The 72,089-nt window shown below is 38.3% G+C and overlaps 1 pseudogene across 1 annotated transcript; it reads right to left on the bottom strand.

The window, feature by feature from the left end:
* Nucleotides 1-9,583: 9,583 nt before the first annotated feature.
* Nucleotides 9,584-27,229, bottom strand: LOC149222470 (uncharacterized; annotated as a pseudogene). The gene is made up of 5 exons (XR_016249430.1): nt 26,996-27,229; nt 11,243-11,377; nt 10,842-11,080; nt 10,619-10,678; nt 9,584-10,068 (listed from the first exon to the last, which is right to left on the bottom strand). The product of XR_016249430.1 is annotated as an uncharacterized LOC149222470 (transcript).
* Between the last annotated feature and the right edge of the window lie 44,860 nt (nt 27,230-72,089).

Below are 72,089 nucleotides of genomic sequence, written 5' to 3' on the forward strand. Positions count from 1 at the left end.
GTCTAAAGAAAAAAATTAGAGAAAGCTCAGACTGAACTAAACATAAATATTCAACAAATAAAGGGATCTAAAAAATTGAATATGATATTGAATTCTCAAAGGTCTCCACTCATAAAGGCAGGGTTAAGTTATGAAAGATAATCCAATAAATCTAAGGCAGAGGATAAAAGGACAATCACCTTTGTAAAAGCTACTAAGAGAGAGGATGACAACTCACATCAATCTAAGAATAAAAATTGAGCAATATTTCATCATCAAGTAAACCACTGCAAAAGGGCATTGTCGGTGTAATACAAGAAGCAAAAGAAATGGACAATCAATACAGAACCTATCAGAAACCTCACTTCTTCAAAAGACAGGGTTATCAAATGTCAAGTTAGTTAGATTCACAAACAACATCCTCTACCGGCTATAGATATTTGTTTTATGGATATTGTTATCACTGTAAGAATTTTGGACATAAAGCCATAAATTGTAGAGCTTATGTTAGGAGAATTGATTTTGGAAATTTTAAGAGGAGAAAAAAAATAGATTTACAAATGTTAAAACAAATATGAATCTAGACAAAAATGCATTTGCGTCATTCCTTGATATCACAAAAATGAATCAAGACAAAAATGCATTTGCTCCATTTTTTGATATCACTGAATGTTTTTATTGAGACAACTTTGGGCACAAGACATATGAATGTAAGTTTAAAGACAATATATTAACATCTCAGAATATGTATAAAACAATTGGGTGCATGCAATGGAGAAAGAAGGTAGAAGAAAATAACCCTGATAAGTGAAACTTAGTTTTGGATGCTCAAGATCAAAAAAATAAATGGTACGTGGACAGTGGTTGCTCTAGACATATGACAGGAGATAAAAGCAAGTTTGTTTCCCTCAATGAAAATAAAACTGGAAATGTCACATTCGATAATAATGAAGCAAGTATAATTAAAGGAAATGGTACAGTCTATCTAAACAACGGAAGAGGAAAGGCTCAAGATGTATTGTTTGTAGACGGTATAAAACATAACTTGTTGAGTGTAAGTCAAATATGTGACAAAGCCTATGATGTTATTTTTAAAGCTCAAAACTGTGAAATCAGGTCAACATCTACCAAGAAAGTTTTGGATAAAGGAGTTCAAACTGCAAATAATGTATATATCTTGAAAGAAGAGAATGAGGAACGCTACATCAACAAACAAGATGAATCATGGCTATGGCATAAAAGATTGGAGCGTCTCAACTTTGATCACATCATCAAACTCAACAAGAAGAAATCAATTAGAGATCTACCACCAATAAAAAGGTCTCAAAACGCTATCTGCAAGTCTTGTCAGATGGACAAACACAAACATCATTCAGAGTCAAAGATAAACTATCAAGCAGTAAGCGCTTGCAACTAGTTCATATGGATCTATGTGGGCCTTCTAGAACAGAAGCACCAGGAGGAGAACAATATTTCACGTTGATAATAGACAACTATTCAAGATTAACATGAGTGGAATTTCTCAGATATAAGTCAAAAGCATTTGAGAAATTCAAAAGGTCAAACATAGGAGGTGAATTTACATCAGATGAGCTTGCAAACCTATGTAAGGAATGTGGGATAAAGCAACAATATACTATCACAAACATACCACAACAGAATGGAGTAGCAGAGAGACAAAACAGGTATGTTCAACAAATAGCTAGAGCCATGATGCAAGAAAGAAATATTTCCCAAACCTATTGGGCAGAAGCAGTGCATATTCTCAATAAAGCACATCTTAGACCAAATTGTGATAAGACACCTTATGAGCTATGGCACGGAAAACCAGCAACAATCAAACATTTTAAAGTGATTGGAAGTAAATGTTATATCAAAAATACTAATGAGAAGTTGGGAAAGTTTGATGCTTGATCTGATGAGGGAATATTCTTGGGATATTCGTCAAAAAGTAAAAAATACAAGTCTTATAATAAGAAATTGCATAACATTGTGGAATGCATAGATGTAAAGGTTGATGAAGAGCTACCCAATAAGAACAAGAACATAGATTTTATCAATCATCCACACCATCATCATCATATCATTAGGAGAACGAAATACAAGATGGAGAATTAGAAGACACTGAGACTCATCCAAAAGGACCTTCAAGATACACTCAAAAAAATCACCCTAAAAATCAAATTATTGGAGATAAAAGTGGAGTACAAACAAGGAGGCAATTAGCAGAAAAGTCTGAGCAAGGTCATATAGCTATGTTGTCACAGATAAAGCCAAAGAGATTCGAGAAGGCAAGTAAAGACAAAAGTTCGATAGATGCTATGAATGAGAAATTAAGCCAAATTGAGAAAAACGAGACTTGGGAACTAACACCAAGACTTGTCGAAAAGAATATAATTGGCACAAAATGAGTATTCAAAAATAAAATGAATGAACAGGGTTAAGTTGTTAGAAACAAAGCCAGAATTGTGTGTAAAGGACAATCGCAAATAGGACTTGATTATGAAGAAACCTTCACACCAATGGCGAGATTGGAATCAATTAGGATGTTTTTGGCCTTTGCATGCTATAATGATTTCAAAGTGTATCAAATGGATGTGAAATCTGCTTTCCTAAATGGTGATCTTGATGAAGAACTCTATATGGAACAACTTGAAGATTTCTCATTGACAAATAAGCCTAATTATGTCTGCAGGTTAAAGAAAGCACTATATGGTTTTAAACAAGCACCATGGGTGTGGTACTCTACCCTGAACAAGTACCTTTCAAAAACAGGGGTTCAAGAGAGGAGCTGATAGTAATCTATACATTAAGGTGGATGGAGATGAATTGTTGGTTATAGTTGTATACGTGGATGATATTATATTTGGCAACAATAAGCATCATCTAGTAGAATGGTTTGTTGAAGAGATAAATACCGAATTCGAAATGTCTATGATCGGATAACTTACCTTCTACCTAGAGCTCCAGATCCTACAAAACCCTCGAGGCATATTCATTTCTCTAGACAAATATCTAAGAGATACGTTGAAAAGATTTCAAATGGAAGATTGTAAACATGTCTCAACCCCCAAGACTACGAGGTGTAAACTATGTTCAGTTGAAAAGATTTCAAATGGAAAATTGTAAACATGTCTCAACCCCCATGACTACCGAATGTAAACTATGTGCAGATGATGAATCTGTTGATGTGGATCAAAAGCAATATAGATCTATTATAGGAAGTTTGTTATACCTAATGACTTCTAGATCGGATATAATGTTGGCAGTCGGATTAATAGCAAGGTATTAATCAACACCTAAACAAAGTCATTTGTTAACAACAAAAAGAATATTCAAGTACTTGAAAGGGACTACACGCTATGGTATATCGCATTCGAAAAGTAATGATTTTACTTTGATAACATACACAGACGCAGATTGGGCGAGATGTGTGGATGACAGAAAAAGTACAAGCGACAGTGCATTCTATCTAAGAGAATCATTGGTGGCATGGCTAAGCAAAAAACAAATCTCAGTGTCTCTATCTAACGCAGAAGTTTAGTACATAGCAGTTGCAACATGTTGCACTCAATTATTGTGGATGAAACAAACACTACAAAACATGAAAGTAAATTTTAATGAACCTATATTGATCAAGTGCGACAATACAAGTGCAATAAACTTTTCAAAAACTCGTGCTCTATTCAAAAACTAAACATATCCCTATAAAATACCACTTTCTCATAAAACAAGTAGCTAAACAAATAGTGAAGGTGGAGTACATACCCACAAGGGAACAAATAGCAAACATTTAAAACCCCTTGCTAAAAAACCATTTGAATATCTGAAAAACAAGCTAAGAATATTACCTACAGACTCTTTTCACTAATCTGACCTCAAAAAGAGAACCTAAAAGACTGCAAAGTACATGAAATTGAGCACGATTTAAGGGATAGATTATATGAGCAAGAAATAATGAAGAACACAAGGCTTATAATCATGACAAGAATTTGAAGCAATTAAAAAAGTAGAAAGAACAAAAGCATCATCAAAATGAGAAATCAAGTCATGTTCCCTAGGAGTTATCAACATCAATCAGGGTCACCATTCAAAAAGTCCATTCTTAAATATTTTTTTCACATGTATATATCTGAAACTTGTAAATAAATCTCTACAAGTAGACAATACTAGTACTATTAAAACAATTACATATCTATTTGGTATCTCTATTCACATTATGTTGAAAGCTAAGCATAACTTATTGTAAAATTGCATCATCAATTTTGCTTAAAATTCTTCATTCTCTAATTGCATCAATAAACATTATGATGATTCGAGTTAAACATTTGATGTGTAAAACCGTAGAGTCATCCAAATATAAACATGGAAGCAAGAGCAACAATACTTCCATCAAGCGAAGGAGCAAACTTTATATATGTTTAAGTTTATAGATGCATTCATCATGAAGCATAATGAGATCTACATCAGAACCTTATTATTGGCAATCTCCATGTGAAAACGTAGACTGTTATTTTGATCACTAGTATGAATGTTTGAAAAAAAATGAATTTATCAACAAAAGATGAAAGTTCAAAGAAATTGCAACGAGAGCATTCTCCATTAAAAAAAAAAAAAAAAAAAATTGAAAATTATCCTTTCTCATCAATCTCATTTCAAAGAACCCCGGATGTGGGTGATCGCAATGAGAGTTAAGTTGACAGGACAGCGGATGGGCGGGGCAGAACGCCACTTGCCCGACCTGTACAGGAATTGTGGAATGGTCATTACACCCGACGCACGACACATTTGCATGAATGTCATTCATGATACACAATACCACCGGATCAGCTGGAATGCCAGGCCCACAGCGAGGGAATTAAGTCTTGCACACACCAACATGCAGTGGAAGGCTCAAGCCATCAAGGGAGCAGTGATGGGAGAAGACTCCCAAGACAAGGCTGGTAACTTTAAAGCCGAAGAAAGGTCGAGAAAGATGGATAGTTCGGTGGCTCTGCCGCTCCACCAACATACATTAGCACATGCAAAGAAATTCAGGGAGAGGGGGGGAATTGGACCCCAGCGCTGATAGTCTTGGCCTTCTGTGCGAAGCTGGTTATTCCCCTCCTCGAGTATCGCTCAGGTATCGCAAATTGGCCCTCCCGTTCTTATTTCTTGGCAACTGATATCTGTGTTTGGTTTCGGGTATTGCACACGCGCAGGGATTTGGCAAACCTAGAGGATAAGCTCAAACTGGGCAGAGGAGGCTCAATTAGGAGGCAACGCAACATCCAGGGTATTTCCCCACAGTTACATTCCTGGATCTAGGCCACTGTCTTCTGTAGGATGCCTCGATTGAGACCTAGATTGGGCAGTCGCAGGGGGCAACCGAGAAGAGGCCCAACAGATTCATCCTCCAGCGACTTGAATCATCCTCCAAGGAGAGGGCTCTCTTCTCGCGACAGAAGAGGAAGATCTCGAGCCTCTAACTCTCGGCCCGGACCTATTCCTGCCACTGGTTCCGCCATATTCACCTTTGACAGTGCTCTAAACAGGGCTAGGATCACAGCCTAATTTACAGTGGTTTTTCAGGAGGAAAGTCTCGCTGATGATTTAAGGACTCGGGCAGAAAATTCAAGGGCAATCCCGAACCCCTCTTCATCTTTTCAGCTGGCTACAGAGAACACCCCTCAGCGGAAAACAAACGAACAAAGGGGCAGCGCGCGGGAGGCGATGATGGTAGATCTGGGTCTTGAAGCTCAGAATGTGACACAGATAGAGGAACCACTTGATATGGGGTGGTGTCGAATTATTGAAGAGCCCATTGATGAATAGAAAAGCCATCCATGCTTCTCTTTTTGTAGGATGCCCCTCTCCACTGGGCATGGTTGTAAGGCGATTCGGTCATGGGTTTCTGGTATTGTCCCATGTTTCAGTGATCATTCCCCTCAGGTCTTTTTTGAGTTTTTGATTTGTCTCATGTTTCAGAGATCATTCCCCTGCGTGGGAAACAAAATTAGACATTTTTCAAATATGCCTGTTTTGGATAGAACTGTCTCCTGCAAGAGCAGAGTGCTTGACTACGGTCATGATGTACATTTATTATCTGCAAAATCAAAGATCCTAAGCGAACACTCCTTCAAATAGACATATTGGAGGAATCAATGCAGAAATCGACATTCAAATTTATTATAGTGCAAAAGAAAAGGAAAAATTATAGAAGTGTCTCTACAATTTGAAGGTCATGGGTGATTGAAACACCATGCCTCACACAATTGCAACATTTCAACTTCATTACTATTGTCGTAAGGATTTAAATAATATTGATGCTACATGATCAAAGTGAATTTATGAAGAAATTTTTGCTAAACATCTACATGGAAGAACAAATTCCTTCCCCTAAAAGAGTAAATCAAGAGTTAGTAATCCTAAAAAAAAAGAAAAAATTGTATAAAAAAAGCATTTTCCATGTTCATTTAAATACATTGTTTTGTCAAATCTATTCTCTACAAGCATTGAAATACAATTTCTGGACATTCAACTCCAAGAGAATCCAAATAACAATAAAATGTTGAATAAGAGGTTGCCATTACATGCCATTGAAAAGGGCATCCCCAAGCATTGATCACTTTTTTGTACAAAACAGAAGAAAAAATTTTGCACAACACAGAAGAAGAAAAAAAAGAGGAGGGAGAGATTCATAAAAACTCAAAAAAAAAAAGCATAAAGAAGAAAATTGGAATCCATCAAAAAGAACCAAGCACTCAAAATGATTTCAATATATCATGATAAGATATGAGTAGTGATAAGGAGAGTAACGCAAGGACAAAGAAGATTAACGTTTAATTGCCAATATGAGAGTCAAAAATTTGACTGGAGCAAAAATGTTAGGGACAGCAAAACAAGACCACAGGACCATACTTAGCATTGACAGCTAGTGGATAAGCGCAGCACTAAAATTCTCTGAGATATCACAAAATCTCGAGGAAGTGGAATAATTGTGTGCAACATAATAATAATAAGTCAGAGGAATAATTATATGCTAACATTCATATTTTCTATTGGACTTTTTTTATTCCCTAGCTTTTTTTATTCCCTCGATATTGATTGATTAGCTTTCAATGTTTAGCTTTCACAGTGATTAGCATAGCTTTTGCACTTCATATCATTTCCAGCGTTTTACATTCAACATAAATTATCATCAATGAACTTAGTAACATCAATAATATTTATTCCCTCGATATTGATTGATTAGCTTTCAATGTTTAGCTTTCACAGTGATTAGCATAGCTTTTGCACTTCATATCATTTCCAGCGTTTTACATTCAACATAAATTATCATCAATGAACTTAGTAACATCAATAATATTTATTGCCATTAATCAAACAACATAACTTCATCAATGCCAACACTGCCTAACACTTCCATCATTCAGGTATACTCTCCGCTTACAATGCAAGGGGTAATTCCCTCCCAGATTTCATATTTTTACAGTTTTTATAATTTATTTCTGATTATTTTAGAACATTTATAATCAAAACAATGTTTTTAAAAGTCAACGATTCTATCCAAGGGAATCCCTCGGCTAAGCTGGGTAATCTTTCACATACAAAATAAAATAATAATTTATCTGAATAGAATTTATATGATTATTCTATATTTTTGAGTTTCGTGTGTAAATTTTGATAATAAAATATATTTTGAAAATATTTCTGGTAAGAGTTATTGGTAGAAATTTTTGGTAAAGGTTACTAATTACATTAGTTAAAAAGCTAATACATATATTAATAAACCCTTTTTACAAAATCAAACTGGAGAAGATAGGAATCAGTATTGGTGCAAGCAAACTGAATTAGTGTTATTTACAAATTTTATCGGAAAGAACTTTTTGGGAAAGAGGAGATCAATGGTCGTCACTTTGTCTGGGCAGTAGGCACAATTTCTACAGAAATCAGGGAACATCAAACTGGAGATTAGTATAGGTGCAAGTAAAAATAAATGAAATTGTTATTTATAAATCATCCGAACAATCCATGACCTCAAGTCAATAAAATCAGAAATATCGATGTGATCAACAACGCTGGCAAAAGCATAGCCTGACTACTCAACATTTTCGCTGTTTGGTATATTTTCCATTCAATTTTGCTCGAAATCTGACAGGGATTTCTTAAAATCAGAAGTCTGTATTGTATAATCTGCAGAATTCTTTCAGGGTGTTGAATCCGTTTATATATTCAAAAACACGGTTTAAAACAACAACAAAAGAAATCACAATCTCACCAAAAGTTGTATGGCTAAACTCCCGCAAAGAAAAAACAAGACATCAATAATTAGTCTGCGCTAAAATTTAACTATCAACTCATTATTATACTTGTACACTGAGAGCCTGATTTAACTCCATGTTTTCAGTTGAGCCTAGCCTGCCATTCTTTTCTTTAGTCAACCATCGCTACTGGAAAGACTATGAATGTTTTTCTTTACTCAACCATCACAATTGGAAAGAACAAAAACGGAGCGATTTCTAATTAACAGTTATCATATCTAAAAAGAAAGAAGCAGAAAACTTCTGGGATGTTCATCTTGGAAGTCAAGTACAAAACACTGCCTGATCATTAAAATGGTGAATTTGGCCTGATCATTACAATAGTGAATTTGTTCTAGTACGGGGCCTCCTCTAATTGCCCGATCACTAAAATAGTTCACATCTACGAAACCAAAAGCACATGATTGCCTACAAAGCTAGTTCACATCTACGAAACCAAAAGAACATGATTGCCTACAAAGCAATGAAAATGCTCAAGTGGTGTTGCCTAGTCTTTAAAATAGAAGAGTTCGTTTGCCAAACCAGGGTACAAATAGAACTCGGAAAGGTGTATTGGTAAACCCTGACACGGTGGTTGCCTCTGGCACCCAACGACATGTCACTTGAAACGGTGAAGTCGCTAAACTTAGCCCATACTTGTTCATCATTCATGCCTACACACCCAGTAAATATGAAGCTGCCCATCACTATGGTGCCTTATGAGGATCAATGCTCTATAACAGGACAGAACAAGACAGTATAACATTTCTTCCATACTGGGCTGGAGAGCACCTTTCAACATAATAAGGAAGTAGGGGAAATCTAATCTAATCGGATCAAATGATATGGAATCCAAAATGAAGATCAGGTGTAGCTGGGGATAAACAGGATTTAACATCTGATTCATAACCATACACAAGACAACAGGTGGGGCAAAGGATGGGCTATAATCGCTAAGAGTGGAATAGGTCAAAACCCAAGGACACAAATGGGTTTTCAAGATTTAACATCTGATTCATAACCATACACAAAACAGGCGGCAAAGGATGGGCTATAATCGATAAGAGTGGAATAGGTCAAACCCCAAGAACACAAATGGGTTTGGAAAACCATTAAGTTTCGCACAACAAATTTCAGAAACTAGCTTCAAAGACACCCTCAGGGTAACCTTTTTAAAATAGCCCTTTCTATTTCCAAAGAGCCAAACATTAATTTACTGAATGAAACAGCATCTATCTTGTAGATCTTTATTCTCCAGCTTAGGTAACCCGTATCAGAGCATGTAACTTTGGTCATTTGAGTATAATAAATCAACGTGCTGATAAGCAAAATCAAAAATTTTGAATTTATCATACGTAACAATATACTGTTTGTATAGTTAAGTATAAAACTCCGGAACTGCAACGTAGCCTACTTGCATATGTGAGATTGTGCAAAAGACATTTGCATATATACTATGAAACCGACGGCCTAATCAAAGAGCAATACAAGTCTTAATTTTTTTTCCAGTTTTGGCAACGTCAGCAGATCTAACGTAATAACCAACTTGAAACTCATCAGGACTGTGAACTGGCCTAGGTCAAACACTGTGGCACAGTAAATACCTTATACTACAAAGTATTCATCTCACAATTCTAGCTGCCTCTGCTGCTGAATAGGCATATATGGAGCTCTAAATTTCAATCTGCTCTTTCTACATGTCACCACCGTATCCTTTTAATGGATCTGGTTTCTTCCCTGTTCGTGCTTCACTCCAAGCTTTGGCAATAGTTTTCTTCATATCATCATCACCCTCTTCATACATATTCTACAGGAAAATTGGAAAACAAAAAATTATAAATTCATGCTTGAACAAAAAGCATTAATTGTATCTAGAAATTGTACCATATGACATCTATGCAAGACCTTTTAAAGTTTTAACCCATGAGCCTCACTATTAGACAGACAAGCCCTGTTAATGTGGACAAAGCATATCCAAAATCATCAAAGCAGCAGTTGTCCAATTATACAGAGCTCATCTATGTAAGATTTAGCATATTCCTATCAACAGATACTATGAAATCAACTCTAATATATTTCTACAACACCATTGCCCAAAGTCCCCATAAACAGGATAAGGTAGCTCTAGTGCATGAATATGCAGAAGAAGTTGGAACGGATTTAAATGTCAAATATTGATAACCTACATAAATTCTCCACGCATCTGATATAATCCTTCCATTTTAGACTCAAGGATTCTTGTGTTATTATAGTTACATTTTGCTTCTCCAACTAAAAATGCAAAGGCAATTTTTTTGAAAACTAACTGTAAGCAATTGAATGAACTGTAAGTGTTTGGACTGTATTACGGTTATTACCTTCATCAGATCCATGATTCCTGCCATTGGATCTTTGTTCTTGTCAAGGTTTGACTTCAACTGAACACAAAAATCAACAGCAATAGCTCAGAATCTTAATGATGAGCAATCTAAAATACACTGAATGGCGCAAGACAAGCTCACACAAAATAGAAATAAAATTTTAATAAAGCGAGACAAAAATCTCAATAACATTACAAAAGATGGAATTTCAGCAACCAACCTTATCCTCCTTGTAATAAATATCTAGCCAATTACCCTTCTCAGCCTTCTGAAGGGTAATAATAACACGTTGAGGCTTAACAATGAGTCTACATTTTTCTGGCACTATAGCCTTGTTCAGCTTTGGCACACCACAGCGATAATTTTTTCCTTCGATATCGTGAAGTTTGACATCAAATGACCAAGGCTGGAAATTAGAAACAATTTCTCTTCATTTACTCCCTCGAGAAATAGATATACCTGCAAAATTTTACATTACTAAAAACCATCCGAGAATCTGGGAAAAAATATAGCATATATGATAGGGTTCTAACTTCTTAGTTGTTTGAAACTCTTTCACATTATAAAATAGCTTACTCATTCTTAAGAAGATCAGAACAAAAATTATGATGTCAACCTCACCTTCATTTTTTCATTATCCTGATCCCACCTAAATGACCCAAGTGTTGTGTACGATGTTTCAGGTATTTTTTCAGCAGAGGTTTGTAAAGGTGCTGCTATCTTTACTGGACCTTTTGACTCTGCAGTCACTTGGGCCTAAAAAAAAGGCCGTAGAAAAAAGTAAATTATCTTGAAAAAAATATAATTCAATTCCTAGAACAGTTTCTGGTGTATCTTCGTCCATGAAAAAAGGTACTTCGAATAAATGTTAAAAAAAAAAAAAATAATAATAATAATGTTCCCTTCCAGATTCCAACAAGGAATATCCGTTATAATTACTAGATAATATATCTTTGCAATAAAAGAATAATATTTGATTAAGACTGTTTACAGTATTTAACAATGTATCATAGTTTTTATATATTTCATTAAAGTTAACATATACTAAATAATACTGGAACTCTTCAGCACCTTAAATGATCTAAAGTCCTTGCCAGACACCCTATGCCAGTATTGCAACAGAGACACCCCACAACCCCTTCCATCCCTCCCCAGCCCCGCACAGACCCAGGCACATTTCTGGTTATGATCAAAGGAAGCAGGGATGGAAAATCCACCTCCCTTCGCCCGCACCGGATTCAAACAGACCCAGGCACATCCCTGGTTGTGATCAAAGGAAGCAGGGATGGCAATTTTACAAGGCCAGCACTCTGAAGTCAAGTTGACGGGAAAGGATGTCACTGGCTCTATGTTGGAGAGCTGAGAAACAGTTGCTGGATCAAAGGATTCCATGGCTTCATTCCATTATATCATCAAAGGGCAAAGAATCAGAGGTTTTGGCATTATCTTCATCTTGGAACATAGTTGACATGATACAGGTAGACACAAGCAAGCTGCCTCCCTTGGCTTTTCACTGGAGAGAGACCCCTCCAACTTCACTCTACATCTGCTCAAATGTGTTTCTATTTTGCTTGAACGTTGCACACCCCCAAACAGGGATCATACCTGCCTACTTACATAGTAGAATTTTCAGGCTATCTCATTACCTAGACAACTTCATGCGGTTGTGTATGTAGGGCCTACTGAAACAGGGATACATATCCACAACATTCCCACATTTTCACTAACGCAACATCAATGCCCTGCAATCTCTGGTGTGATGTTAGGTCACACTTTGGGGGCAGGACTAACTTTGAAAGGTGGCTGGAGTAAATGAAGTGCAATCGGTCATTCAGATGCAGGGATTTTAAAAGCCACTTGTATGTATGGACCTTGAACCCCCATGAAAGGGTTTCTACTCTAAAAATTGCGTATATAGAAAATCCATGGTCTGACTTGTTTGTATTATTTAGGACTTTCTCTACATTTATTCCATTTAGACCTGCCCTTTTCCTGGCAGTACGTTAAAGAGTCCATGGTCTGTCTTGCTTGTATTATTTACGACCTTATCTACATCTATTCCATTTAGACGCATTCAGATGCAGGGATTTTAAAAGTCGCTTGTATGTATGGACCTTGAACGCCCATGAAGGGTTTCTACTCTAAAAATTGCGTATATAGAAAATCCATGGTCTGACTTGTTTGTATTATTTAGGACTTTCTCTATACATTTATTCCATTTAGACCTGCCTTTTTCCTGGCAGTACCTTAAAGAGTCCATGGTCTGTCTTGTTTGTATTATTTACAACTTTATCTACATCTATTCCATTTAGACCCACACTTTTCCTAGCAGTACCTTGGTGAGTACTCCATCAAAGGATAACAACATTTTGTACTTTACATTCTTGCAGTGCATTCTACTGAGCATGGAGGATAAGTCAATGGAAAAGTTCAGCAATTACTGATTGGCATCAAAACATTAATAAACATTCACTCAATAATCATGATTTCAATTCAACCAGTAATCAGGAATTCAATCAGTAATCACTAATATACACATTAATTCAAGGGGAATTCAATCAGTAATCAAAATATGAGGTATTCAATCAGTAATCAAGAATTCAATCATGCTCGACATAGCCTTGGTTTTTATTGGCCTGATTATTATTAAACTGGTAGTGGTTGTTGTGGGCAGGTTACACCAAAGACCAGGCCATACATCTAATCCTGGATAGCACTGCTGGGTAGTTTACACTCACAACTCCACCACAAATAGAGGCCATATGGCCACCAGTTTGGAGACAAAGAAATAGAGACCAAAAATTAAATCCGCAATCTTTCTATGCTGGTGAGATGAGTAGATTAAAAGTCCTTCGTTTTTGGATCATAAGTTATGAAAGTTGTTGAATCCTTGCTCCTGATGCAGTTGCTATAACTTAAGAGAAACTAGACTCCACATGGGCAATGCAAAAAAGAGAAGTTTGGAGAACATAAGGGCCATCAATGTGCAGCTTCAAGAAGAGGGTACACTTAAAGGAGAAGGTCCAGATATATGACCTAAGACTTGCAAAGACAGAGAAGAACCTTGAGACCTCCACAGAATTTAATGAACATCAAGACTCCCTCGCAGCTGTTATGGAAAAATTTGGACAAGAGCAAAGTGCAATTTGTGCAATTTGGAGAGGTCATCCAAATGGACTCACTCAGGTGATGGCTCAGTTGCAGCAAGAATTGACAAAAAGGGAAGACGCATTGGCAAAGCTACAACCAACTCCAAGAGGCTAGAAAAGCCCCTTCCATTATTGCTGTGAAAACCAACACCATGATTGGGCCAAGCATGATAACTTCACCTTCTTCAGACCCTTCTCAAAAACATGTTGGTGATTTTGAACAGCATGCCAAAGGCATTGCCTCCAAGCTCTTAAGGCAGATGGGCCATGATGGACAAGGGCTAGACAAGAGAAGACAAAACATTCTGAGCCCCAACGTCACTCCACTCAGGGCCAAGCATGAAGACCCCAATTTTGATTATAGAAAAGTAAAGGCCATAAACAACAAGATCACATTTGTGAAGGCAAAAAGCATGGAAGAATTGTCCTACTCATTAAAAGAAAGAGTAGCAGCAAATGAAGGTGGCAGCATAGTGCTTCTCCATCCTTCGTATGGTCAACTGCAAAAGGGTGGCAATGAATAAACTGTAAAGACTCAACCTGCACCAGCACTGAGAAGAAGTGGCAAGCCAATCTGTTGAGGCCAAAAGGTGAAGAACAGCAAGAGGCCTGCACTAATAGAGCACTCCTCATTTGTCACTATTATAAGGAAATGTAGGGAGATGGTTGAACATTGAGCAGCAATAGTTATAGATTGACAGCAAAACCATTTTACTGGCCTGATTGATATTACATTGTTAGCTGGTTGTAGCATGCAAGTTACAGCTACAGACAAGGCCATACCTCTAAACCTGAATAGTGTTGCTGGGTAGTTTACATTCATCACTATTACTATAAACAAAGGCCTTGTAGCCTTCATTTGAAGGCGGAGAACGAGATCAGAAGTTAATTCCACAAAGTATCCATGTTGGTGAAGCAAGTGGACTATAAGTATATATAATGACCTCAATACTATCTGATTTGCATCAATAAAGATAATCCCTCAATATTTAGACCTTACAACAATATCAAAGTGTTGTTAAAATCGCGATAAAATCGCGATTTTATCGTAAAAGCGCGATTTTTTCATTTAGCCGATTCAAATCGCGATTTTTATACATAAAAATCGCCACTTTTTTTTATAACGATTTTTATCGAAAAAATCGGAAAAAAGCGGGAAAAAAATCATTAAAATCGGGAAAAAATCGTTAAAATCGGGAAAAAATCGGAAAAATCGGGAAAAAATCGGAAAAAAGCGGGAAAAAATCGTTTGGCACAAAAATATTCATTTTTTTTCAATTTTTTTCAATTTTTTTAAAAAAATGAATATTTTTGTGCCAAACGATTTTTTCCCGATTTTAACGATTTTTTCCGCTTTTTTCCCGGCGCCGATTAAATCCCGATCGCGATGTGTGCAACACTGTTAAACTAATTGTGAATTTCAGAATTTTGGTCCAATATTAAGGCTTCATGCATGTCAAGCAAGCCACAAGGAATATAACACCTCCAATCACTCCTTCAACATAAATCCACTATATTAAATGACTTCAACATAAATCTGCCTTTTCCCACAGCTTTCGAGTCTCCAATATAAGTTAGCTGATATATTATGTCAAATTTTGTTCCATTAATTTATGACATAAACCTCCATTAATCCGTACTTCTCTCAACTGCAGTGTTTTAAAACTAGGCAGGTTTGAATCGGATTCGGTCTAGTTGATCGAGCCAGACCCCTGCCCGAGTCGGCTAGTTAGAAAAACCAGTCCGACAACTGCTCCGACGGCTGAACCAGACACCGATTCGGCCACTTCAGTAACGGACCAGCCAGTTCAGCCAAGCCCGTCTTAAACCGGTCAAGCTAGTCTGCAGGGAAAAAAGCAGCAACTTGGACTTCAAACTCAATTTTTTTTAGTTTTTTCTTAATACCTCTACACCTCTCCGAAGCCTATAAAGTGACCCAACCCCCTCACATTTACTCACAACTATCTCATTGCATTTGTGTGAGCATTTGTGAGGAGTTTGTGAAGAGTTGGAGTTGATTTTTGGAGCAGCAGTGAGAAGGAGCCATGGGTTTTTTGGTCTAACTCTAATTCATAATATGAACTAGATGATCTTGCCTTGTTTCGCAATAGTGACTAGTGATGTTTTGTTGTAGAGGCCATTCAGAACCTCCTTGGTTGTGTTTTTGTTCTGATATCTATATATTACATGTATTGGACAGTGCACTAGGTGCCATTTTGATATAATAGATATATTCATGAGCACACTTTGATCATATGTTGTCTTCTCTCTATATCCTAATGCTTTGAGTTTGGAAACATGAATGAAATCTTTAAAAACATGTTTTTTCATAAAAATAAAATTAAAAAAAATATTTAATCTCTTTTTTACAACGACCGAGTCAATGAAATCAACTACGCCAAGTCAATACCAAGTCGGAGTCGGAGTCGGAGTCAACCCTCGGCTGATTCCGAATCTAAGTCAAAGTATTAAAACTATGCTTAAATTATGTCATGTGATTCTCATCTGGGCTACGTGGGAGCACCCCCCCTTCAAATCTGCTCCCGAAGCGCACTCTGAGTTGGAGCGCATCAGGGTCCCACAACCAAAAAAAAAAAAAATCTCCCTAGCTTTCTTCACAAGCAAGAAATATAAACAACAAAAACAAAAACAAAAACCAAAAAATAAAACACACATGTTCCAAACACAAATTGTTTTCAAAAAAAAAAAAAATATTGAGTGGAGCAGCCTAATATTCAAGCCTATGGCCCTAGTATTGATATGCAATTCATTGTAATGTTAAATTCTTAGAGTAAAATGATGAAAATGTTTCATCCTTTTACTTAAATTTTTAACATTACCATGAAATGACTCAAAAATGTTTAAAAGTGGTTACCTTAAATGAAAACGTTTCATCCTTTTACTTAAATTTTTAACATTAACATGAAATGCCTCAAAAATGTTTGAAAGTGGTTCCAACCTCATTGGATTTCATATGAAGAAAGTAGAATTTTAGAACTCACACAGAATCCAACAAACTTGTCAATGTTTCAAGATTTTCAGGATTGGGTGGATTGCAATGTTTCCATTGGCTTGTCATGTACTAAGGTATAGAACTCGTATTAAATCAAGAGCACCAAACCCTCTATGTACCATGATGTTAGTGACATTGGTTGTCAAACTCCTCTATCATGACTCTACTAAAAATGTACCCATCACTCAAACAAAATCAATCTTGACTTGACTTAAGGGTGATATTAATGACAAAGATCCCAAGATAGGCAATGATTTTGATGATATGTAGGTATTTGTTGTAGCGTGATTTTTTTGCATGCTAGAGGCCATTTAGAGCCTATTTGTTGATGTATTTTTGGCTCAGAGATGGATTGCACTCGATGCTATTTTGGTTATGTGCACCCTTAACATGCTATATAAATGAGAATTTGTAATTTGTGGACCTGTGGTTGATGAAGATTATAACTACTACATCAATGATGTTATATGGTTTAATCCATGTTTTTATATTTTTTATCACTAATTCATCATTCTACATGCTTTTATTGACATATATGCATCAAAATATATAAAAATATATATTACATAAAATTTGCTCCCAAAATTGCTCCTAGCCCAAGAGCTTTTGAAAATGTTGCTCCCCGATCCGCTTTCGCTCCCACTCTCAGGCAGCCAGGATTCACATATTTCTTGTGATTTTCTACATGAAAGCCTTCAATTGAGTAAAAACTTTGTTCATGTTTGTATGAATCCAATATAAGAGTCTCATTGATCCTTCATAGCAGACAATGAATTAACCCTTGTCAAAAGTGACTATTTCCCTCTGGCAACAAACGTGCTGAATTTTCTGCACTTAGCCCACTTTCAAGCAGGTGCACTATTCATTATTTTTGTTTGCAATCTTATCTCATGACAACTCCCATTCATAAATGACTTGAAAGTTGTCAGAACTGATCATTACCTTTAGGCAATAGCCATTTTACCGCAACTTCCACTCTTCCTACCCAATACACGTCTACACAAAAGCAAAGAGTATAGTGTACCCTTTGGGCAGCACAAAACAAGCCCCACTTAGATAAATGGAAATATGGTCATTTTACCACCTCAAAATGCTATGTATCTTACTGTAACTGCACCTAAAAATATCTCTTAATAATTCTTCGTCAAATGCCCATCCACTAAAAAGGCACAACAAAAGGGAAAAACCTAACCATATCTTGCACTCCACAGAACTGGCAGTAAGTATTCCTGCACAAAAGAATTTGTTATTTTAAGCACAGCACACAAAACAGTTTTCAATGCATTGGCGTCTCTTTCATGCTAGATTTGTTGTGTTCTTCATTTAACTCCTCTCTATTAGTGACAGGGCTTTCCAGTAGGTTCTTCAGTTTTTCATGAAATAGTTAAACCTCCATACTCCTTCAGAGAAACAATTTCATTCACTATAGCTCTGTAATGTTTATCTTCCTTAGGACTATCCTTCGTAGATTTTAGAAAAGCTTATCTTCCCTTGTCAACCAATCAAGCTCTGAGCAAATCAAGCATATACTACAATAATATATGACATCTAGCAAAGTGGTTGTCTATCCACCCATCCAAATTATCACATCTGGACTTAGATTAGCTGGGTTGTTGACCTTTCATACGTCCAGATTATCAGATTATGGTGTAGGTTAAACCAGCCTAGATCCATCTTAACTGGAGACTAACTAACAAGCGCCGAGAGGGATCAAACCTCTTTTAGGGTGATCTGGGCTGGTTTAATTTCCCCAATTTCCCCCTTAAAATAGGCTACATTCCACATGAATACCATGGGTTCTCATAAACCTGGAGCTCAAAAACCACCATTAACTTGACCAAATCAAGTTTATTTTAACTACCCAACAAAAATTAATAACAATAATAATAATAGCGTAGAATTTTTATTTTTATTATTTTAGTTTGAAGTTAATTTTATTCCAACATAGGATTATTTTTATTTTTATTTTTTTATGACCAAGTTAAAAAGTTTACCAGACATTACAACATCTCCACCATACTGGGCTGGAGAACACCTCTCCACACAATAAGGTGAAACTATGAACTGAGATGGTTGAACTCCATGTTATAGCCATTTCCATCAACAAATAGCATTGGCAGTCACTTGTTTCCCCAATGCAATAACACAATTCATAAACATGAAACACATTTGTTTAAAACTGAATTTTTTAATGCATAGCATGCACACACATACACACACTCCACATATTATTGACATTGCAGAGATATTTCTTAAACATATATAATATATGTAACCATGACACGTATTTTTTAAAAGGAAATATGTTTAAATTTTGTTCATTAATATAGACATGTACTATGGTTGACTAAATGGTTCATTCAATGGCTGATCTTACCAAACACCGTGGCTCCAAATTTAATTCTCAAATCACAGAAATGGCATATGCAACATTACCTTTGCATAGGCAACTGTATTAATAGTCAATGATCCATATTTCTAATCACATTGCATTGAAACCTAATGTTGCAACGTCCAAAAGGTGATGATGAAACCATGGACTGTTTTTGAAGACCCGAACAGCAGACAACATCCTTGATTAAAGATATATAATTAAAACCTTGTGTAATGACAATCTTGTGTAGAAGATGAACACGGTCATCCTGAGACTGACTGAAGGCACTGAGAGACAGAGTAGATAACTTGTATTCTACTTAATATTTTCTCAGCTAATCTTTTCATCCTCTTCACTCTATCTTAATTGCAGAACTGTAAAACCACATGAAAGCAGAGAAGGTATTGTGCAGGAAAACAAAAACAGAGACATCTGAGACTTCTATAAGAGACACAAATTATGGGAGGAGATCTGCCATAAAAGGAAGATAGCCATTAGGACACAATCAAAGACATTTCTTGCGCACAGGCAACTCAGTGAAAGGACTGTGCAGAGACAAGCATGGCCTTGAGACATGGAACAGATGTGAAAACAAGACCTTCATATGTGCAACAGCCAGTAAAATTGCATCATCCACAAACAAACGTCCATTACAAATATGGTGAACATGCAGCAGTAGACATACATATTTATAATTTCTTTCAATTCTGAAAAATAGAGATGTTTAGCAGAGATACAAACCTTTTTTAAATGTTTTATATTGAACACAGTTCAGGGAAATACAAAGTGTTTACCCTAGATATGATAACTTAGCACATAAACCCAACACATGCATACACATTACAATTAACAGGGAAAAATAAAGTGTTTATCCTAGATATGACAACTTAGCACATAACCCCAGCATATGTATAGGGATCTCCATTGGTTATCCGGTAATTAAACACAGCATATGGATACACATCTCCAGCAATTATCCAGTAACTAAACACAGCATATGCATATGCATCGTCAATGATGATATATAAAGTAGTTATCCGGTAATTAAACCCAGCATATGCATACAAATCTCTGCATAATAGAGGCCCTGCATACAACCAGCTGCGGAGGGAATCAAAAGCCTCTTGTGTACAGCTGTAAAAATCAGAACAATTATTTCTGGTATTGTTTAATTCTAGCAGAACAAAACACGACAATACTACAACTAAGAAATGGAGTGGAATACCCAAAACCAAAGAGACTTTTTGGAGTTTGATCTACATTATGCAGTTTCACAAACATCAAGACACACAACATGTAAAATAGCTCAAGATCAAAAACAAATGCCCAAACCCAGCAGAAAGGCAGCATAGCAAGTCATAGAAGATTGGCCACATCATTATCAGTATGACACAGACTAGGTGGTTATTTCCTCTTCCTAGATTTCTTTGCAACACAAGGCACAGAAATACATGGGCTTTTTTTGTTATTTTCTCCTTGAAAATGGTGAACCAGTACAGGAAAGTTCTGAGGAAAAACTTTCATACTTCTAAAGATAAATTATAAAGTCATTGAACAAATTTAACCCTATCGAGTACATGAGTGCTCAGTGGATTTAACAGAAAAAGAACATTCGCAACAAGATAACTTCTTTAAGTGGACTATAAAGGATGACAGAACTAAAGCCCATCATTGGGCTGGCAAATTCAAATACACAATTGCATTCATTGAGCTTGGCTAAAAATTCCAAAGAAATTTGGGATGAATTAAACAAGGTATTTGGGTCAAAAACCTGGAAACAACAAGTATACAGTAAAGAAGCAATCCTTTGGCTTAAAGATGGTCAGTGAAGAATCAATGTAAAGCCATATAAACGCCTTGAAAGCACTATTGCAACAGTTGACTCAAGTAGGCATCAATTTTCAGAAGGCTGTTAGTATAAACCCTTGAAATCATGACTGAAGAACAGTGTGTAGTTAATGTCAAAGAGGAGGTTGCTCTTTGCAATAAAGGCATGAACTATAAGAAAGGTAGCAAGAGTGAAGACGGCAACAGTAAGAAAGGAAAAATTCAAAAATATGCTTAAGCTATGAGAAATCAGGCCATGGAACCCAAGTTTGCAAAAAACAAGCAACTGATGTACATAAGAATATAATATCATAAATTAGGAGGGATGCAGTATGATTCCATCTTTGGTGAAGACAGCCTGAATGACAAAGAAATCAATCATGAACCAGGGAAGACTTACTGTTTTGATCAACAGCTTAGTAGCCTAGCCTCCAAAGAAAGGGAACTGTGGAAAGGGTGCTTAGTTGATTGATTGTCTATGAGAAACCAGCCTAGCTAGGTTAATGGCAATCTAAAAGTGAGAGATTGTCTACAAGAGTCTAGTGAAGATCTATCTTGAAAATTACAATTATGCTAGTTACATGAGCACTGAAAACTGTCCCACAATTGGAGCAGTGTTCTATTGTTGAAAAATAAAACAGGAACATTACACAAATTTTGTTTTTGGGCCTAGTTGTTTCAAAAGAGTGACATACACGCACACAACAGTATACAAATTTTGTTGTTGGGCACAGTGGGCTAACTCGACTGGTTGAGTGCTTTTAGCTTCATGGAAGAGGTCTCAAGATCAATACCTCAGGCTAGCTGCCTCTGTTGCATGCCTCACTCATGTCCCTAGTAAATCAAGCTCTGTAATAAACACCAATAGGTTTAACAATAGGCACAAGGCACAGAATGAAGGGAAGTGCCTGAGATTTCCCAGAGAGAGAAAGAGAGAGAATACACACACACACAAAGGAAGAGGATAGTTCATGTTGGGGGGGTTAGAGTGGTAACATTAAATAAAACATTGTTAGTATTGTTTCACGTCCTTGTTTAGTGAGTCATAATAAATGGCTATGTAGGTAAAAATAACTTGATAATAGATATAAAAGAAGCTTATGGCAATGTATTTGATGACTCCAATAAAGAAATCATTCATCTCTATATGCCTCTCTCACGGTATAATTGTGCCTCTGTTGTGTGCCTCACTCAATGTCCCTTTTGGACCAAACACTATAATCAATGCCAACAGGTTTAAAGCTAGGCACCGTCCATGAAATGAGGGCGAGTGCCCAAGGGTTTCTTTGAAGGTGTGTGTGTATACAGGAGGAGAATTTATGTTGCAGGAGTGCTTGAGTGATAACACTAAATAAATTGTTGTTAGTATCAATACAAGTCCTCATGGTGGCTCATACAGCAAGCCTTGCTTGATTGCCATATCAAGCTCTGTGGGTTCAAATCCTTGATATAACCTTTAATATCATTCCCTTGATCCATCCATAAAAAGTTCCAATTTACAAGCTTCCACCATCTCATCGTTCTTCCAAAGTGTTAGAATTCCATGACATACTATTTCACATCACTTAGTTGTCTTAAATTCTTTAACTAAAGGGAGCAATCCTCAGCAACTTTATCATCACAAACATAGATAATTACCTTGAGTGTCAATGTCAATGGTCATGTCCTCCACAATAGCTTGCACCCACTAGTTCCACAAATCATACATAACTCCCTCCCACGTGTAGTGCTACAAATTGACCATATCTTCTTCAATCATTGGCTTTATCAAATTATTGAACATCTCTAAGTTAGGAATCCAGACCCTTGCATTGATCATCCCTTCACCATCAAAAAGTTGTGATTCTTAATTCGTTGAGCTAAGGCTTGTTGAGGACCTTCAATTGCAAGTCCCTATGCATCCTATACCTTTAAAATGATTAATCATTAAAAGGTGTAAAACTCCTTCAAAAAGGCCTCCCTATAAAACTCCATTGGTTTAAGCTCGTATAATTCTATGAATCAATCATTAAATCCTCAAGCACTTCATCCATTTGGTTCTAGTTTGACATCTTCATTATGAAACATGGCCACTATATTAGCCTCTACTCAATTTTTCACCTCTATTAGGAGTGTAGTAACCTTCTCTTATAAAATATTTCTCTCTACACCCAAAACATTGTATGTTCTTGACTTCTCCATCATTGTCTTGATGATTCCCAGCCTGATCTTAAAATCAATCCATTTGGCTTGCCATCGTGACATGAATTAAGTTTGCAGGGTTCTGAATTCGAGTTTCTTGTCTCCATTGGGATTCAAACAATGTATTCAAAAGACTTTCCATACCTTTGGCTGATGTCATTTTATTCAGCCAGACACCAATGTTTGTACATTTTTTACACCATAGACCACAAGAAGCCACTTTTATATCACCATACCAAACAACAAAAAAGCCAACTAGATCAATATCACACAACAAAGCAAAAATGCCCTTGTTTCAAAAATAATATAACCAACAAACAGGATAACACTGACTTTAAAACTAAACAATGAAGCTGAAAGCAACGAAAACTGGAACTTCAAAGATTTGAATCTCTCCACAATACAAAATAATATGGAAAGAGATTCTCTTGAGAACAAGTAGGTACTAATATCAAACCTAAAATTATCCAAGACTATCACTGATGTTGCATTTCCAAATTAATCTCTTAGGATTGCTCGTAAGTCGTAACAAAAACAATCCCAAAACATGCCCTCCTTTGAAGTTTAGTGCATACTTATATCTTCAACTTCATCTTCCCATTTGATTTGGTGTGCGTTAGATTATGGATATCTAAATCCTATCCCTTCAATACTAAATCCCTATCAATAGCAATAGATTATGGATATCATCCCCAAACACTATCAGTGGCTTTTAAGAAGGGATCCTCAAAAATGAATGATCAAAAAACATGCATTATGGTGACTAAATTTGCCATAAAAATAAGGGAATTTGCACAAGGACTTGTTGAGCTTTGTCCATCTATTTAAGGGTGCACTATAACCAACACACATCGATAATGTTTTCAACATATTTTCCTATGGAAACTTCTAGGTTCAGTTAAGAAATTTATCTGAAAGAGAACTCAAGATGAAAACCTAGTCTACTATACTGTAATTGGCTTGCCTATTTTTTGGATAAAATTCTATTGTTCTAAAACAATAAATTAATATTAGACAACCACACTCGTTAAAGCCAAATTTGAGCTTGATAGCCTAATAGAACATTGATACCAACAAATGGTGACTACTAAGAACGTTTCTGAGGCATCACTACATAAGGGCAACTCAATTCCAAACCATTGAATATGAGCTCAAAGGTCCCATATAAACAAATTTAGACAGGAACCATAAGATGCACATTGCACAACTACATTCCTTCAACAACAATGTATTGTCTCAGCTTAGTTAAAAAAATTATCTGAAAGAGAACCCAAGATGCTACTATTCTAGAATTTGCTTCCCTATTTTTGAATAAAGTTCTATTTTTCTAGAATAATAAATTAATCTTAAATAACCTCACTCATTAAAGGCACATTTGACAAATGGTGATTCTTGAGAACGCATCTGATGCATCACTACTTAAGGGCAACTCAATTCCCAAACATTAAAGTATAAGATAAAATATGAGCTTGAAGGCCCCATATAAACAAATTTTGACAAGAACCATGAGATGCACACCTACCTTCCTTCAACAACAATGCACTACCTCAGCCCAACATTACTACAACCCTCTAATCAAACTCTAATCAACGCAAATACCAAATTATAAGGCAACTTAGGTCAATTATATGCAATTTAATACATTTAGAAAGTATACTAAATGTCAACAATTAAACTCATTGCACAAGCTAGTACAATTCACCATTCTAAAATACAATGTACCAAATGCCAATATCATAATACTTATCTATAAATTTATAAGAACAAATGCATAGGCTCTATGAACCAGGAACATTGACCACTAATCCAATAAAAAAAATTGCAACTATGTGGTTGTTTCTGTTGTGTGTGCAATTCTATTGTGAATGCTTATTATCTAATTTATTGCTTGCGTGACATTATTTTATGATGTGCATTTCTATGTGCAAATTTCTCTGCATCACCCAAGCCATCATGCTCACAATATCCAACTTCATCTCTCCAAAGTTCAAAACCAACACTCGTATAATTGAGAGACAATATAGAACCCATAACATTCAATCAACATAGCAGACCATGAAAAACAACATAGAAATAGGAAAAGAAGCTTCCCAATGACAAAGATTGGAAGATATATGATGTCATCCTTGGGAAAATGAGTTATCATAGTTATTCCTCTTTAGGATTCTATGTTTACCTAGCCACCTTCAACGATAGAAGGAAATTTATTGATTGAGATAACATATGTCATTGGAGGCATGCCATTGTGTCACCCCACAATTTATTGCACCATTCATGTGATGTTTTCATAGCGAAAAAAGCATACTCACGTTTCAACAAAGGATGTAGAAAGAACTCTTAATTTAAGAAACTGTATTCACTAAAAAGCTACCATTCGGCAACCTTATTCACAAGAACAACTCATAGGATATCTCCTTTGACATTAGAATATCTACATCAGCAGACACACTAGACAACACTGGAACAAACACCAAACAACATGCAAGTCTACTCACAAACAGGTGCAAACCCACAACAACCAGAAAATTGCACTTGCAATGCCGGTCAAAACATGTTTCAAGATGGTTAATAGCATATCCAGCTATATCCAGGTTGAATGCACTCACAATCAGACAACAACGAAACTCATCATGGATCACCGTGCCTACTATGTATCAGTATGACTTACAGTTGACATGTGCACATCTACAAATTATGAGAACCAGGAACGACTTGACCTGTGCACTCTCCCAAAATCAAAACTCTTTTTCTGATACCAAATGTTTCAAAAACAGAGCAGAGCTCTGCTAAGGAATACATGCAATATAAAGAAAACAGTCATAAATTAAACAATAAAAGGACACAAGCGTTTATATAACACAAATCTTGGGGGAACGGAATGAGACATTTCACTCATTCAAGATCGTGCAATCCCGTCCATAAAATGCATCATCCTTCCACTACCAGTGTCCAGCCCAGCCAATACCAATGTCACCCACCCGTTCCCTCGCAAGAAAGTTTTCAGATTCATTATAAAAAACTTTCCACATTCCAACAGATTGAATAGTATTCGTATTTCATAGCTAGTTGCTTTAGACCGATCCATACATGCTACTTAAATTACAATCCCTCCAAGCCTCTCTTGCAAAATATCTTCTAGGGTAACACAGTAAAAAACACAGCCTACATTCATACAGATAATAGCTCCCATTGATCTGAGAGAGGAAAGTGACCCTAACCTCAGCCGCGTGATAATCAAGGTCAATCTTCCCCCTCACCGAAAAGATTGTATGACAAATATTCGCTCCTAAAGATAACCGCATTGTTCTAGACTGTAATACTCTGAAATACTACTACAAATACTCGCCTATAAAGATGACAGAATTACTCTGATATTAACAACCAACATATAAACCGTTAAGATCGGTGATCTAAAAAATGGCATAACATTACACAACACAATTGCAATAATGTTGACATGCATTACACTATAATATTGCCATAGGTGTGCCTTGCCTTCTACTGGCAGGGAAGAATAAAAACGCTGAAAACAATCTTGTTACAACACCGGAATGCACTATACATATATAAGAATGTACATTAAGTATTTCCAGTGATATGTTTAATTGCTGCAAAATAGAGGCTACAATTAATAGCTGGACTTCTTAAAGCCGCTTCCGACTGATTGTCAGAGCACCGGTATAAATTCAGCGTGGTTAAACGATTTTAAAAGGAAAATAATGTATGGTTAGAAGAAATATGGATAAATCTAACTTCCAGAGAAGCGGTCACCAGTTCAATACCCATTGAAAGGAACCCCGCGGTGATAACAGAATGGAGCAAATACATACCTTCTGCGACTGTTGAAGCTCGTCAGTGAGCAAGGCCCGAATTCTAGGCCTTTTCGCAATTGTTAGCAAATGAGAAAGCTCCTCAATGTCTTCGTTCAAATCGCTCGCCATGATAGCTTCAGGGCACGGCCTTTAGGAACAACTTTAAGGTCGAGGACGTCAGGGTTTTGTAACAGAACGAAAATACCGCCAGCAGATAATATAATGTAACCGAAGGTTCTTGTAGACATTTCTAGAAAACCCTTTTTAAATCCTTTCGTACCAAGTATAGTATATCGTTATCATTTTCATTTTACGTCTCGTGTTCAAATATTTTTTAAAATTAATAATTGCCACAATTTTTCTTTATCCCTACAAAAAAATTGATGAGTTTTGTCACCACGGTAATTTTCATTTATTATTATTATATTGTCCTCCACCTTTCATTTGATCAACTGCCTTAATCCTCATTAAAACATATTATCTTTATCATTTTATATTCTATAAAGAAAAAATATGGTTTCTTTGCTTTTTATATTCTATTTTTCCTTTTGTTTTTCATATTTTATATTTTATAAAAAAAATTATGGTTTCTTTGCTTTTTATATTCTATTTTTCCTTTTGTTTTTCATATGTCATATGTTATATTTTATCTCTTTTTCTTTTCTTCTTTTCCAGTAGAACCCTTTATGAGGATTATTCAACATAGTCGTGTCTCAAACTTCAACATAGTAGTGTATGAGATTGAAACATGGGTGGGGAGGTTATCATTAAATCCTTCTAACCACCCGTGCTATACATCATTACTAAGTTTTTTTTTAAGTTAATATGTTCTTGATTTACTTGTTGAATTAGTATGTGATATAAAAAAACTATGATTTAGGGACATTTAAGCGAGGAAACCAATTTATATCACAATAATTAATATGGTTGAATTTTAGTAGTCTTCTCTCCATTACCGTGAAGTTTCACATTTGGATCACCAAAAATAAAACCCTTGAACTAATCACACTAACCAAATTTGACCTAAAGAAGTAACTTATTAAGTGTATAATTTCTTTTTTTATTGGCAAATTCAATAAGAATTTTGTCTAAAATTGTAATTCCAATGGAACTTTCTTAACTTACTTTTTTAATTTTAAATTCACTGAAAGGATATATGTATTGAGGTGAAATTTTATCTTACTAAACAATAAATACATAAAAATCAAGAGAATTGCAAAATCATAACGAAGCTACTCTCTTCAATGATTAGGGTTTTGCAAAACCTAAGCCACATGTGCACCCTTCTCTTGGGCATTAGTTGCCTTCACTATGTTGTGGATGGCTATGGTGCCCCCCCTCTTGTCTCCTCCATTCAATCATCGTCTTATCTGTCATTTTCGATCTTAGTTCCTTCCATCTGTGTGGCCCATGTTAGGATGATGTCTCCCTCGAACGTGTTTCCTTGTGTTTCGTCAGTTCCATATCCCATCATGGGTTCTCCTTGAGTTGTCCCTTTTAAGAATATTGTGCTTTAACAATCTTATACCCATTCTTCCTCTATTCCAATTCCTGAAGCTCCATCTATCTTCGTGCACATTGACTCTAACATTGATGAGGAAGCATATTTTCTCAAATATGGTAGTTTGGTTTGTTGTTTCTTTGGATTTTGGTCATGGCTTGCAAATTTTCAAGGCTAGATAGCAAAAAACTATATTCTTATGATAAAACAAGGATTTTTCGTTGATTTTGACAGTGTTAAAGACAAGGATCTGATCTTTAACTCATGTTTGTGGTTTTGGGGCAATGTTAGCTTATGTTTGAAGCCTTAGTCTCCCTCATTCGAAATTTTGACAAAAGCTCTGACCTGAACTCATGTTTGGGTGCGGCTTCCAAATCTATCATTGTATCTATGGGGCTTGCCCTCTCTTTAGGCCATTGGATCCACTTTAGGAAAGTTTTGTTACCTTTCTTGTTAAACTCAACAACAAAGTAATGTAACTTATGCTAGAATCTATGTGGAAATTGATTTCAGTCTAGGTTTCCCCACTCAAATTAACTTAACAAGTAAATATTTTCCCTCGACTCAAAAATTAGACCATGAGCATGTCTCCCTACAATGTGTGGCTTTTTTTGCTACTAGCATATAGTTTTGCATTGTCAAAATGGGTTTAAGAAAAAACAGTGGCGAAAATATGTTGGCATTATGGCTAATATGTTGTCCTTGATGGCAATGTGTGTGACAAATATGTCATTGATTGATTTTAGACATTAGTGATCCATATTGATTTTGAGATTGTCCTTCAGATTAATCACATCATTAGTTGTTGGTTGACGTTTCAAACCATCTAATGTGGTTCAACCTCAGGACAAAGGTGAAAAAACCAATCTATCAACTTGTTTAAATAGCATAGATGCATCCAGTTCCAGAGATTACCTTTAAGAAAAAAAAATATATTTTAATTAAATGTGATGTCATTGATGTCAACCTCGTTATAATATGAATGATAAACACTAGATTGCCTTTACTATTCACAAGATGTTCATTTATAATTGTACATGACTGTTGGATTCATCTTCCAACGTCTCTTGGACTCCAGTGGTTGCTCACATTCCACACCAACCCATAGAGGATTAGGTGTCCAACATTCCCCCCCTTAATCTGAAGGGGTATGTATGAGTCCAAGAAGAGAGTTGTAATACAAAATGTGCAAAAATGCATGGCAGCACTAGGCTAAATGTGCTCTCTGAAATGTTGGTATAAGGGGGTGGTTTAAGGATGACCACCAACACAAGAATGCTTAGTGTAGTTCTCGGAACTCTTCCAAATCTGGCATGAAGCTGAGGTCTTCTGCTAGAGGAAATGCTCCTCATGTTTTGAAGAGGGAAACCTTCAACCTTGAAAGGGAGGCCTCACCCCGCATAAAAAGGGAGAACCTCAACTTGAAAAGGGAGGTCTCAACCTGTGATGGTTTAAGGATGACCACCAACTCTAGAATGCTTAATGCAATTCCTGGAACTATTCAAAAACTGGCAAGAAGTTGAAGTCTTCTGCTAGAGGAAGTGTCCCCAATTCTTTGAAGAGATGTATCAACCCTGCATAGATGGTTTAAGGTTGATCATCAACCGAAAGCATGCTCAGGGGCATCTTTGTCTCTGGCTACAACTCTGAATCTGGTATGGCAAGTTGTGGCTCAAGCTCGCTTGATGTGGCTTTGAAGCTTGTAGATGACCATCACTTCCCCCCCTGTCAGATACAAGGTGAGATGATGGAGAAAATTCAGCTACAAGATTGTTCAATACTCTAGAACAAGTTCTTATATATTACTGAAATATATTCTTGGTTGTTGAAGCCCATTACCAAGAATTGATCCATCTAAGATGAATCTTTGTTCTTGCAAGAGGCTTGTTTTTTAAGCATCTGTTTGAACAGTGAGTGGTTTTATGACAGTGCTCACATGGATCAAGATCAAAACAGTGATCTTTCATATGGCCAACTCGGTCACAATGTTGGCATTTAACATTATGTTGTCGTTGTTGTGGAAGAGGAGTAGAATATGGAACAGTTGAAGGTGGACTACCATGAAGAAACCCAACACTCTGAAATTTGATGGCCTTTGAGTAATCTGGAATATGAAATGACACATCCTTGTCATATCCTAGACCAATTATGTGCTTGTTATGGACAAGCTCTTCCCAAGGTCTGATGATGGGCTTGGGAAGTGCAGATTGAACTTCTGCATCTACATGTAACTTTGTTGCTTCATTGGGCACTGGATCTGAATCTGTAACATTATTGACTTGTTGTTTATGGGAGTCTATTTCAATGTTCTGAACAGAAACAGGTTCAGAATGATGACTCCACTGTTGTAATTCTTCTTATTGTAGCTGAGATTCAAGCTGCAAAATTTCAATCTTGTCTTGTGCATTTTGCAAGCATGTTTGAATGTCAGATAGGGTGCCTTTTCCAATTTCGATTTTATCATGAACAATGGAGTGTATTAAAGTATTTAGCACCTCTAATACATCAGTAATTTTAGTCATTTTCTCCAATGTCAAACTTACACTTTAAAAAACTGATGACACCTATGGATCAATGAGGAAGGAGAAACACCCACTTACAACATACATGGCAGAGGCATATTTGACCCACAACAGTAGTACACCAACACTCAGTAACAATAAATAAGACTCCAAAATTAGTGTTTAACACACATACCAAGGTCTGCAACTACACAACGCAAACAATGGCACCTACACAATGCAGAAAGATGCACATACATTGCTAAACACTCGCACTGTATATAAACACATTTAATCTGCAACCCATCTCATAAATATATCACAGCTCCAAAGCACATATAACACCAGCCTTCAATCAACTTGACAATATGTGTTCACAATCTAGCGTTCTATCCAACAACGAGTGTATAAACTTCAATGCTTCAATAGAGAATTAACGCACAGTTAAGGAGAGATTTTATGTTCCAGTTTAGAGGTAATGTTGTGGACAACAGGCTCTGGCAGTTGAGGTGCAGTCGGTACACTCTCTCCTGAAAGAAACCTCCTAGTTCCAGAGAAGGATCTTGAGGTAGATGATGGCCGAGGTTGGTTAGCAGGCCCTTCCAAAGCTCCAAGTTGTCTAGCCTGATTGAAAATAGCATCAATATTGTTGTTTTATTTGGATGGATCTTGGACTAGCATGCCACTCTTTTCTCCTCCAGTGTAATACTCCTGGGGACCATTAGAATCGTTGTCGGAACCAAAACCCAAAGGGCAATTGAGATCGGAGAGCATCCTTTGGCTGTGACAAAAATGGTTCTGCTTCTGCCTCGAGATCTGGTTCCAGGCCTAGAGGAGCAATAATCGGTTGGAAATAGGGTGCACCATGCAAATATTCAAGCATCAAAGGTTGTTGCAGATATTATTCGAACCACATTAGGTCCCCGTTCTATGATGAAGATGCTACTTGATGCGGGAGGAGGCATCGTGGTTACAAATGATGGTAATGTTATCTTGCGGGAGTCGGCTTTGGCACATCCAGTTGCAAAGTCGATTATTGAATTAAGCCTTCATTGACAAGGCTTAGGAGCATTTTCAAATGTAGTTGTGGTTTGGCAGTTTTTTTTTTACCAACGATGGATTGTTCTCAACGATGAACCAAGGAAATTACCGCTACGCAGGTGGAGGCAGTACTCGACCCTACCACTCATTGTTATGCTTCATTGTTATAGGAGAGCAGTGAACAGTACGCAGTATTATACAGGAGAGCGGAGGTATCAATATAACTTTCGATTGAATTTGGGTGACAGCTTCACCGTCAACAAATCAGAGGAGACCAAGGCCCAAGGTTTCGAGTGAATTCCCTCACCACACAAGAGATTCACACCGCACTAGGAGATTAAGTATCGAATAACAAATATTGGATACATAGGTCGGCAATTCAAAGTTCACATTGACTGCATCGTTTTAATTCTCCCTAGATTGCTTTACCATGGCTATTTCAATGTACTCATTCTTCAAATAATGTACACACTTGTATTATTGGACCATCGTACACGTAGATGATGGGCCAGCATAGACTTGAACACATACTAGAAGATTATTCAATGTATTTCATATAATTCAACTTCAACACACATACCAGGAGATTATTCAATACCTGGGAAGAGAGATTGTTCAAATAGTCAAAAGTTTCACAATGTTGATGCACATGACCTTGGAAAGGCGTGTTGGAAATAATACTAAGAGGGGGGGTGAATCAGTATTATCAAATCAATTATTTTTCATTTCACAATCAGATTTGTATACGCTACTTCAGCTATGGGAAACTGCGTATATACGCTACTGTGTCTAAAGAAACCAGCGTATATCAAAAAACTTAAGATTCATTAATTGTTGATCTTTAATCAGTGCATCAAGACTTCATTAATCATAAAAACAGTAAACAGGAGCAGTAAAGCAAACCAGATCATCACACACATAGACGCAAAGATATAAGGTGGAAACCCAATGTGGGTGAAAACCACCTGCTGCAATTCGTCTGTATCTTCTTTTAATTAGAAACTTCTTTTTACAATGATTTTGTACTTGTGCAGTCTTATACCAGTACGCAAGCTGCTACCTGCTGAAGGCTACAACCTTCTCTCATTCTCCAACTTCTCCTGGAGCTACAACCCCCTTAGTTCTTGTACTAGCTGAGGTACTAGTACGTAGGTGCTGACCTACAGAAGGCTACAACCTTCTCTTTTCTTCCAGGGACCACGTTTCATAAATTTTCAGACTGGATCCATGAATAACATCAATCAAACATCAAGTATATCTGTATCAACCAATCTCCTTTGCACCAAACAAAACTGAATCAAATAGTCACTTCTCTGAATGTTGTACCCAGAAAACAGTAACAGTAACCAGACACCAATTCTGAACCCAGACCACTGCAGTAATAAACAAAAGTAGCTAAAACATATGTCAAGAGACGTACGCTACTTCAATGTGTACAACCTGCATGCATACGCTTCTGAATTAAGGCCAACCTGCGTATACGCTATTTTGAATTACAGAACCAACGTGTATACGCACCTTTGCTTCGTTGAACCTGCGTACAGATCTATAAAAGATAATTCATCCTTTTTACTGATTCAAACATTAGTTATACCCAGATTATTAGATTTATAGATCAAGTCATGCGCCAAAAATAACAGATCAAAATCACACAAATATATTACTATTCAAGCCTTAAGATCTTGACCCATCAATAGTACTTATCCTTCTTCTTGCACTCAGGTTCCTCCTAGATTCAGATCCAGCTATGCACCATAACCCAATGACCAGTATTTTAGATTTAGCTCTTCATCAAATATTCAATACTTAAGTCAATGTCCATGCCTAATGATCTCCTTCCCCTTTTATAGTCTTAGGCCTTACACAATACCATGGTCCAAAACCATAACGAATCAATACCTTGGACCAAATACCTGGGTTCAACACTTCAGACAAGATACTATGGTCCAAAACCATAGGTCCAAATACCAAGGACTAAATACGATGGACCAAAAATAAGTTTTCCCACACGTACGCGCTTTTTCATGCATGAAAGTGCATGCATACGCATACATGACTTTTGATCGGCAATCCCGCGTGTATACGCGACTTCGTCAAAGGAAACCTGCGTATATCTCTTTTTCTTTCATTCTGAGAGCCTGAACAATGATCTGCCATCTTAGTGAGTTGCCATCAAGGATAAGACCTGTGTCATAGTGCCAAACCTGTGTCATAATGCCAACAATCTCTCCCTTTGGACTTGATGGCAACTCGAAGTCACTCAAAGTCATTCTCCCCCTTTGACATCAAGGGTAAAGGGTTATGCTCCCCCTGAGTTCATGTTGAAATCTCTGCTCTGCTGTGCTGTCCATGTTCCCCCTGATTGTAGGCAAGGTCTGCAAGAAGATGTTCTACAAGAAGATACATAACTTTATACATCATAAATGACCTTCCTCTCACCAAAGACTCATACATACATCCATCTCCCAACCAAGTGGGGATTGACTCATTCACCCAACCAGGTGGGGATACACCAAAAGTTTACACAAGATAAAACAAGAACATTACGTTATCCATCCCAGGCATAATGGGGAAACCAAAGTAGGTCGTTACATGACCTTGATAAGAAAAGAAATACACGACATAGAGACAAAATATCTACAACCAGAGTATGATAGTTATCAACAACTATCATCAGCAGCATCTGTCAATCATCATTCAGACCAACAACCATGTTATTCTTCTGCACCTGTTCCCCTTGAAACCAAAACACTGTGATCTTGAACCAAGATCTTCTAGGATAATGCCAACAATGCATTATTAGAAGAATATATATGCTCCCCCTAAACCTGTGCCAGATGGTCTCTGTCAGACCCATATTAGGCTGCTTTCATCCTAAGCCTAGCCCACTGTTTGTCTTCAAACCAACATATACGCGACTGTATCCACATAAACCGGCGTATGTACGCGGATTCTCTTCATTAAACTCGCGTGCAACCACTTTTCCCTGAAACAGACAAGTTTCAACAGCGAGATGATGCATCAACTACTCCCAGCTTATGTCTGAGGTTTTCAAATGTCTCCCTGGGCAGTGCTTTGGTGAGTATATCAGCAACCTGTTCCTTGGAGGGAACATACTCCAATTTGAACTTTTGTTCAAGCACTTGTTCTCGGAGAAAATGATATTTGATAGGTATGTGCTTGGTCTTTGAATTCATGACTGGATTTTTTGAAATGCTGATTGCACTTGTATTATCACATAAAATAGAGATAGGTGGAGTACAAGTGATTTGAAAATCTTGCATAATTTTCATCATCCAAAGGAGTTGTGTGCAGCAAGATGCAGCAACCACATATTCTGCTTCAGCTGTAGATAAAGCAATTGAACTTTGCTTCTTGCTGAACCAAGAAACTAATCTGGAACCCATAAAGAATGCACCAACACTAGTGCTTTTTCTGTCATCCACGCTTCCTGCCCAATCTGCATCTGTATATGCATGAAGTGTGAGATCTGTATCTCTAGGATACCATAAGCCATAGTTTTATGTCCCTTGAAGATATTTGAAAATTATTTTAACTGCCTGAAGGTGTGCTTCTTTCGGATTTGCCTGGAACCTTCCAACTATTCCTACTGCATGCATGATGTCTGGTCGGGTACCTGTCAGATAGAGCAGACTACCAATCACGAATCTATAGGTTGGTTGATGTACTGCTGCTGAATCATCATTGGCGCTGAGGCTGCATCCTGTTACCATAGGGGTACATACTGGTTTTGAATCTTCCATGCCATATTTCTTCAAGATCTCCTTGAGGTACTTGGTTTGTGACAAAAAGATATCGCCTTTATTTTGTTGGACTTGTAAACCAAGAAAATATGTCAGCTCACCAAGCAAGGACATTTCAAACTCTTTCTGCATCAGCAAAGCAAAATTCTGACTCATGGCTTCTTCGTTGCTACCAAAGATGATATCATCAACATACACAACAAGTATTAGCAATTTATCATTCTCAATTTTTACATATAGATTGCTATCTGCTGATCCTTTTGAAAAACCTTGTTGATGGAAGTATTTGTCCAGACGATAATACCAAGCCCTTGGAGCCTCTTTAAGACCATAGAGTGCCTTCTTAAGTCTGCATACAAGTTTTGGATCATTTCCAAGGATGAATCCATCCGGTTGCTCAATATACACTTCTTCTTCCAAGTCTCCATTTAAAAAGGCAGATTTCATATCCATTTGAAAAAATTTGAACTTCTGAAAGCTAAAAAGAGCAAGGAACATTCTTGGCTTCAAGTCTAGCAACCGGTGCAAAAGTTTCTTCAAAGTCTATACCTTCTTGTTGAGCATACCCTTTACAAACAAGTTTGGCCTTATTTCTAATAACATCTCCATTTTCATTCAGCTTGTTTTTGAATATCCATTTTGTCCCTATGACATTCTTATCGTTTGGTCTAGGAACCAACTCCCAAGTGTTATTCTTTTCAATCTGCTCAAGTTCTTCATTCATGACCTTGACCCAACATTCATCTTTGCATGCTTCTCTTACATTTTGTGGTTCAGTGGAGGAGAGCAATGCTAGATAGCTTAAAGCTTCTGAAATACTTCTTCTTGTTTGTACACCCGCCTCTTTCTGCCCCAAAATTTGAGTTTCTGGATGATTCTTCTGAACGTACCTGGATGGAGTCTTTTCTTCTATCCTTATCTGTTCTTCTGGTGCCTCATGGGTATCTTCTTCATCATAAGTTTGATTTGATGTTGAAGGATAGTCCTCATCATCTTCGAAATCTTTGGGTTTTACCTGCCTAGGAATGTTTCCTTCTTCATCAACCACTACATCAATACTTTCAACAATTTTTCCAAGTCTTTTATTGTAACACTTGTATCCTTTGCTGTGGGGAGAATAACCAAGGAGAATGCCTTCATCTGCTCTAGGTTCAAACTTGCCAAGGTTTTCATCAATCCTTTTGATGTAACATTTGCTTCCAAAAATCTTGAAGTATTTAACCGTGGGAGTCTTCCCATACCAAAGTTCATGAGGAGTTTGAGTGCTGTTCACCCGGACATTTGTCTTGTTGAGAATAGTAACCGCAGCAAATGCAGCTTCAACCCAGAAGGTTGTGGGAGTTCCAGACTCATCAAGCATAGCACGAGCCATTTGTTGAATCGTTCTGTTCATCCTTTCCACTACTCCATTTTGCTGAGAAGTCCTTGCAGTAGAGAATTCCCTTCTTATTCCATGTTCTTCACAAAAATCAAAAAATTCATCCGAGGTAAATTCCCCTCCTCAATAAGACCTGAGGCATTTGATTCTGCGATCTGATTCGTTTTCAACCAAGGCTTTGAATGCTCTGAACTTTTCGAAAGCTTCGTCTTTATGCTTCAGGAGTCCTATCCAACACATCCTTGAAAAGTCGTCAATGAGCAATATGAAGTATTCTTCTCCTCTAGGTGACCTCTTCCTAGTTGGACCACATACATCAATATGGACAAGTTCAAGTGGCCTACTAGTTGATCCTTCCTTCTCAGGGAAATTAGTTATGGTTTGCTTCCCAAACTGACATGATTTGCATATTGTATTGTCTGGAATTCTGATGTCAGGGAGATCACGAACCGCCTGATATTTGCATGCTTTCCTTATCTGAGAGAAGCTTAGATGCCCCAATCTTCTGTGCCATAGCTAGTGTTCATCATTCTTGCTTAGATAGCATTGTTGTTGTCCTCCCTTGAGTATGTATAAATTATTTGGTGTTCTTATGCCTTTGATCACTGTTTCTCCTGTATCAAGCTCACGAACAATACATCCATTTGATCGAAATATTACCTCATTTCCTTGATCACACATTTGACTGACACTCAATAGATTATGCTTTAAGCCATCAACATACATGACATTTCCAACTTTGACCTTTTCTTTAAAAAGAACAGAATCTTTACCTTTTATGAATGCAGGGGTGTCATTTCCAAATGAGACCTTCTTTTCCTTTTCTAAGGCACTATATGATTGAAGTTTTTCTTTATCACCTGTCATATGTTTCGAGCATCCAGTTGAAAATGCAACAAGATGATGGAGCTTAGTGAAAAGAAGTCGCCTTCACTAAGTGGGCCCGCGGGCTATTTTTGGCGCAAAGTCTATTTGTAGACTATATCTATTTTTAGACATATGGATCATGGTCTATGAGTTGCAGGATGCTATTTATGGATGATTGGTCATGTTGGTAAAAATATATGGACCTCTATTTTTAGACATATGGGCGGAGTCTATTTTTAAACTGTCAGTCTAAAAATAGAACAGTCGAATATTATTAGCTCTTAATAATATTTGGACTATAAACATTATCTTATCCTCTTGCAGCACTTCAGTTCGAGCTACGGATGTGGCACATGCAACTGCCAGAAGGAAATACGCTTTTCCTATGGGTTAGTTGAGCTATTGCATGATGGATTTCAGTTAGAACTCGAGTGATTGAGTTTGGTGGAGTTGATTGAGGAGTTGATGGAGTTGTGCTCAGTTTGACTTAGTTGAACTAGTTGTATTTAGTCTAACTGCCAAATACACTAGTGATGAGTGATGTGAATTAATTATTAATTAATTCACTAATTATTAACTCATAAATCAACTAAATAATACGTTAGTTAACTCAGTGCATGGACAGTTCAGTGGAGACAAGTGTTAGAGGTGGGTGAAAGGGTGAGACTACTATCAGTTGTGACTATAGCTGTGCATGAGATTTGCACAATCATTGATTGAGATTGCCAATGAGGATTGCGCAGTACAGGCCAAGGGAAAATGAGCTTGGATTAGATCTATTCTCAACTTGGATTGCGCAGTAGAGGCAGGCAAACAGTGGAGGAGATTTGAACCTGTGACTTGTTCAGATTTGAGCTAGTTTGTGTGTAGCAGGTGGAGTTAGTACTGAGTACTTGCGAGGAGTATTGTACTATGTATTGTTACATGTTATCTATCATTATAATATACAGATAGTTGGGGGTTTTCAGCTGTATGTTTTTCCTAGTACATACTGTGTTGATATGTGTGATTAATGTTTCAATGTGCGCATGCGATTGTTTCTTAATTCTGCAAATTGATGATCAATGGTAGAGGAGGTTATGTATTATGCATGCATTCCGCAAATAGTGTATAATCAGGATAATCTTTGTGAATAAGTGTTATATTATTCAAAATTTCTACACATCCACTGTCGATGTACAACTGATTTTCCTGCCCTTCTGCATATAAGGATATACCACATCTTTCTGGTTGCGGTTCTTTCTTCCTCCATGTTTTGGGACTCAATGAAGCTTGCTCCTTCTGAGTTGTTTTCCGAAACCTACTTCTGCATTCAGAGTCTTCATGACCGAAGTTGTTACAAATAGAACATTCTATTTCATTTTCAAGAGTAGAAAAGTTATTGTAGGTTCTTTTCATGATTCCAGTCACACTCATTTGATTTCGTGCTTCTCTGGTCATGATGGTCTTGTAGGCAACACATTGAGCTGCTTTGTGTCCAAAGTTATGACAAGAGAAACATTGGCCATTGAAGAAATTCCTATGATTATCAAGCCTTATGTCCAGGTGATTGTAATTTCCATAGCCATTCGTTCTTGAGGTAAATTGAGAATGATTTGCCTGCGGTTGGTTGTAGCTTTTGTTCATCCTTGAAGTATATTGCTCTCGATTTACTTGGTGATCTCTGTTCATTCTTGAAGTAAATTGTCCCTGATTTACCTGGTGATCTGCATTGTGCCTTTGCTGTCGATTGTCAACCTGTTCACTTCTCCTTGCTGCTTCAAGATAACTTTTGGAGGTAGATGGCTTCTATGCTTGAGATTCTTCTTTAGTATACCCAAGACCTGTCTTGATTAGAGGAGAACGCTGCACTTTGATAATCTCATCTAAAGTTTTAGATCCTTTAGCAAAACTAAGATTAAGAACCTTTGTTTTCTCAATATATTTTCTAAGTCCCACAATTTCACATTCTAACTTTTCATTGTGTTTTTCCCTTTCAGCAAGTTGGAATGTTAGAGTATCTACAATCATATTCTTTTCTTCTAAACAAATTTTAAGTTTAGAAATTTCTTCATAAATACCTTCTTCATTTATAGCTTCCAAGAAATCATCATCTTCAAAAGCCATCAAAAGTCTATAATCATTACCTTGTTCATCTTCATCACTATTTGAAAATCCATCACTGTCTTCATGAGTATAATAGCTCTTCTTACTTACATTCTGTGTTCTGTTCCATATAACTGGTTCCTTACCTTTGTCAGGCTTATCTTTATGAGGACACTTGGCTACATAGTGACCGACTCTTCCACAAGTAAAGCATTTAAAAGGTAGCTTACCTCTGAATCTTCCAGAACCCCGTTGAAGGTTCTTGACAAAGTTTGATTCTTCCTCTCCTTCTGACATGTGTCCTGACTCATTGTATTCTCCTTTTCCTGAGGCTTTGAATGCAAATTCTCTCATGTCTGATGGTCCCCCTTTTCTCATTTCGAAAGCAGTTAGGATTCCGTGCAGCTGTGACATGGTAATGCTTTGAAGATTCTGCTTTTCTTCTATGGCCAAAACTTTTGATTCAAACTTAGAAGACAAAGATCTTAGAACCTTTTCAACCAAAGTAGCTTGTTTTATCCCTTCACCCAAGTTTTTCATACAATTAACAATCTCATCTATACGTAAGAAATAATTAGCCACACTTTCATCATTGTGCATTCTGAGATTTTCATATTGGATTATGAGAGTTTGTAGTTTTGCATGTTTTACCTGATCATCTCCTTCATAGCTCAGAACGATCTTGTCCCATATTTCTTTTGTGGTTTTGAGCTGCATAACCTTGACGAATTCTAATTGAGATAAGCTCCCTAACAGAGTATTGACAGCCTTTGCATTTGTTTCATACTGCTTTTTACCAACCGTATCTGTAGGAGTTGCTGATGGAAATGTGTATCCCGTTTCCACGATATCCCAGACTTTTGTACCAAGAGATTGAAGATAAGCTGTGATTCTTACCTTCCAATAGTCGAAGTTGCTTCCATCAACGATTGGTGGCCTGATAGATGCCTCCTTTTCGTAGTTGCTCATGATGATAGACCTTCCTTCAAGCGATCAAGCCTCTTCTGAAGGACCTGCTCTGATTCCAATTGTTGGAAATAATACTCAGGGGGGGGGGGGGAATCAGTATTATCAAATCAATTGTTTTTCATTTCACAACCAGATTTGTATATGCTACTTAAGCTATGGGAAACCGCGTATATACGCTACTGTGTCTAAAGAAACCAGCGTATATCAAAAAACTTAAGATTCATTAATTGTTGATATTTAATCAATGCATCAGGACTTCATTAATCATAAGAACAGTAAACAAGAGCAGTAAAACAGAACAGATCATCACACACATGGACACAAAGATATAAGGTGGAAACCCAATGTGGGTGAAAACCACCTGCTGCAATTCGTCTCTATCTTCTTTTAATTAGAAACTTCTTTTTACAATGATTTTGTACTGGCGCAGTCTTATACCAATACGCAGGCTGCTACCTGCAGAAGGCTACAACCTTCTCTCATTCTCCATCTTCTCCTGGAGCTACAACCCCCTTAGCTCTTGTACTAGTTGAGGTACTAGTACGTAGGTGCTGACCTACAGAAGGCTACAACCTTCTCTTTTCTTCCAGGGACCACGTTTCATAAATTTTCAGACTGGATCCATGAATAACATCAAGTATATATGTATCAACCAATCTCCTTTGCACCAAACAAAACTGAATCAAATAGTCACTTCTCTGAATGTTGTACCCAGAAAACAGTAACAATAACCAGACACCAATTATGAACCCAGACCATTGCAGTAATAAACAGAAGTAGCTAAAACGTATATCAAGAGACGTACGCTACTTCAATGTGTACAACCTGCGTGCATACACTTCTGAATTAAGGCCAACCTGCGTATACGCTATTTTGAATTATAGAACCAGCGTGTATTTGCGCCTTTGCTTCGTTGAACCTGCATACAGATCTATAAAAGATAATTCATCATTTTTTACTTATTCAGACATCAGTTATACCCAGATTATTAGATTTATAGATCAAGTCATGCGCCAAAAATAACAGATCAAAATCACACAAATATACTACTATTCAAGCCTTAAGATCTTGACCCATCAATAGTACTTATCCTTCTTCTTGCGCTCAAGTCCCCCTAGATTCAGATCCAGCTATGCACCATAACCCAATGACCAGTATTTCAGATTTAGCTCTTCATTAGATATTCAATACTTAAGTTAATGTCCATGCCTAATGATCTCCTTCCCCTTTTATAGTCTTAGGCCTTACACAATACCATGGTCCAAAACCATAACAAATCAATACCTTGGACCAAATACCTAGGTTCAACACTTTAGACGAAATACTATGGTCCAAAACCATAGGTCCAAATACCAAGGACTAAATACGATGGACCAAAAATAAGTTTTCCCACACGTACGCACTTTTTCGTGCATGAAAGTGCGTGCATACGCATATGTGACTTTTGATCGGCAATCTCGCGTGTATACGTGACTTCGTCAAAGGAAACCTGCGTATATCTCTTTTTCTTTCATTCTGAGAGCCTGAACAATGATCTGCCATCTGAGTGAGTTGCCATCAAGGACAACACTTGTGTCATAGTGCCAAACCTGTGTCATAATACCAACAAGGTGTAACTTCTTAGGATTGTACACTCGTAGCTTATGCCAAATGAATAGTTGAGCTACAAACAAAGCGTTAAGCTTGTAGGAGACGAGGAACATGCACATTTACTAGTGAAACAGACATGTGCACAGTGAAACAAATATTGGATTTTGGGAATCTATCATAGAAATGATAAGGATTCGCATAGAGATGAATGCACCATTCAATGCACATAAATCACGCTCCATTATTCGTAGAGGACAGAGAAAGAAATATTCGTCTCTATAGACACAAGAATAGGTCTACTTAGGACAGAGGAATGGCAGAAATGAGGGACGTTACCTCTGTCAGAATCCACAAGGAGGAGAATGGTTAGTGGGATTTCATGACTGACAAGGGAGCATTTACTGCGATTTCACTGAGAGAGAGGAGTGTTTCTTGGTTTGATTGGTGACATGATGGTACCACATTAACATTAATAATTCTTCTAATTCATGGGTAGAGCTAAGTGGGCAGGTCTATTGGATGGCAACAAAACTGATAAGCAGAGAAAGGCCACAAAAACAGTGGCTCAAATATGAGCAGGGCAGGAGATCGCCCACTCTCATACCATGTTAGACACATACAAGGCATACATAGAATATGAATGATAAACATTAGATTGTCGTTATTATTCACAAGATGTTCATTTATAATACACTGTACATCACTGTTGGGTTCATCTTCCAACGTCTCTTGGACTCCAATGGCTGTTCACATTCCACAACAATCCATAGAGGATTAGGTGTCAACAATGTTGTTCTTGATGATTATAGAACTATTACAGATGACATGAATATTGGTACAGGTATTGCAGAAATGAGAAAGTGTATTGGCAACCTTATCATAGGTTTAATTTGAGAAAAGATGAAAATGTGAAGTTGAAAAAGTATACGCGAACTCTATGAAGCAAATTTTCGTACATACGTAAGTTTAATGAACAAAAGTCATGTGCATGACCCCAACCACGGAAAATAGAAAACCATGAACTTTTCCCCATGGTAATCGCCCACGATATTGTGATGGCGACATTTATTTGATCTCGTCAACAATTACCAAAGAATTTGCCTGTGGTATTGGAAAGGCAAATGGCTATATAAGGAGAAGGAGATCAAGGAGTTGTGTGTGCATTTTTTATGGATTATTCATGTGTTATCTGACTTGGAACAGGCGTGCACTAGCGAGCAAGGAGAAGGCTCATATTTGAGAGATATGAAAGTGTATTGGAAAGTTAATGGATATGCTTGTTTGATTTGCTTATTACATAAATTGTTTAAGTAGCTAACAATACAAGATCAATGGTTATAATGGAGCTATGATCTGGATGCACTAAAAGGAAAAGACTTTCTAGCGGATGTTTTTTAGGCAGCCCCTGTAAAAATAACCCAAAAATCCATTTGTAGCAGAGTTCACTAGCGGAGGTGGGCGGACGGATGTTTTAGCATATGTTTTTTGGATGATGCGTATAAAATCTACAAACACATCGGTGCTTTACTTAACATACAAGCAGCAGTGCTTCATATAACATGGTGCACAATGGAAAATTTATTTTTATAAAATAAAACTAAAACATGGTGCGCTAAATAAAGCAACGCATTGGTGTCCTTCATGTAGAGAAAAAACCCAATGCATACCACTAAGGAGCATCGTTGTAGTTTTAAATGTCATAAAAATGCAACGTTATTTTCCAACGACGCTCTGGTGTGGTAAATGTACTAAAATGCCCTGGGGCTTCTTTTAATGAGCACCGCAAGGCATTTTTCAATTTATAAAAATAGAGTCGTGATATAGTAAAACCATAGCATTGGTGTGGTACATGTATAGAAATGTCCCACGGCGTCTCGCGAAATGCACCACGACATTTTTTAATTAAAAAAGAACATGTAGTGCTTTTGGATATATCTCGCCTCGGTGCGGTTAGCTAAACGCACCGAAGGAGGGTTAAATAGAAAAACCCTCCAACCATAATTTTCATTTTTACCATCTATAGTGTGGGGGAGCTCTAAAGCACCAGTGCCACTCTTGCCACGTGCAAGTGCCTTGACATCGGTGCCTCTCTTGCTCACCATCTTTTTTCATACCATGCTCACTATTTCAGTTTCCAATTTTTTCAAACAGTGTTAAAATTTGTTTTTTCTCCATTACGTGTCCACAATGCCTCCCTGATGACCAAATGTCCATGTAATGTCTATGTTTCTTTGTAATTTAAGTTTTTAGCAAATTAGAATTGTAAATTAGGTTACTTTTGCCATTGTTTTTGAAAATAAAAATAAAAATAAAAAATCACTACATGGTGCACTCAATATGTTTGACTCGCACCGGGCACAGTGCACCCTATAAATTTACAAGTTGCACCGCACGTTAGTGTGTGAACATAACACACCGCAATTGTTGTGGCATGTTTTGTAAATGAAAATGCACTGAGAAAGATACCACAGATTGTACGTCGATGTGTCACACCCATTGTGTTTATATTTACCAAATGCAATGCAAAAATAAAATTTTAAAATATAGTTGCAGCTCGGTGCGTTTGATAACCTTAACTTTTTGCACCGATGCAAAAAGGTTATATGTGTGCACCGATGCACAAGTGTGTCACACCGCTATCAAAATTTAAATTTGTGAACCAACAATGGTGCGTCATGCTTATGTGCGCACCGACAACGATGCAATTATAGTTGAAAGTGCACTAACACTGATGCATGACTATGTTATGTGCGAACTAGTGATTTTTTTTAATTAAAAGTTATGTTTCCATATTTATAAATACATGTTTCATTTAATTAAAAAGGGTATTTTATGTATGAGGCTTATGTATTTTATATGTCAATCATGTAGCAAAGACATCAGTAGAGGGAGCAACAACAACAATAGGAGCAGCAAGCAGACCCACACAATATGATCTGAACATGGCAAGCCAGAGAGAGGGAGAGAGATTTATACCCTCGCCCTATTACTGCAGCGACCCTAGCGCTCTTGAGGAATGTAGGGCTCCTCAAGTATTGTGAGGAGGCTACATCGCTAAAGGCACACTCTGTTTTATTGGGGCATTTGATCCGTTGATGGAGTGCTTAGGAGTAGACTTTCAGTGTCATTCCTATAGTGTGGTATAGGCCCACTGAGGAGGACATATACTTTATCACTGACCTATCCAAGAGAGGGGAGGATTTTCCCCAGTTCCCTAATGTCCCCCATGGTGTTGCAGCTGAGAGTCAACTTGCATACACTCAGAGATATGTCGGGCCTCATGTGATTTGTCCATCAAATTTTCAAGTTTGTGGTGGACAGCTAAAGATTTCTTCTTTTGCTACAGAGGAGATTAGGTACCTCTCATTATTAGTCACGACCATTACACACTCTAGTAGTGATGGGAAGCACATTAGTTGCCCTCTTTTGTTTTGTGTTTATTCTTTGATTCAGATGCCACATTGCACTAGATGGTCTACCATTTTTTTGAGGCATCTTTGCATAGGTTTAGATAAATGTTGTGCATTAAGACATGGGAAGGAGACCTTCCCTTTCGCTTCCGAGCTTTTTTATTTATTTTTTGAGAGGTTTCTAGAGACGAGGCCTACATTTGACTGTCACCCTCCTAGGTCGATCACTATGGTCCAGATGCACATGTGGGGATAGATGATGCGCAAGATGGGCTTGCCAGAGTTTCAGGCTAGGATTTCTCCAAGACACTAGCACTATTGGGCAGTGAGGATGACCATGTGTTTGTCAAGTTGGCATTTCCGTATGCGGGGATTGATTGGAGTGGGTGTCCCAACATCTTCTCCACAACCACTGAGCCTCCAAATGACAGAGGTAATATTAGTGTTAGCTCTGGTGAAAATTCCATGTGACAAAAGTAAATAAAGGCAAAATAATAACCACAGATGATGGAACACTTATTCAAAGTTGAATGTTGGGCAAAATCCTAGTGATAAGGATCACTTATGATTGGTTATGACTAAGGAAATTGACAAAGGCAATGACTAAGGCTTTGGAAAGGCAAAATGGCATTTTTGGCACATTTATTTATGAAAATAATGGAAATTGGGAGAAAAGGGAGGTGAAAGGTCACAAGTTGCATGTGAGGAGGAAAATGAAGGAAAATAATGGAAAATGAAGAAAATAGAGGCCTCATTCATAAAAAGGCATATGAGGATTAGTTGGTAACCTTTTTTTAGTTCAGTGTTGGAGCTCTCTTCTATTCTCTCTCTCTCTCCTACTCTTGGACACTTAGAGTTTTATTGGAGCACTCTTGGAGGGTGTGACATACTTGGATTCTTGGAGCAAGAAGGCAAAGGAAATGCAAGAAAGCGTAGGAGGGCATCGGGATCAGTAGCTACATCAGATTTGCTTGCAGGTATCGAGTTGCATGTATGTTTCCTTCACTAGTTTGGCATGCATGGTATATGCATGTGGATTTTTGGTTGTGATCTGTCATTGGCATGGAGGATGGTCGGGATTGACAGTGGATTGCCTAGCCTTGCCATTTCCTGGATAGCCATGGTGATTGTGGGTTTATTTCCTTGTTGTGTTTTTGGTTGGATCTCATGTTTCCTTAGCTTGGGTTGAGTTATTAGTCTCGTAGCCTTGGTTGGACAAACGCTCTGGAGCCCTGGAACAACTTGGGTTGAGTTATTAGTTCCGTAGCCTGGGTTGGACAAACACTCTGGAGCCCTTGGTGGGTTGATTTACTAGTCTCATAGCCTTGATTGGACAAACATTCTGGAGCCCAATAAAAGTTGTGGGTTGAGTTACTAGTCTCGTAGCCTCGGTTGGACAAATGCTCTGGAGCCCTGGATGGTTGGGATAGAGACTAATCTAATGATGGTTTTGGTGATGTCTGACCATGAGGTGGAATCATTGTTTGATGGGTTGAGGTGGATGGCCTCTGGAAGCCCTGGATGAGTTTTGATTGATGTGTCCTATGATATCCCACATTCATGCTTGGAATATGGCATGGGGGTGAATGGCTGAAGAGATATTTGGCTCAACCATTCTACGATCGGGTGGAATGTGGAAGTCCCATCCCGGGTTTGGATTTTGCATCAGCAATGAAAGGTTAATTCTCCTTGTATTTCCATGAGTATTGTGATGGATTATATGTGGTTTATATGGTTGTGATTTCATGGATGATTTTGTCCCTATTATGTTGGTTATTTACTTGTTGTATGACAACAACCATGTGTGGCTCTCATCATGTTTTTGCTTGAAATTGAATGATCATTGTATCTATGACCTAATGGATGGAATGGCACTTGATGTGTTGAGGCATCAATGGTTCTTAATGATTCTCTGCTAAGTATGAGACCCCTATGCTTATAACTGTTAGTTACACTCGTAGATTACACATTTGCAATATGTTTGACGAAATGCATGTCGTGGCTAGTAGGGGTCCAGTCAAGGTATTGAACAAGTATTTGCTTTAGTACTGTCATTTCCATGTTATTTTACTGATTTGAAGAAATGGTTGAATTATGGGCAGTGACCTGGGCTCTGGGCCTAAAAGTTCAAGTTGGACCTCAAGGAAAGCTATCTAAAATATTGGATTAGTTCCCAAGGGTCCTATAGTTGATGATTAATGTTCGTCTGGTGTGTTTCCATCAGTTCCACTTCCTTAACATGACTTAGGAGGTCGAATCATATCATAGTGCCCTCTCATCCCATGTTTACCCTGGTTGGTCAGTTGCTTGGGTAGATGTGAGAGGAGGGTGTTACAGAGTGGTATCAGAGCATGGTTCACCCCTCGGACTGGATGGGCTATGTGTTGGTCATGCATGCATGTCAGTTGCATGTGTGTCTCTCACACTTGCATTCCATGTGCTTAGTGCATTTGCGTGATGTTGTTCATGGTTGAAGTGATGTTGTCATGTGAAACTTGATGTTTTGTTGAGGAATGCGGCATCGTGAGTGTATGACTAGTTACATGTCAATTTATGTCACTTGCATGTATCGTTGTAGTGTTTTGGTTGCAATCTTGCTTGATTGGTTACAGTATTGTATGTTTGGTTGCATGTATCATTCTTGCAACCTTGATTTCAAGTTTTGTTCATTCATGCTTGATCTTACGTGTTTATGCATATGTGTGGATGGTTATGCATTGCTTATGCATGTTCATGTTTGCATGTGGTAAAGTGTATGGTGACATAATGATGGTGGTTGTCATGCATGAGGTCGTGGTGTGTGTTTGAGGTCTTGCATTGATGACTGGACCCTAGCTAGAATGACAATTGCATGGCCATATGCTTATGTTTTATGTTTCTATACGCTGTCATGATTATGTTATACATGTATCACATTGATTTGTTGATCTTGCAGACAAGGTATCCTCCCCGAGCTATACTAAGGTACGTTGGTTTATTGTGATTTGGTTTAGCTGACATGATACACCTTGTAGGAAGAAATATCAAATGGCTAGCAAGATGGTTGACTACAAAGACTCTCCCTGTGAATCCAAACAACAATATGGTGTTTGGAACCCTTCTGATTTGGTAGTTACATTAAGAATCTTGAAGGAAGAAATATGGAGTTGTAAGGAAGATAATGATAGAATCATACAGGCATAAGAAAAGCTAGCAGGGGTAAATGCAGTCATACTTCAGAGCTTGTCAAATTTGTGGCGACAGGGACCGTTTCGAATCAGCCATGAGCAAGAGGATAAAACTAACAGGGCATATGTTAGTAGATCGCATGGTGGTCACAAGTCGAATAGTGATGACACGGCTAGAGATGGCAAAATGTTGGACACTCCGAATAGGAGAAGGGATAGTCACAGGTACCGTTCTAGTTTTGGTTCCGACAAGCATGATGATTGATATCATTATCATTCTTACTGGAGGAGTGATAAGGAGTATTTTCCAGATGAGTTTAAGAAAACAAAGCCACCTACTTTTGATGGAGAGGTAAATAAATCGCAAGATACAAAGGCATGGTTGTTAGGCATGAATAAGTTCTTCAAGTTGCATGACTATTCAGAGAACATGAAGGGTAGAGTGGTTACATTTAGTCTCAATGGTAAATCAGACATTTGGTCGAAAGATGTGAAGAACATTAGAGGTATACGTGAGGAAGAGTTGAGTTGGAATGAGTTTGAGCGACTATTCAAGAAGAAGTATTTGTCGGAAAGATACTTTGATGACAAAGAAAAAGAATTTTATGAGCTAAAGATGGGATCCATGACAAATGATGAGTACACTAGCAGGTTCTTGGAGTTGCTGAGGTATGTGCCTTACCTCAAGGAGGAGAAGGCCAAGATTCAAAGATTCACCAGTGGGTTATCGATGGCATTTAAATATAGGATTGAGTTCGATGAGCCTAGAACATTAGAAGAGGCCATCCAAAAGCTGAAGCATTGTTATGAACAATCGAAGCGCAGGTCTAAGACAAAGCTAGATTGGAGAGGTAATGCAAATAATAAAGGAAAATGGGACAAGGAGTGAGTAACAACACAGGATTCAGGTAACAAGGAGAATGTTGCACGACCTAAGAGGTTCAACTCATCGGATAGAGGACATGGACATAGATCTGAGGATCAGAATAAGGAGCCTGTACGATGTTGGACTTCTGGAGGAGATCATCGTAGGAGGGATTGTCCACAATACAAGAGTGGTAGGCCTAAAATATACAGTGCACAAGAGGCACATATTGTTGGGGATGTTGGTCAAAATATTCCACTTATCTAATGTTATGGGATAAAACACCCTAGGGTCTGGGTTGAGAACCCCAACAGATCGAAGGGCATAAACCAACAAGAAGCAAGTAAACAAGCAGTCCTAATGCCTAAACTACTAAAGTGGGATGAAAAGATAGCACCCATAGGTCATGTGTTTGAGGATGTTCCCATAGGTTCCAAACCCTCTGCTTCCTCCAATGCTTCAAAACTTGCAACTCATTCCAGAAAAGAATATACGTTAGCAGTAGTTCAAAGCATGTTCAATATATGAATGTTTGATCATATAAGCATATAGATATAAAACATGAGATCATACATAATTAGATCATAACATGAGTTAAAGCATAAAGATCATCACATCAGGAACAAGATAGAGCTTCTTTATTGATGCCTGCAAAGAATGTGGAAGAATACAACCTGATTCGACCACAGCTCCAAGTGAAACCTTCCTCCGGACCCGTTCGGCCCAAGCCTAAAAAATCCTCTTTCAAATGCATAAACATAGATGCCATATAAAGGAGATGGACATCTCTATGAGGAAACAAGGGTTTCCTATAGCTGGGAATGCACGAGGCACAGGGATAAATCAGACTTGATGAGGGACCAGTTGGATATAATATCAATATCCTATCTTTCTCTCCCCTTAGGCCTTCACATTAGGTGTATTTATATCAACCTAAGACAATTGTTTCAGTTGGGATACAGTTAGGCCATAGGCTCTTGTAGGAGGGCTTCCGGTGTAATCCGTAAACTCCGCCCATAAAATAGGGATTTTATATTTTTTAAATATTTCAAACTATATACGCGGGTTGGGTATAGATGGACTCGCATGTGCACACGCTTTTTGAAGGGCAGAGTCATGTATGGAATTTAAAATAATGTTTTTTAGTAAATGGACCAAGTCTAAAGGGAAAGGGTTGCTTAAGGCCATGACTCAGAGAATCAAATATACAAGGGTGATAAATGATGCTATAATAGATGCCCCCTAATATATGAGGTAAGAAGGGGTACAGGATGGCCGAAATGTATTAAGTGTATAGAAAGAATCATGCGAGGACTTGGGAGGAGATCACCAAATTCTAGCCTGCAGAACTAGTGGAAGAGATCAGAAAGAAAGCTCATGTCTAAGGTGGGCATACCCATGCTCAGAGATAGTAAAGCATGTTTGCATGTCAAGTGTAGAGTGGATCCAATATGTATACAAGTACAAAATAAACTAAGAAATACATAGTGGATCATCCGATCATAGCCGAAAAAGTACATATCAATGCTATGCCACAATGTCACATATAAAAGAATTGATCAATGATGTTGAAGGAGATATCTAATCACTGATGTCACATAAATGATCCTCAAAGTACCAAGTCAAAAAGTGGAATAATGGTACTTTTAGGATTCCAAGAAACTCTCTTAGGTTGTAGCTCGGAGATGCCTTGTAACATATAAATTCAACTTATTGTTGCAAATGGATGAATGGAAGGAATGATGCTTGTTCAAGCCAGATAACCACTCCTACTTTGTTTCACTCCAGACATGCGTGAACACCCCCATATTGCAAGGCTTTAAACCACCAACTACTCACAATTTAAGGATTGGGTGAATATGGAGAATACTGACCACACCAGCAGATGCACAAGACCATGTGATGGCTGACTGCAACCAATAAAGAAGCCTGCAAATCTAATCTACTAATGCACAAACAGGATGACAGCTCTTTGGTGTTAAATGAAGAGAAACCTGAATAACTTATTGAATGATACATACAAGACTTTAACACAGAGATAGGATGACAACTATTTTAATGCTAAACATCAAGAGGCTCAAGAATACAGCATATCAAGCAAAACTTGGAACAAAAGAGAAATGGAAAGTGAGTAATTAACAACAAAAGAAGCTTGTATTAACTGAAAATGAAGACGAGATGTTGCAAGTGTCAAAATAGTTACAGTCTCCAGAAGTTGAACCTTACATCAAAACATCAACCATCAACCTTGAATACATCACGTTTTTGGGTATATATAGAGTTTCATTATAAAGGCACCTGACCAATTTAGGTATGGAGGGGTCATAATTGACCACCAACTGCATTTAACTGCCTTATGGAGTCTCTGAGTGCATTTGCTTGCTTCAGTGGGTGAATCTGATCTTTTCAGGTGCTCTGTTGTCCTCTCAAGCGGCTGAGTGTCCGTATCAATGAAGTTCCATAACTGCTAAATGCAGTTACGTGCTCACGCTCTGTCCTTTTTCTCTTCGGCCATACTGTCTATTAAATGTGGTTGTTGAGGAGCAATTGCAACTGGTACTGGTGAGTCGGTCGCCTTCGTCTTTCGGGCACAGTGAACGGTCAAGGGACGTGGACTGCATAGCGAGTGGATGAGTCGGGTGAAGGAGCAAGATTGGTCATCGAATCGGGAGGATAGACGGCAGAGATGGCCTGGCGAAGGATATTGAAAGAAGTGGGAGCGGGATGAACGTGGGCCATTGGATCTTAGACGTATAGATCCAACGGTGATCGGGCGGCGAAGGCGCGCGGCGGTTATCGGGCGGGGACGAAGGATTAAGGGGTAAGCGGTATCGATCGCACTACCTTTGGGTGTTAGGCAGTAAAAGGGTGAGGGTGCGCGATTCCATTTAGCGTGTGACACGTAGCCGCAGAGGAGAGAGAAAAACCGCTCTCCATCGCGCGCTAACGTCCCATCACTTTGTGGGTGCAGGGAGAGCGACTGTCGTTGGATCTTCGGCGGAGGCAATCGGACGGCGGGGGAAATGGTTGTGCAAGTCGATTTGTCAAGCGCGACGGGAGTCGTTGGATCGGGAGGGGTGGAAATCAACAGCTGTGATTTAAAGAGGGGTTTATGAGCGCGCGGGGCTATACGGATAAGGTTTTATGGTAATTTTAGGCCTTTACATATAGCGGCATGCGATCAGATCAGATCAGATCGCATCGCAATATCGCATCAGCAGAAACCAAAGGGGGCGCAGCCTTTACACACACATGGATGCGACTTGTGATAGCGATTAAACCAGGACCCAATAAAGGAATTGATCATTTCTTAGGATTGATGAAGGGAGAATGAGCGGGGCAAAGGAAAAGGAGAAAGTGACCGTTATGAGCTTCTTTTGAGCATGACCAAGGATCGATCTCACTTACGACCTTTTAGAAAATCAACATCATATAGTAGAGCTAACACCGGCTCCTTTTAGGGATGAGATCCTCCCTGTGAGGTCTCAAGAGCTACAGATCGTTGCCTTTCCTGCGAAAACCAGATTAGCAAAATTTCCTAGTGTTCCATTGGGCATGGAGTCTAATTGTGCCTACACTAAAACTGATAAAACAACATATTTACAACTTTTAAGGCCTGAAGACCTTAAACAACATAAATTTTCAAAAATCGCCCATTAATTGGGCTGTCAAAGACTGTCTCTCCTTCCATACTTTGCAGCATGAAAGTATTGTTCCCTTGGATCTGAGTGATCACAAAAGGTCCAGTCCACAGAGCATCAAACTTCCCATGGTTGCCTCTCCTCTCTTTTAGTGCATCCCACTTAAGAACCAAGTCTCCAACCTGAAAATTGTCTGTCTTTGCCTTCCTGTCAAAGGCTTCCTTGATTCTTCCTTGATGTGCTGCAGACTTCTCAACTAGCTGTTCTCTGATTTGATGCACTTCTGCCAAGTCAATGATTCTTTTTGCCATGTCCTCTTCGTCATTCTGCTCTTCTTGCAAGAACTTTGGCACAGGGAGGGTTAACTGAATTGGGAATACAGCCTCAATGCCATATACCAGCTTGAATGGTAAATTCCCTGTGGATTTCTTGGTGGAAACCCTGTCAGCCCATAGTGCATACTTGAGCTTAGAATCCCAATTCTTTTTGTTGTCTTCCAACAACTTTTTAATTATCCTTATCAGGATTTTGTTGGAAGATTCTGCTAAACCATTGCCTTGAGGGTAATATGAGGTGGAATGAACTAGATTAATGCCCATTGAGTCGCACATGTCCACCAACTCTTTGGCCCTGAACGCTGCTGCATTGTCTTTAACTAATTTATGTGGACAACCAAATCTGGTGAAGATATTCTCTGTCAAGAACTTTATGACCACATGATGATCAGCCTTTCTTGTAGGGATGGCCTCAATCCACTTGGTGAAGTAATCAGTGGCTACTAAGATCCATCTGTGTTGGCCACTGGAATGTGGATTGATTTCTCCAATGAAATTCAAGCCCCATTGCTGAAAAGGACCATTGGCATGTATGGGCTTTAGAGGCAAGGACTTCAACTGATGTTTTCCCTCAAACCTCTGGCACCTGTCACAAGATTTAACAAATGAAAAGACATTAGAAAACAAGGTGGGCCAATAATATCCAGCTCTGAGGATCTTGTGAGCTGTGGTTTTCCAGTAATGATGTCCACCGCAAATGCTGGAATGAAATTGATGCATGACTTCTATGGATTATTCATTGTCCAGACACCTCAAAAGGATTCCAGACGGATCCCTCCAATAGAGCAGGCCTTCATGAATGCAGTACTTGGCTGCCCTAAGCTTGATGGTTCTGGCTTGGCTTGAACTTAGGCCAGGAGGGGCTTCTAGCTTCCACAAAAATTGAACTATGGTAGAATACCATTCACAAGAAGCTAGATTTTCTGCCACTGATTGCTCTGCCCTAGTTTAGCTGTTTCTTCTGTCTGTTCATTTTTTGAAACTGTGCTTATGAGATTTATGTCCAGCGTTCTGCAATTTTCTTCAGCCATTGGTTTGGCGAGACCCTGACCTCTGACCAACTTGGTGGGCTTTAGCTCTATGTTGAATTCAATCAACTTTGCAATCCATTTATCCCTTCTACCATCAACATCTAGCTGTGTTAGGACATCTTTAACTAAAGTAGAGGGCACATATGCAATTACCTTGGAGTGCAGAATGTATATCCTGAAAGCTTTCAAGGATTTGATAAGAGCATAGGCCTGTTTTTCTATAATATCGTACCTCAGTTCAGCATCCCTTAAGGTTTTTCTAAAGAATGCCACTGGATGCTCTAAACCTTCATCATCTTTCTGCAACAGAACTGCTGCAAGGGTGTCATCTGAGGCAAATGAAAATATATGGAACTCCTTGCTATAATTCGGGTTGGTCAAAGTAGGAGCTTCCATAATGGCTCTCTTGATGGATTCGAAAGATCTTCTTTCTTCCTCAGTCCATTTGATTTTTGACCCCTTCTTCAACATGGAGGTGATGTGTTTGACAAGTTCCGCAAAATTTGGAATAAACCTCCTAACAAAGTTTATCTTCCCCAGAAAGGACTGAATATCCTTCTTTGATCTTGGGACAGACAAGGTCTGTATTGCTTTCACTTTTTCTAGGTCAATTTTGACACCTGCAGCAGAGACAATGTGTCCTAGCAGCTTGCCGTCTTCTAAAGCAAATTGTGACTTTTTAGGATTGACTGATATCCCGAACCTTCTGCATTTCAGAAATACTTTCTTCAAAAGCTGCAAATGATCTTGATGGCTGTTGGAGTATACTGTTATATCATAAAGGTAGATAAGGACAAACTTATATTTCTCTCCCACGAACACTATATCCATAGCTCTCTGAAAGTTCGCTCTGACATTCATTAACCCAAAAGGCATCTTGGAATACATAAAAGTACCCCAGGGAGTGATAAATGCAGTCTTCTCTTGATCATCTGGATGCACAACAACTTGATTATACCCTGAAAATCCATCCAGGAAAGACATCACTTTGGCTCCTGAGACTTTCTACAGCAAATGCTCCATCTTGGGTAGAGGATAATTGTCTTTCTTAGAGCATTTGTTTAGATTTCTAAAATCAACGCAGAGCCTAATTTCTCCACTTTTCTTCCTCACAACTACCAAGTTGGCTACCCATTTTGAATATCTAAGAGGGACTATGATTTTGGCAGCCAACAACTTCTTGATCTCCTTTTCAATCAGAGGAAGGAGCAAAGGATTTATGGGTCTCAGCTTCTGCTTGAAAGGGATGGTGTCTTTTTCCAAGGGGATCTTATGCTGGATGATCTTTTTATCATACGTTTTAAGGTCACTGTACTCCCAGGCAAAGACATCAGCAAACTGCTTCATCAAGGTGTAGTATTCAGAATTTTGAGTAGCTGACAAATGAGCGGACAAATTTATATATCTAGGATGATCTGGGCTCCCTATGTTATGCTTATGGACTGCAGATTGATCTTCTTTTTGGGTAGCCTTATAAGGCACATAGTTCTGGTCAAACAACTTTTCTAGGGGAACTAAGCCTTTAGGTATATGATTTCTGAGCAGATGAACAATGCTATCTTTGCCGATTTTGTTCTTTAGCTGGGATTGGGGGATTTCTTCCAAGGCTTCATTCTCTTGGTCAATTTGCATTTCGGAGAATTCATCAATGATTTGAAGGAACCTATTTAATTCATCATCATCCTTAAAGACTTTCCAATGCTGGACATTATTAGGCAAGGATGGTCTGTATTTTATTTGAACTTCGTAAACCGATCTGGGAGGCATGGGAGGGATAAACATACTAGCAGACACAACAAGGGAATCAGCGAGCTGATTTTTTACTCTAGGGATATATGAGATACAAAAATTGTCGAAATAATCTTTGAATCTCCATACCTCATCTCTATACGCTTTCAACATCGGGTGCTTTGTCGAAATGTTTTGTTCACTTGCTGAATGATGAGATCAGCATCTCCAAACACCTCTATGTTTTTGATCCCTCTGTCTTTAGCTGCATTAAGGCCCAATATCAGAGCCTCATATTCTGCTATATTGTTGGTGACTTGGAAAGTTAGCTTGAAAGACAGATGTGTGCTTTCTTGTTTTGGAGATATCAGCACCACCCCTGCTCTTGCAGTCTCCCTCGAACATGCTCCATCAAAGAACATATCCCAAACCTGATTTCCTTGTTCTTCCATAGACTGGCCTATTGGTTTCTTGAGCTACAACGAGGCCTTCTAGAATTCTTCGATTTGGAGAATACATGCTCCAAAATCAGTGTCCACAGCATAAATGGGATGATTAGTAGGATTCTTCTCATCACTGATGATGTAGGCCAACTGTACTTCTCTATACAATCTCTTGCTTTCCCCTCCAAAAACTGGGATGATGGCATAAGATAAATCATTTTTTAATGTTCCACCCAGCCTCTTAATCCACCCTCTAGAAAGTAGCATACTGAACTTAGGGGGAACATTTTCCACCACAATATCCATCATCATGCTCTTCATGGGCAGTTGAGTTAGGGTAATAGCCAAGTTTTTTATTAATCCCAGACATTTTACCTTTCTTTAATCAAAGTAAAATAGATCATGATAAGGTCTGGTAATGTCAAGGCCTAACTCTTCCATGACAGCTTTGGGCATCAGGTTATGGCTGGCATCGGTGTCCAGTAGGCAGTTATGGAGGGTTTTGTCATGAATGGTCAAGAAGACATAGAATGATGGGGAGCTATTATCAGAGGGTTCAGTCATTGGGCCAAACATAACTGCAGGTTTATCGTCTAGCAAATTTACATAGTCATGCGAGGCTTGTGAGGCTTTTAGCTCAAGGGCATCAAGGATAGGCTTTCTAAATACCTCACTCTTTGCAAGTTCTATCAAAGGCACGGATATTTTGAACTTCTTGACTTCTGACTGAAAACTGAAAGGGGAAGGGAACTTTTCAGGACCTCTTACCTCTTGAGCTGGAGCTTTGAGGATGACTGGATCAGCTGCTGGTTTTTTTTTCTTGCTAGTCTGCTGCTCTGTGGGGACAACAACTCTTTGGGCAGGACTCTCCTTGACATTATCATTCTTGACCTCAAATTATACCTTTGTTGTTCATCAATATGCAGAACAGCTTCTCTGTCCCACTCTTGACTGGTCTGGTCTTGGCGTAATGACTCTTCGTAGGCAGCTAATGTCAAGAAGGCAACATTGCCCTTATCTTCCATGTAGTGAATCTCATCTTCTTCATCGAACTGCTCCTCTTCCATGACTACGTTCTGGAAAGGAGTCTTAACTCTCTATTCTTCATTGGTCTCCTTTCCTCTTTGAATGATCTGTAATTGATCATTTGCTCTTCTGAAGGAGCTAGGATTTCTAGGGGCAAATGAATTAGGCAGCCTTGCCTTCCCAGAACTTTGCTCGACCTTCAGCTTGGATATCTCAGCAGCCAATGACTATAGCATCTTAGTCATTTTATCTAATTTGGGCTCTGAAGATGAAAAAGAGGTGGAAGCTTCATCTCTTGGCCTCCTTCTGTCAACATGACCCTTGAGTTTTTCTGCAGCCAGGATATTAGATTCTACCTCTAGGGCTGCATCTTGAATTTCGGCCAACGTCGCACATCTTCTTTCTCTCAATAGCAAGCAAAAGTCAGAGTTAAATGCATTAGCATAAGTGATTTTTGCAGAAGTGGGGGTAGGCTTTACCTCAGCTAGTATCTTGTTATACATACGGTTAAACCTTTTATTAAAATCAGACAATGATTCCCCATTCTCTCTCTTGAGGTTTCCAAACTCAGTATGGTAGTATAGCAAGTCTTTTTTATCTCCCCAATGCTTCAAAAACACATCATCTAATGCTTCAATGTCTATTATGGACCTAGGGGTCAACTCTTTGAACCGCTTTTTAGCCTCTCCATCAAAGCTCTTGACAAACACTCTCATCCATACATCATCTCACTGATGTCAAGGTTATCAGCATAGCTATAAAAAGATTCAAGGTGTTCTTTAGCTGTTACTCCCTCCGTACCATTGAATTTAGGCATGTATTCCTGGTATTCTCCTGCAGGAATGGCATTCAAAGGAACAGGTAGGACCATAGGTTCATACCTAGCAACTATGATTCTTTCCATCTTAGTAGGAGCTTGTAGGCCTGCCATGACTGGGGTAAGTGAATGGATACTGGCAGTTTGAAAGGTAGGGGGCTGTGAAATGAATGACAGGGACAAAGGAATATGATGGACTGTGTGGGAGGTTTTCTTCGCACTGGGATCCAAAGGGGAACTAAATGAACAAGGAGCTTTATGAATCTCTGAGGGTATTTCTTCACTAACAATGCTAGGCTCTAAATCTTCAAACTTTACATGCTTAGTTACAAGCCTCTCTTGCAAAGATACATAAAATTGCTTAGGCTTACCTGATCCTGATGCTCCTTCCTGTGATATCTTCCTTTGCTTGACAATCTTGTCAAGGTCAGCACTAGGTCAGCTGGTGATTTCTGGGGATTTCTCTGGGTATGCCTCACGAACTGAGCCAGAACTGTAATGTGGAGTTGCCAAGGTTGATCCTCCAGTAGAGTTGCCAGATAGATGGTTACAACTAGAAATGTGTCCAGGCTTTGTCTATCATCAAAGCTTGATCTGTGTCGTTCCCCCATGGAAGCTGAGCTTCAATCCCCTCTCCCTGGCAACGACACCAATTATGTTAGGATTCCAAGAAACTCTCCTATGTTGTAGCTCAGAGATGCCTGATAACATATAAATTCAACTTATTGTTGTAAATGGATGAATGGAAGGAATGATGTTTGTTCAAGCCAGATAACCACTCCTACTTTGTTTCATTCCAGACATGCGTGAACACCCCCAGACTGTAAGGCTTTAGACCACCAACTACTCACAGTTTAAGGATTGGGTGAATATCGAGAATACTGACCACACCAGCAGATGCACAAGACCATGTGATGCCCGGCTGCAACCAGTAAAGAAGCCTACAAATCTAATCTCCTAATGTACAGCCAAGATGACAGCTCTCTGGCGTTAGATGAAGAGAAACCTGAATAACCTATTCAATGATACATACAAGACTTTAACATAGAGCTAGGATGACAGCTACTCTAATGCTAAACATCAAGAGGCTCAAGAATACAGCATATCAGGCACAACTTCGAACAGAAGAGAAATGGAAAGTGAGCAATTAACAACAAAAGAAGCTTGTATTAGTTGAAAATGAAGACGAGACGCTGCAAGTGTCAAAATAGTTACAGTCTCCAGAAGTTGAACCTTACATCAAAACATTAACCATCAACCCTGATTACATCCTGTTTTTCGGTATATATAGAGTTTCATTACAAAGGCACCTGGCCAATTTAGGTATGGAGGGGTCGTAATTGACCACCAACTGCATTTAACTGCCTGATGTAGTCTTTGCGTACATTTGCTTGCTTCAGTGGGTGAATCTGATCTTTTTAGGTGCTCTGCTGTCCTCTTAGGCAGCTGGAGTGTCTGTGTTATCACTCAGGTTTTTCTCAAAAGTTGTAAGAAAGGGAATACTGTCGAGGTAACCACAGACCAATCTTTTAGATACAAAATCTAGCCAATATGTATCCAGAGAGTGCTCTCTCTTTATGATTTAGTTTTGTTTTTAAAGGTGTTAGGCTAGTTATGAAGTTCAAGGGTTTTGTTTTGGGTTTGGGTGGTGAGATTCACTAGAACAGTGAGGTGAGATAGAATAGTTCAGTCCATTAGGCATGATGGAGTCAAAGAAGATGGCTTTTTGGATTTGGTTTTTTTAACAGAGGATGGCTTCACAGAGCAAGGTAGTCAAACAGAGAACAAACGAAGGATTGAAACAGATGGAATGGGCTCAAATGGGTGAAGGGCATTTAAGAATCTTTCAACATATTGAAAGAGGGAAAATGGATGATTACAGATAAGGAGCAGTTAAGAATTCCCTAGCAAATAAACAACATGAGAGAATCAAGAAACAGGAGCAATTAAGAATTCACTTGTTGGAAATAATACTGAGAGGGGGGGGGGGGGGTGAATTAGTATTATCAAGCCAAATATTCCCTTTTTAAAATTCAGAGGATATACGCTACTTCAGTTAGTACAACCCGTGTATATACGCAACTATGTAGAAGGAAACCCACGTATACAATACAAACTTATGATTTACTTTATCTTTCAGATGTTGAATATTAATCTGTGTATCTGAGTGAAATAGACAGTAACCAGACCAGTAAAATAGAACAGAAGACAGTCACACACAAGAACACAAGATATAAGGTGGAAACCTAATGTGGGTGAAAACCACCTACTGCAATTCGTCTCTATCTTTCTTTAATTAGAAACTTCCTTTTACATTGTACTGGTGCAGTCCTTTACCAGTACGCAGGCTACAACCTGCAGAGAGCTACAACCCTCTCTCGTTTTCCAGCTTCTCCTGGAAGGAAGCTACAACCCCCTTAGCTCTTGTACTAGCCAAGATATTAGTACGTAGGTGCTGGCCTACTAAAGGCTACAACCTTCTCTTTCTTCCAGGGACCACGTTTCATAAATTTTCAAACTGGATCCATGAACATCAATCAATCATCAAGTATATCTGCATCAAACAATCTCCTTTTCCCCAATTAGCACTGAATCAAGTAAACACTTCTCTGACAGCTGTACCCAGAACACAGTAACAGTAACCACACACCAAATTCTGAACCCAGAATACTGCAGCAATAAACAGAGGCAACTACATCATAATTTAAAAGATATACGCTACTTCAACAACCTGAAACCTGCGTGCATATGCTCCTGTGTTTGGACCAATCTACATATACGTCGTTTTCATTCACTAAACCAGCGTGTATATGCTCTTTCACTTCACTGAACCTGCGTACAGATCTATAAAGAATAATTCATTCTTTCAAATATTCAGACACTAATTAACCCAGATTGTCAGATTTATAGATCAAGCATGTGCCTCATATAACAGATCAAAATCATACAAAGATACTATTATTCAAGCGTAAAGATTATGACCCATCAATAGAACTTATCCTTCTTTATGCGCTAAGGTTCCTCCTTCATTCAGATCCAGATCTGCACCATAAATATTTGAGATCTAGCACTTATTAGATATTCAATTCATTCAGATTGATTGCCTTGCCAAATGATCTCCTTCCTCTTTTATAGTCTTAGGCCTTTTACAATACCACGGTCCAAAACCATAATAACACAATACCATGAACCCAATACTTGGGGTCAACACTTTTAGATGCAATACCACGGACCAAAACCATAGGATCAAAAACTGTCGGACTAATACCATGAGCCAACCATGAAAGTGCGTGAACTTTTCTCTTCATGAAAGGAACTTTTCTCTGCATGAAAGTGCGTGAACTTTTTTCTATATGAAACAAACTTTTCTCTGCATGAAAGTGCGTGAACTTTTCTCTACATGAAAGAAAATTTTCTCTGCATGAAAGTGCGTGAACTTTTCTTTACATGAAAGAACCTTTTATCTTCATGAAAGTGCGTGAACTTTTCTCTACATGAAAGAAACTTTTATCTTCATGAAAGTGCGTGAACTTTTCTCTACATGAGAGAAACTTTTATCTTCATGAAAGTGCATGAACTTTTCTCTACATGAAAGAAACTTTTATCTTCATGAAAGTGCGTGAACTTTGCTGCACTATAATTTATCATCTAAGATGAGTGGGTTGCCATCAAGTACAACATATGTATGATAATGCCAACAATCTCCCCCTTTGGACTTGATGGCAACAACAACCAATCACTCTCCCCCTTTGTCATCAAGGGCAAAGGCAGACCAAGATAATCTCTTTCCTAGATAAACTGTCCGCTGCCCATACTCCCCCTAAGTACCTGCTGAAATCTTTGAATGAGCTCCCCCTTTGTATATGCCAAGGTGTACCACTCTGTCCATGCTTCCTCTGAGTACATGCTGAAGTGTGATGTTCATGCTCCCCCTGACTATAAGCAAGGTCTGCAAAAAGATGTTTTACAAGAAGAACGATGACTTATACATCATAAAAGACCGTCCTATCACCAAAAGACTCAATACATACATCCATCACCCAACCAAGTGGGGATACATCAGAAATGTACATATGACAACCAAAAACATTACATCTTCATCCCAGGCATAGTGGGGAAACCAAGATAGGCCATTACATGACCTTGACACCATAGAGACGAAATATCTAGAGCAATACTTATGAAAGACACCAAAAACTGATAGCAGCAGCATCTGTTAATCACCATTCAGATCAGCAACCATGATTTCCTTATGTTCTTTCTCTGCATTTGTTCCACCTGAAACCAACAACAGCTGTGAACTAGAACCAAAAGCTTCTAAGATAATGCCAACAATGCATCATTAGAAGTTTATCTGCTCCCCCTGAACCTGTGCCAGAAGGTCTCTGTCAGACCCAATTCAGATTATCTCCACCATAACCAAAACCTGTCCCTACTGATATCCATCGAGCGTCCATATACGCGACTATATCTGCACAAACCTGCGTATGTACGTGGATCCTCCTCAGGCAACTCGCGTACACCCATTTTTCTCTGAAATAGATAAGATTTAACAGCAAGATGATGCATCAACTACCCCCAGCTTCTGTCTGAGGTATTCAAATGTCTCCCTGGGTAGTGGTTTGGTGAGAATATCAGCAACTTGTTCCTTAGAAGGAACATACTCCAACTTGACCTTTTGTTCCAACACTTGTTCCCGGAGAAAGTGATACTTGATTGGTATGTGCTTGGTTTTTGAATGCATGACTGGGTTCTTAGAAACGTTGATTGCACCTGTATTATCACATAAGATGGAGATAGGTGGTGTACAAGTGATTTGAAAGTCCTGCAAGGTTTGCATCATCCAAAGAAGTTGAGTGCAACAAGATGCAACAGCTACATATTCCGCTTTAGCTGTAGATAAAGCAATCGAACTCTATTTCTTGCTGAACCAAGATACTAATCTAGAACCCATAAAGAATGCTCCACCACTTGTGCTCTTTCTGCCATCCATGCTTCTAGCCCAATCTGCATCTGTATAAGCATGTAGAGTGATATCTATATCTCTAGGATACCATAAGCCATAGTTTTGAGTTCCTTGAAGATACTTGAAAATTCTCTTTACTGCCTGAAGATGGGTTTCTTTAGGATTTGCTTGAAATCTTCCAACTATTCCCACTGCATGCATGAAGTCTGGTCGAGTACCTGTCAAATAAAGAAGACTTCCAATCATGGATCTATAGGTTGGTTGATGCACTGCTGCAGATTCATCATTTGCACTGAGGCTGCATCCTGTAACCATAGGGGTACATACTGGTTTTGCATCTTCCATGCCATATTTCTTCAAGATCTGCTTGAGATACTTGGTTTGAGACAAAAAGATACCGCCTTCATTTTGTTGGATTTGCAATCCAGGAAAATATGTCAGTTCTCCAAGCAAAGACATTTCGAATTCTTTCTGCATTACCAAGGCAAAGCTTTGACTCCTAGCTTCTTCATTGCTGCCAAAGATAATATCATCTACATACACAACAAGTATTAGCAAATTGTCATTTTCAATTTTTATATAAAGATTGCTATCTACTGATCCTTTTGAAAAACCCTGTTGATGAAGATATTTGTCCAAACGATAATACCAAGCCCTTGGAGCCTGTTTAAGACCATAGAGAGCCTTTTTTAGTCTGCATACAAGATTTGGATCATTCCCAAGGATGGAGCCATCTGGTTGCTCAATGTACCCTTCTTCTTCTAAGTCTCCATTCAGAAAGGCTAATTTCACGTCCATTTGAAATACTTTGAACTTCTGAAAGCTTGAGAGGGCAAGGAACATTCAGATGGCCTCAAGTCTAGCAACGGGAGCAAAAGTTTCTTCAAAGTCTATACCTTCTTTTTGAGCATACCCTTTACAAACAAGTCTGGCCTTGTTTCTAATCACTTCCCCATTTTCATTCAACTTGTTTTTAAAGATCCATTTTGTCCCTATGACATTCTTATCTTTTGGTCTAGGAACCAACTCCCAAGTGTTATTCTTTTCAATCTACTCAAGTTCTTCATCCATTGCCTTGACCCAGCATTCATCTTTGCATGCCTCTTTTACATTTTGAGGTTCAGTGGAGGAGAGCAATGCCAAATAGCTTGAGGCTTCTGCAATTGTTCTTCTTGTTTGTACACCTGCCTCTTTCTGCCCCAAAATCTGAGATTCTGGATGATTCTTCTGAACGTACCTGGATGGAGTCTTCTCTTCTATCCTTATCTGTTCCTCTGGTGCCTCTTGAGGTTCTTCTTCATCATCAGTCTGATTTGGAGAGTAGTCTTCATCCTCTTCGATATTTTCATAATTTACTTGCCTAGGAATGTATCCTTTTTCATCAACCACTACATCAATGCTGTCAATAATTCTTCCAAGTCTTTTATTGTAACACTTATATGCTTTGCTGTGGGGAGAATAACCAAGGAGAATGCCTTCATCTGCTCTAGGTTCAAGTTTGCCAAGCTGTTCATCATTATTCTTAATATAGCATTTACTTCCAAAAATTTTGAAATGCTTTACCGAAGGAGCCTCACCATACCAGAGCTCATGAGGAGTTTGAGTGCTGTTCACTCGGATATTTGTTTTGTTGAGAATAACAACCGCAGCAAATGCAGCTTCACCCCAGAAGGTTGCGGGAGTTCCAGACTCATCAAGCATAGCACGAGCCATTTGTTGGACCGTTCTGTTCATCCTTTCCACCACTCCATTTTGCTGAGGAGTCCTAGCTGTAGAGAATTCCCTTCTTATTCCATGTTCTTCACAGAAATCGAAAAATTCATTTGAGGTAAACTCCCCTCTGTCGGACCTGAGGTACTTAATTTTGTGATATGATTCGTTTTCAGCCAAGGCTTTGAAGGATTTGAATTTTTCGAATGCTTCGTCTTTGTGCTTCATAAGTCCTAACCAAACCATCCTGGAGAAGTCGTCAATGAATAATATAAAGTATTCTTCTCCTCGAGGTGACCTTGTCCTAAATGGACCACATACATCTGTATGGACTAGCTCAAGAGGCCTGCTAGCTAATCCTTCCTTCTCAGGGAAGTTAGTTCTGGTTTGCTTACCAAACTAACATGATTTGCATATTGTGTTGTCTGGAATTTTGATATCTGGAAGACCACGAACTGCCTGGTATTTGCATGCTTTCCTTATTTGTGAAAAGCTTAGATGCCCCAACCTCCGGTGCCATAACCAGTGTTCATCATCCTTGCTCAAATAGCATTGTTGTTGTCCTTCTTCAAATATGTATAAATTATTTGGAGTTCTTCTACCTTTGATCACTGTTTTTCCTGTATCAAGATCACGAACACTACATCCATTTGATCGAAATATTACCTTGGTTCCTTGATTGTACATCTAAATGACACTCAGTAGATTATGCTTCAAGCCATCAACATACAAAACATTTCCAGCTTTGACCTTTTCTTTCAACTGAGCAGTGCCTCTTCCTTTTATGACTGCAAGGGTATCATTTCCAAAAGAAACTTTCTTTCCATTTTCTAAAACACTATATGATTCAAGTTTTTCTTTATCACCTGTCATATGCTTCGAACATCCACTGTCGATGTACCATAGATTTTCCTGTCCTTCTACATAAAAAGCTATCCCACATCTTTCTGGTTGTGGTTCCTTTATTCTCCATGTTCTGGTGCTTGAGGCTTGTTCCTTTTTCTGCCGAAACCTGCTCCTGCATTCAGAATCTTCATGACCGAAGTTATTACAAATAGAACATTCAATTTCATTTTCAACGGCCGAAAAGTTGTTATAGGTCATTTTCGTAATCCCAGTCATACTTCTTTGTTTTTGAGCTTCTCTAGTCATGATTGTCTTAATAGGCAACACATTGAGCTGCTTTGTGAGCAAAGTTATGGCAAGAGAAACATTGGCCATTGAAGAAACTTCTACGATTATCAAATCTACCAGCCAAATGATTGTAGTTTCTATTGTCATCCATTCTTGAAGCAAATTGAGAAGTTTTTACCTGTGGCTAGTTGTAGCTTTTGTTCACCCTTAAGATGGATTGCCCCTGGTTTACCTGGTAGTCTTTGTTTATTCTTGATGTAATTCGTCCCTGTTTTACCTGGTGATATCCATTGGGCTTTTGCTCATTCCTCCTTGCGGCATCAAGATAACTCTTTGAGGTGATGCTTGAGATGCTTCTCCATTATACCCCAGACCTGTCTTGATTAGTGGAGAACGATGTACATTGATAATCTCATCCAAAGTTTCAGATCCTTTAACAAATTTAAGATTAAGAGCCTTTGTTTTCTCAATTTATTTTCTAAGGCCAACAATTTCACATTCCAACTTCCCAAGAAATTTTTCTTTTTCATCAAGTTGGAATTGCAGAGTATCAATGATAATATCTTTTTCTTCTAAACATGTTTTGAGTCTAGAAATATCTTCATAAAAACCATCTACATCTATAGCGTCCATGTAATCATCATCTTCAAAAGCCATTAAAAGTTTATAATCATTACCTCGTTCATCTTCGTCACTATTTGATAGGCCATCAATGTCTTCATGAGTGTAGTAACTTTTCTTAGTTGCATTTTGTTTCTTGTTCCATCTAACAGGTTCCTTTCCTTTGTCAATCTTATCCTTATGAGGACACTTGGCAGCATAATGGCTGAATCTTCCACAAGCAAAGCATTTGAAAGGTAACTTACCTCGGAATCTTCCAGCACCCCGTTGAAGATTCTTGACAAAATTTGATTCTTCTTCTTCTTCTGACACGTGTCCTGACTCATAGTAGTCTCCTTTGCCTGAAGCCTTGAAAGCAGCTTCTCTCTTGTCCGATGGTCCTCCTTTCCTCATTTCATAAGCAGTTAGAATCTCGTGCAGCTGTGACATGGTAAGGTTTCGTAGATTCTCTTTTTCTTCTATTGCAGAAACTTTAGATTCAAACCTAGGGGACAAAGATCTTAGAACTTTTTCAACCACGACAGCCTCTTTTATTTCTTCACCCAAGTTTTTTCATACAATTAACAGTCTCATCTACACGAAGGAAATAGTTAGCCACACTTTCATCATTGTGCATTATGAGATTTTCATACTGAATTCTGAGGGTTTGAAGTTTTGCTCGTTTTACCTATTCATCTCCTTCATAGCTCAGAACAATCTTGTCCCATATTTCCTTTGCGGATTTATACTGCATAACCTTGACGAATTCTGATTGAGATAGACATCCTAATAGGGTATTGACTGCCTTTGCATTTGTTTCATATTTCTTCTTCTCAGCCGGATCTGTAGGAGTTGCAGATGGGAAAGTGTGCCCTGTATCGATGATATCCCAAACTTCTGTACCAAGAGATTGAAGATAGGCAGTAACTCTTACCTTCCAATATACGAAGTTTGTCCCATCAAAAATCGGTGGCCTGATAGATGCTTCTCTCTCGTAGTTGCTCATGATCATGGATCTTCCTCCAAGCAATCAAGCTTCTTCAGAAGGACCTGCTTTGATACCAATTGTTCGAAATAATACTGAGAGGGGGGGGGGGGGGTGAATCAGTATTATCAAGCCAAACATTCCCTTTTTAAAATTCAGAGGATATACGCTACTTCAGTTAGTAAAACCGCGCATATATGCAACTATGTAGAAGGAAACCCGCGTATACAATACAAACTTATGATTTACTTTATCTTTCAGATGTTGATTATTAATCTGTGTATCTGAGTGAAATAGACAGTAACCAGACCAGTAAAACAAAACAGAAGACAATAACACACAAGAACACAAGATATAAGGTGGAAACCCAATGTGGGTGAAAACCACCTGCTGCAATTCGTCTCTATCTTTCTTATATTAGAAACTTCATTTTACATTGTACTGGTGCAGTCCTTTACCAGTACGCAGGCTACAACCTACAGAGAGCTACAACCCTCTCTCGTTTTCCAGCTTCTCCTGGAAGGGAGCTACAACCCCCTTAGCTCTTGTACTAGCCAAGATACTAGTACGTAGGTGCTGGCCTACTAAAGGCTACAACCTTCTCTTTCTTCCAGGGACCACGTTTCATAAATTTTCAAACTGGATCCATGAACATCAATCAATCATCAAGTATATCTGCATCAAAAAATCTCCTTTTCCCCAATTAGCACTGAATCAAGTAAACACTTCTCTGACAGCTGTACCCAGAACACAGTAACAGTAACCACACACCAAATTCTGAACCCAGAATACTGCAGCAATAAACAGAGGCAGCTAGATCATAATTTAAAAGATATACGCTACTTCAACAACCTGAAACCTGCGTGCATATGCTCCTGTGTTTGGACCAACCTACGTATACGCCGTTTTCATTCACTGAACCAGCGTGTATACGCTCTTTCACTTCACTGAACCTGCGTACAGATCTATAAAGAATAATTCATTCTTTCAAATATTCAGACACTAATTAACCCAGATTGTCAGATTTATAGATCAAGCATGCGCCTCATATAACAGATCAAAATCATACAAAGATACTATTATTCAAGCTTAAATATTATGACCCATCAATAGAACTTATCCTTCTTTATGCGCTAAGGTTCCTCCTTCATTAAGATCCAGATCTGCACCATAAATATTTGAGATCTAGCACTTATTAGATATTCAATTCATTCAGATTGATTGCCTTGCCAAATGATCTCCTTCCTCTTTTATAGCCTTAGGCCTTTCACAATACCACGGTCCAAAACCATAATAAAACAATACCATGAACCCAATACTTGGGGTCAACACTTTTGGATGCAATACCACGGGCCAAAACCATAGGATCAAAAAATGTCGGACTAATACCATGAGCCAACCATGAAAGTGTGTGAACTTTTCTCTTCATGAAAAGGAACTTTTCTCTGCATGAAAGTGCGTGAACTTTTCTCTATATGAAAGAAACTTTTCTCTGCATGAAAGTGCGTGAACTTTTCTCTACATGAAAGAAACTTTTCTCTGCATGAAAGTGCGTGAACTTTTCTCTACATGAAAGAACCTTTTATCTTCATGAAACTGTGTGAACTTTTCTCTACATGAAAGAAACTTTTATCTTCATGAAAGTGCGTGAACTTTTCTCTACATGAAAGAAACTTTTTATCTTCATGAAAGTGCGTGAACTTTGTTGCACTATAATTTATCATCTAAGATGAGTGGGTTGCCATCAAGTACAACATATGTATCATAATGCCAACATCACTGTTTATTCTAACTCTGAAGAAAACACAGAGAACAATAAAGACTGAAAGCAGAGTGCATTTAATTAAATTCTGAATTAACCATTTTCTTCATCATTCAAATTATAAAACACAGATGATATAATAACCAAGAAAACTGTAAAACACGAGATATAGGGGACTTATTGATCCGGAGGTTGATTCAAGAATTCTGTGACAAGTCCTCTGCTTCAATTCTTCATCCAGTAGGCCAGACAACAGTTGGCTCCAACAGCTCTTTATTCCAAAATATCAGTATTACAGCAGAGTCTAGGAAATCTACACACACCACCAAAACAACCCCAAAACTCTAATGGAGGGGGTATATATACAACAAAATATGTACAACCTATATCTCATAACAGCTGTGAGATAATATTTAGTTTTAACCTAAAACCATTTACAAGTAAAATAGAAACAACTGACTGATGTTGTGCTGGAGGCAGGCCTTTAGGGTTCGGCTTGCAACTGTCCTCTGTAGTGGCTCTGCACTGACTGCCTGTCTTAAATGGGCTCTTTAATTCTGATTTGCTTTCTTTAATTCTTCTCTGCTACTTTTAATTCTGTTCTAACATTCTTCAATTCTGATCTGATACACTTTAATGCTTGAACTGATACTCTTTGACTTGTTTTGATGCTCTTTAATGTTGAACTGACCCCTGCCCACCGCTGTTTTAGCAAAATAGAACTATTAACGCATCTTCTCACCGCTTTTCCTTTGTCCATTCATGTTACTGAAGGTCGGCTGGCTATGGTAACAAAATATCCCTGTATAGCTCTGCTTCTTTCTTCTGTGAGCTCGGAAGTCCCTTGGTTTGATTTCAAATTGAATTAAAGAGGAAGAAAACTGTAACTGTTAGCTTGGCTGAGGCCGCGAGCTCATTGAAGGAGCTTTTCTGGTCCGGAGGCAGTCTGAAACTAACATATTTGATTTTGGTCAATTTTATACCGGGAGCACGCGGGCCGCTGTATGCAGAAAAACAAAGAAAAAAAATGACTTTTTCCCTTTTATTCCACAAAAAGAAGTTTTGGCGGAAAATTTTTATAAGCAGGACAAATGACGTAAGCAGGAGTACGGGGGTAGGTGACATGGAAAATGATGTCAGCAAAGGACAGTTGACGTCAGCAGAGGGGCGGTGGTAAGCGGTTTTTCCCGCATCGCTTTTGGGGTTGGGCGGGGAGGGAGCGAGCATAGCGGGAGCGCAACGCGTGGCTTTGGTACTGCGGCAAAACCACTAGCCGATCACGACTTAAACATCGGTAGTTAGAGGGGTTGCGAAATAGATACGGACTGTCGGATGGTCAAGGGTTGATCGGACAGGGACGCTCAAGGAAAATGGCGGAAAGTTAATGCGCGGGCCCGATGCAATAAACCGAGGTTTTAATGGTATCGAGCGTGATTTTATTGGTCGCGGGGTTGGTTTAGTTATTAATCAACCAGGGGTTAATTAATCCTTTGAGCGTGGTGGGGGAAAGGTTATTAATAGGTTTCGGATAAACCCTTAATCCCTTTTAATGAGTGATATGGCCGTAGTCGACCGGGGAGGGAAATATTAGTATTTTTGGGGTTTTTTTTTTATGTAGTTAAATAATACGGGAATAGGGTGATAAAGCGGGATTTAAATAATATAAATTAAAGTTAATATGAATTTTGAAGTGGAAAGCGCTAAGTTATATGGTTAAAGACTTAGGCTAAAAAGGGAAAATTGGTTTTACATGAGAAATATGGCTATTCTCCTAAATAAAATGGAGTTTTACTTAG

Source organism: Pinus tabuliformis, chromosome Q (genome assembly GCF_031772625.1).
Source record: "Pinus tabuliformis cultivar Carrire ecotype Pingquan chromosome Q, CPIR1, whole genome shotgun sequence".
Lineage (NCBI taxonomy): Eukaryota > Viridiplantae > Streptophyta > Pinopsida > Pinales > Pinaceae > Pinus > Pinus tabuliformis.